Here is a 72,089-nt window from a genome sequence, read left to right on the forward strand (position 1 = left end):
ATTTAAAGGCCACTGATATAATATTTAATATAATAAAAAGTAGAGAAACTAAAATTTGGGAGATTAGATAATAAGGGTTGTGAAAAGAACTGATGTTTATTCAGTGCCTGCTATTAATACTTTTATCCTTTTCAAGAAATTACCATGTGTTAGGTACTATGCTAAGCATGTAACATTTATTAACTTATTTGCTTTCATAATAATCCAGAAATGAGTTCCCTCATTTCAAAGATGATGAAGGCTTGTAAAATGAGGGGTTGAAGGGCCCCACAAGATTATCTAGTGGTTAATCGGTCTTTCCAGGTGGCTCAGTGGTAAAGGATCCGCCTGCCAATGCAGGAGAAGCAGATGTGGATTCAATCACTGGGTCGCAAAGATTCCAATGATCTTACTCCAGTACTCTCACCTCGGAAATCCCATGGACATACGAGCCTGGCAGCCTACAGGGTTCCAAAGGGTTGGACACGACTTAGTGATTAAACAACAAAGTTATTGATCATGCGAGAATGAGACAACAAACTATTCATTCAGATAGAAATGGCAAAAATCAGGCAAAATATCATGTCTCTCCATTTTTTGTTTTTCTCCAAACCTGTTTTCTTATAATGCCAACATCAGAATATTGATTATGTAAGCTTTTTCCCCTGGTCTTATCATTTTGATAAAAATTCTGAAAAAAATACAAAATGCAGATAGGATATGCAACTTTTGTTAAAATACTAGCTAAAGCAGAATTGGAATACATAATTCCTGATCACAGGGACTGCCGTTTGACCACATACATTCATGATCTGGTTTTAGAAACTTGGCCAATTCAAATTAAAACATTTCTGTTTGCTAATTACCCTCCAGAAATTAGTGCCCAAGAGAAGTGAGATCATATGTTGATAACCGATTCAGCCTTATCTTGCTTCAGTTGCATTTTATTATAAACAAAATAATTTATGTGTAAGTTACAATGGTCCCACCTACTACTTTCAGAACAGCTTCACTTCAACTAAATATAAGGAACTTAATCACTTACTTTATCAAAATCACGTCACTGGTACAGAGCTAATCTCACCTTGTAAATTCACTTGTCAGATAGCTAGCAGATTTAATATGTTCTGAGTGTACACTGTGTAATCAAATAACTAATTGAAAATTTAAAATGCACTTTTTGCTTATTTTAATTTTCTTTATATTCATAACATTGTATTTTCTTGTGGCTGATGTACCACAGGCAATATAGAAATTACTTATTTTTTGAATATTTAACACAAGAATACCTCTTGTTGGATGATATAGTCTCTTTAATACAAGAAATAAGGAATTAAATTTGTAAAAGCTTTCTTTTAACATTTTAACAGATATTTTATACTGATTTTAAGCATCTTAATATATGAGTGAATATATGAATGAAACTTTAGAGATATGAATCAAGATCTGTTCCCCCATTTTTGAAGAGATGTGCCAAGTGTCTAAAAGGTCAGATGAGCAGTCCAAAGTCATACAAGAAGCGTGAGTCAGAAAAGGGAGATAAGGATGCAAGTTTTTCTGTCTCCTGGTATATATTTTATTATTTATTTTTTAAAATCTAATAAAATATAGTCCTAGTTATCTGTAACTAGTATGTTTATTTAATATTAAATCAAAGAGAGGTGGTAGCTCTGGCTGTTTCCATATCACTCACACAGTGGTATATAATATATCCCTATATACATATTATATATACATATAAGGAAGAATTGCTGAATATTGGATGATTGATATGAAGGAATATCAGATTTTCAAATACTGAACATTTGGCAAAACTGAAAAAGACATCATTTCTGCATGCCAGATGAAACTTACTGGCTTCTCATATACATCAAAATGTTTTTCAGGAACAAAAATTATCTTAACCAAAAATTATAATTATAACTCCATGTGTCTTTAAAACACATGTAAAGTTTTTATACAATATTCTTCAATAAATTCTATTTTAAATTCTCCATGCCAGGCATTTTCACAGCCATTTGGTCCTTAAAACATCCCTTTGAATAGATAGGAAAATATTACCATCATTTCAAAATTTTATTTTATTTAGTTTATTTCACCATTTCCACGTCAATAGTTAAAAGGAAAATCAAGGGCAATTAATTTAAATTACTTCCCCAAAGTCACATACACCGGACATGATAAATCTGGAACATCTCCTGGGTCTTAAATCACATTATGGTTGTAATTCTCCGTCTTCTTATGTTAATACTCTCGTTATATAATGTCCTACTTGCAAGTCATCTGCCCTTGCCTAAAATTTGCTACCTCTGGCAGAGGAATAGATGGAAATTAACTTGCCTCCAAAAATAGTGAAGCTGAAATTTACTATCAGAGAGTTTTCAAAAATGTTATCACTGCAAATAGTGAACCACTTCACTTCAGGCTTACATAATTTCCAAATTATCATTGGTAATGATTTAAACTCAAGTTATTAATGTTTTAAAAAGAATAAACAAGAAAACAATAAGTAATTGGATAAATACATAACATAAATTGTAATATGGTGAACTTAATATTATTAAAGAAAGAATTGGTAAATACTATTTTAAAATCATAATCTTGGTGAAGAAAATGGGAGTTTTTAAAAGCTGTTTGAAAACCTGTGAAGAGTTCTGATTTATATTGTATTGCTTGAAATAACAGAGCTATTTGATATAATTTTAGAAGATACTAATGTTTCTAGGATGTAAGGGTATAGTTTTCTCACATTTTATCAAGGTAAAAATGCCAGTTTGTGATTTAAATAAGAATTTTGAAATTTCAATCATTTGTAGGGTCACTCAAAAATTTGAAATAATTCGTCTAATTGTTTTAAACTTCTGCTTTAGTTTTTTGGAACTTAAGGAAAATCCCATGGACGGAGGAGCCTGGTAGGCTGCAGTCCATGGGGTCACTAAGAGTCGGACACGACTGAGCGACTTCCCTTTCACTTTTCACTTTCACACATTGGAGAAGGAAATGGCAACCCACTCCAGTGTTCTTGCCTGGAGAATCCCAGGGAAGGGGGAGCCTGGTGGGCTTCCATCTATGGGATCGCACAGAGTCGGACACGACTGAAACGACTTAGCAGCAGCAGCAGAGCAATTTTAGGGCTCAGTGGCTCAGTGGTTAAGAATCCACTTGGAATGCAAGAGACACAGGAAACCTGGGTTAGATTCCTGGGTTGGGAAGATCCCCTGAAGAAGGAAATGGCAACCCACTCTAGTTTTCTTGCTGGCAAAACCCCGTGGACAGAGGAACCTGGCTGGCTATAGTCCATAGAGATGCAAAGAGTTGGACACGACTGAGCACGCATGCAGAGCAATTTTATTTTAAAAGTAAATCATCACTCTGGCTTCCATGTGATTTATATACTGGCTCACATTTTTTCACTGCTATATAAATAAAGACAGTGTTTTTATTTTTCAGGAAGATTTACAAATATTTTATTCTAAACTAAAGGAAATGAAAAAAATACTATAATCTCACTCATTTCCTTAGAACCCACTCTTTCAAATATAAACTGACTATCTGGATATGTAAATGTTTCCATCCTACTTATTTATTTTTAAAAGCAAAGATGTATTGTGTGTAGCTTTTATAATGCCACTGAATGAGTGAAGCTAGTCTTTTCATTCACAACTTTGGACACTACATAAACTCTATTAATTTGATACTAGACTCTGGGAACCTGTTACGCCTCTACCTTGCCAGTTCTATACAAAGGAACACAGGTGGCCATTTCAACAAGAGGCTGTCACTATCTGTTAGTGACATACTATTCTTACTCCATAATTTCCAATCCATGTAGTTACAAATTTCCCAACCCACAAATTCACATGTTGAAGTCCAAAATGTGACTACAAGATAAGGTCTTTAAGTAAGTAATTAAGATTAAAGGAGGTCACAAGTTTAAAAGAGGTCATATGGAGCTATCATCCAATAGAACTAGTGTCTCTCTCTAAAAAAAGAAGAGACATGAGTGAAAACTTTCCCTCTCTCAAACACAGCGGGAAAGCCATCTTAGGACAAAGCAATATACACATCAGGAAAAGAGACCTCACCAGAAACTAGTCCTGAAGATGCCTTGATCTTGACTGTCTACTCTCTAGAAGAATGAAAAGATATATTTCTGATTTAAACCACTCTCTCTGTGATATTTTGTAATGGCAGTCTCAGCAAACTATACACATTTATACTCAGTTTTCCCTGGCTTTTGTGACTTGTATACCAAGTCTTTTGTTTTTCTTTATGCTAGCTTCTCAGAAGTGCTACTTCTTGCTGCAGGATAATGTCTTTATCATTCTACCTCCCACCAAGAAATAATAGTCAAACTAATAAAATTAGAAATGACTCTAATTTGTAAGAAGTGTATTGGGAATAACTAGCCATCAAAAAGGAGAAGGAAATGGCACCCCACTCCAGTACTCTCGCCTGGAAAATCCCATGGACCGAGGAACCTGGTAGGTTGCAGTCCATGGGGTCGCTAAGAGTCAGACACGACTGAGTGACTTCTCTTTCACTTTTCTCTTTCACGCATTGGAGAAGGAAATGGCAACCCACTGCAGTGTTCTTGCCTGGAATCCCAGGGACGGCAGAGCCTGGTGGGCTGCCGTCTATGGGGTCACACAGAATCGGACACGACTGAAGCAACTTAGCAGTAGCAGCCATCAAAAATAGACTTATACAATCTCTATCAAAATATAATGGCATTTTCTCCCTCAGAAATAGAAATATTTATCCTAAAATTCAGCAGGATCTCAAAGCAGCTTAAATAACTAAGAAATCTTGAAAAAGAAAAACAAAGTTGAAATTTTCACAGTTCCTGATTTCAAAACTTATTACAAACTATAGTAATCAAACCAGTATGGTACTAAAGATCAACATATAGATCATTTTGGAATAGAATAAGAGCCCAGAAATAAATTCTTCTTTATAAGGTCAAATGATTTTTGATAGAAGTTCCAAGACCATTCAATGGAGAAATGAAAGTCTTTTCAACAAATAGTGTTAGGAAAACTGAATATTCTTATGCAAAAGAATAAAGCTGGACACTTACCTTACATCATATATGGAAATTAACTCCAAATGGATCAAAGACCTAAATGTAAGACTAAATGTAAGAGCTAAAACTATAAAACTTTTGAAGAAAACATAAGAGAAAAACTTCACGCCATTGGACATTGAAATGGTTTCTGTTTCTTTGATATGATACCCAAAACATAGGCAACAGAAATTAAAATAGATAAATTAGATTACATCAAAGTTAAAACAAAAACAAAAAATTGTGCCTCAGAGGACATAATCAGTGGAATTAAAAGGTAATCTACAGAATGAAAAACAAGTTTGTATATCATTTCTTCTGATAAGGAGTTAATATCCAGAAATACTGAAAGAACTACGACTCAACAATAAAACAATTCAATTAAAAAATGAGTAAAGTATTTGATAAAATATTTCTGCAAAGAAGATATACAAATGACCTACAAGTGCAAAAAAGGATGTTCAAAATTAGGAAAATGCAAATCAAAACCACCAGGAGATACCACCTCAAATCCATTAGGATGTCTACTGTTAAAAACCAAATTTAACAAGTATTATCAAGGATGTAGAGAAAAGGAAAGGCTTGTGCACTGTTGGTGGGAAGGAAAAATGGTGCAGTCGATATGAAAAATATATGGAGTTCCTTCAAAAAATTAAAAATAATATTACATATGATACAGCAGTGTCACCTCTAGTTTAACACTTGTTATGGACTAAATTGTGTTTTTCCAAATTCATATGTTGAATTCTGAATCTCTAGTACTTTAGAATATGACTGTATTGAGATATAGGGCCTTTAAAATGGTGATTAAATTAAAATGATTTGTCCCAATCTAGTATGACTGGTGTTTTTGAAAGAAGAGGAAATTAGGACACAGATGTGTACAGAGGAAAGGCTATGTGAAGTTACAGGGAGATGGCCATCTACAAGCAAGAAGAACAGCCTCAGAAGAAAGCAATCACTATGGTGTGAATTTTTACGTCCTTCCAATATTCATATGTTAGAATTCTAATGCCTAGTGTGATGGTATTAGAAGGTAGGGTTTTTGTGGGATAAATAGGTTGAGGGTAGAATCCTCATGAATGGGATTAGTGATCTTATAAAAGAGACCTCACAAAGATCCCAGCTTCTTCCAATATGTGAAAACACTGAAAAGTCTGCATCCTGGAAGAGGGTCTTCATGTAACCACACTGGCACCTTGACCTCAGACTTCCCACCTCTATGCTATGCTATGCTACGCTAAGTCACTTCAGTCGTGTCCGACTCTCTGCGACCCCATAGACGGCAGCCCACCAGGCTCCCCCGTCCCTGGGATTCTCCAGGCGAGAACACTGCAGTGGGTTGCCATTTCCTTCTCCAATGCATGAAAGTAAAAAGTGAAAGTGAAGTCGCTCAGTCGTGTCTGACTCTTAGCGACCCCATGGACTGCAGCCTACCAGACTCCTCCATCCATGGGATTTTCCAGGCAAGAGTACTGGAGTGGGGTGCCATTGCTTTCCCACCTCCAGAACTATGAAAAATATATTTCTGTTGCTTATAGGCTCCCTGGTCTATAGTATTTTTTTTACAGTAGCCTGAAGGGACTAATACACCAACCCTATAGCAATATTTACAACAGCTAAAAGGTGGAAACAACCTGTGTGTCCCTAGTCATATAAATGAATAAATAAAACTGGAATATTATTTGGCCTTAAAAAACTCAGGTTATAGCTAAGAGATTCATCCATTCACATGGATGAACCCTGTGGAGACTATGCTAAGCGAAGTAAGCCTGTCACAGAAAAATATACCATATGATTCCACTTTTACATGAGGTACCTAAAATGATCAAATTTATAAAGATTGAAAGTAGACCCAGGTGGTTGACAGGGGCTAGATCAAGGCAGGAATGGTGAGTTGCTAAACGGGGATGAGAATTTCAGTTTTGCATGTTGAGAAGAATTTTGGAGGTTGGTTGCACAGCAGTGTGAATATACTAAACACTCTGGAACTATATACTTAAAAATGGTTAAGATGGTAAATTTTATGTTATATGTGTTTTACCACAATTTAAACAAAAATGGTTTTATGCAAAGTGAAGATCCTATTTAGCTGTTAGTGGTTGTTATTGTCTTAAACATCAATATGAGTATTTTTTAAACTGTAGTGAGTATTAGATATATAGAAATTGGAGTTGCCAGATAAAGCACAAGATATCCAGTTAAACTTGAATTCAAAGAAAAAAAGAATACTCATTATTATAAGTGTCTCAAATATTGCACAGCACATTCTTATATTTAAAATAATATTCATTGTTTCTTTGAAATGTAAATTTAATTCAGCACTATGCATTTTTATATGCTAAATTTAATAAAAATAAGATACTTTGCCATAGAAGGGTGCATTCTGTTCTGTATAAAAGATATGTATTAGCTTATATTTGAGTATATGAAATTATAAAGTCAGGGACTATCTGACATGTCAAATTATAAGTACCAGTGACATTTTGAGAGCTATAGGTGGCCCTTGTAAAGGTGTTTCTTCTATAATTAGCAATTCTAACCTCATGTTTTTACTCTGATTCCTCACACTCTTGTGGCACTTGAAGTATTTCTACATTTAAATCTATTTGACCTCTTTTTGAAATGCAACATTTTTTGTTAGGGATAACATCTTAAAAGTATTTGCTGAGGTATAGAGAATTGCTTTACACACATGCACACACATTTATTTCTGTTATAAAATAAATCTATTAAAAGTTGACTCAAATCAGTTCAACTTTGGAGAATTCTGCAATGATTGATTGATAATCATCATCATAACTCAGACATAAGCAAATAGTCATATATGAATAAGGAACAGCAGAAAGCACGTGCATTTATAATCAGAAAGCCTGTGTTTGACTCATGGCTTTGTTAATTTTTGATTTGGCGATCTTGGACAAGTCATAAAGCCTCTTTTGTAACATTGATGCAATAATAATACCTATTTCTCAGGATATTGTATTATTGAAAATTGAAAATGAGTGTAAAATTATGTATCAATCTATATTTTGATATAGAACATGTAGAAAGCTTACTCCTTGGAAGAAAAGTTATGACTAACATAGATAGCATATTGAAGAGCAGAGACATTACTTTGCCAACAAAGGTCCGTCTAGTCAAGGCTATGATTTTTCCAGTAGTCATGTATGGATGTGAGAGTTGGACCATGAAGAAAGCTGAGAGCCGAAGAATTGATGCTTTTGAACTGTGGTGCTGGAGAAGACTCTTGAGAGTCCCTTGGACTGCAAGGAGATCCAACCAGTCCATTCTGAAGGAGATCAGCCCTGGGATTTCTTTGCAAGGACTGATGCTAAAGCTGAAACTTCAGTACTTTGGCCACCTCATGCAAAGAGTTGACTCATTGGAAAAGACTCATGCTGGGAGGGATTGAGGGCAGGAGGAGAAGGGGATGACAGAGGATGAAATGGCTGGATGGCATCACCGACTCTATGGACGTGAGTCTGAGTGAACTCCAGGAGTTGGTGATGGACAGGGAGGCCTGGCGTGCTGTGATTCATGGGGTTGCAAACAGTAGGACATGACTGAGCAACTGAACTGAACTGAAGTGAGAATGAGCTTGATGAGAATATGAAGCACTGCCATTGGCAAGTGGGAAGAGGAGGAGACTGAGTCCTCAGGAAATGAAAAAGAGAAACAGACACTGAAAGGTACAAATGCACTAAAGGGGCAATGAAGACAAATCTTGAACCTCCTAAGTATTTCTTGCTCTTTCTCACTTTGGACAAGTAAACAGAGATACAGAATCAACTGTTTAAAGTGAAAGAGTTCAGTGGAAGAGAGATTTGGGGTTATATCCCACTTCTAATTTTTACTGGGAGAGCGTGCGGCTCCAAGAAGCTCCCGGGAGACACTGCTGGAGTGAGTACAGGGCTGAGTATAGGGAATTGGCCGTCACTGTGGGGCAGGTCCCTGCGACAAACCTCACAAAAGCGGGGCCAAAAAGAGCTACCTCACGTCCAAGGTCAGGGGTGGCGGCCGAGAGGAGCTACCCAATGTCTGAGGTCAGGCGCGGCGGCTGAGAGGAGCTACCCCACGTCCGAGGCCAGGGGTGGTGGCCGAGAGGAGCTACCACACGTCCAAGGTCAGGGGCAGTGGCTGAGAGTACCAGGCTGCGATGGCACAGGAGCGGCCGAGAGGAGCTATCCCAGGTCTGAGGTCAGGGGTGGCGGCCGGGAGGAGCTACCCACTGCCCAAGGCCAGGAGGTGGGGCGGTGAGGAGATACCCCTCGTCCAAGGTAAGGAGCAGTGGCTGCGCTTTGCTGGACAGCCGTGAAGAGATACCCCACGTTCAAGGTAAGAGAAACCCAAGTAAGACGGTAGGTGTTGCAAGAGGGCATCAGAGGGCAGACACACTGAAACCACAATCACAAAAAACTAGTCAATCTAATCACACTAGGACCACAGCCTTGTCTAACTCAGTGAAACTAAGCCATGCCCTGTGGGGCCACCCAAGACGGGCAGGTCATGGTGGAGAGGTCTGACAGAATGTGGTCCACTGGAGAAGGGAATGGCAAACCACTTCAGTATTCTTGCCTTGAGAACCCCATGAACAGTTGAAAAGGCAAAATGATAGGATACTGAAAGAGGAACTCCCCAGGTCAGTAGGGGCCCAATATGCTACTGGAGATCAGTGGAGAAATAACTCCAGAAAAAATGAAGAGATGGAACCAAAGCAAAAGCAACACCCAGTTGTGGATGTGACTGGTGACAGAAGCAAAGTCTGATGCTGTAAACAGCAATATTGCATAGGAACCTGGAATGTTAGGTCCATGATCAAGGCAAATTGGAAGTTGTCAAACAGGAGATGGCAAGAATGAATGTCGACATTCTAGGAATCAGCGAAATAAAATGGACAGGAATGGGTGAATTTAACTCAGAGGACCATTATATCTACTACTGCGGGCAGGAATCCCTTAAAAGAAATGGAGTAGCCATCATGGTCAACAAAAGTGTCCAAAATGCAGTACTTAGATGCAATCTCAAAAATGACAGACTGATCTCTGTTCATTTCCAAGGCAAACCATTCAGTATCGCAGTAATCCAAGTCTATGCCCCAACCAGTAACGCTGAAGAAGCTGAAGTTGAATGGTTCTATGAAGACCTACAAGACCTTTTAGAACTAACACCCAAAAAAGATGTCCTTTTCATTATAGGGGACTGGAATGCAAAAGTAGGAAGTCAAGAAACACCTGGAGTAACAGGCAAATTTGGCCTTAGAATACTGAAAGCTATGATCAACCTAGACAGCATATTAAAAAGCAGAGACATTACTTTGCCAACAAAGTTCCATCTAGTTAAAGCTATGGTTTTTCCAGTACTCATGTGTGGATGTGAGAGTTGGACTACAAAGAAAGCTCAGTGCCAAAGAATTGATGCTTTTGAACTGAGGTGTTGGAGAAGACTCTTCAGAGTCCCCTGGACTGCAAGGAGATCCAACCAGTCTATCCTAAATGAAATCAATCCTGAATATTCATTGGAAGGACTGAAGCTGAAGCTGAAACTCCAATATTTTGGCCACCTGATGGGAAGAACTGACTCATCTGAAATTACCCTGATGGTGGGAAAGATTGTAGGCAGGAGGTGAAGGAGATGAGAGAGGATGAGATTATTGGATGGCATCACTGACTCAATGGACATGAGTTTGAGTAGGCTCCAGGAGTTGGTGATAGACAGGGGCACCTGGCATGCTGCCGTTCATGGGGTGTCAAAGATCCAGACATGACCTGGTAAGTGAACTGATGGACTGAATGTATAATACTATAAATGTAGACTACCTAGAACTCTGAGTTCTACTAAATAAAATTTAAGCCATTTGTATGGCAAAACAAAATAACAGACAAGATCAATAGACATGATACATCTGGAAAAAAGACAATGCAAATAGCAGGCAATGAGTTCAGTAAAACACAAAGAGTTTGTACAGATTAACAAGAAAAAGACAAAACATGCAATATAAAAATGGATAGAAGATATGAATACACAGTGTCCCAAGAACAAAACCAAATGACTAGCAAACTTGGGAAAAAGGAAATCCACTAGTTTCTGGTGAAATAGAAATCAATATAACAATGATTTAATCTGAGAACATTTTAAAATGCTGTAAAACTTAATGCTGGCATGGATATGAGGTATAAGGTATTGTCTTAGATTGCTGGTAGAACTGTAATATGATTTACCTAATTTAGTGTTTTGTTTCTGAGGTCCTTATATTAATATGCAATATGAGAATCTGCTAAAATCTACAGTTTTTTAAAAAAAATTTTAAGAAAGCTATTCCTTTCCTAGAAAGATTTCTATAGAGACTAACCCCCAAATCCAACTTTAAGAGCTTATACATAAAAATACATATGGTAGAGTTGTTCAGGATAATGTAAAACAAAAGTAAAAATTATAAAAACCCAACTCTGAAAATGTGTGTATGAGTATATATATTCACATATATGGTCTATAAAGATCATCAAAATGTGGAGAAAAAAATACATGTAGACATACACTAAGGTATTAATATGAATTGTCTAAAGGGAAGAGCTTGGAATTGACTCTTGCTATTGGGGAAAAAAAGGGGACAGAGGAGAGAAATGTGTTTGTGCTAAAACAATATGTATAATTCCACTTAGAAGGAAGCAGTGGAAATTAAAACATACTTTTTGTTTTGTTTTAACCTATTTTGGATCAAATAGAAAGATTATACATTGGTATTTGGAGAATTCCTATTTATGAAAAGAAAACTAAAAGTTGAATTAATAAAATGCAACATGAACTTTTTAAAAAAAATATAGCTGCATGTAGAAGCAATAAACTAGATGTTTTAAGCTTATTCAAAATAAGCCCATGAATAAAATAAATGAAACAATGATTTTGGAAATCAAATTAGCCATTCATATTTTCTCATAGTGGAACTTTTACATGATTTGAAGTGGGATGAAAACCAGGAAACTTGTTTCTAGCTAATAACTAGCTATTGATAGTAAATGATCCAGGAATATGTTCATTTAAATTAGATTTGGTAAGTTTAAAAAAAATTTTTTTTGAAAAATTGTTGAGTAAAATTTTAAGTTAAATTGTCTTTTTATATTATTTAAAAAAATTTTTTTGGAGTTTACTTGACTTCACTTTAAACTGCTAGATGTTGATCCTTTTTGTGTTCATATTTAAGGAAGTGCTGAGGGTCACATCACTCAAAGCCAACCCCATCAGGCATCCTACCATGATGATGTGATGAGGTCAGAGGTTGGAAGGACAAAGAGAAGAGGTAGATTTTACAACTCGAGTTCAAGGAACTTGTCACTCTCCTCACAGAGCATCTCTTTTCAGTGAAAAGAGAAAAGGCTGCACTATGAAGACAATAGAATTCCCTCTCTTTTGTGTAGATTTATGTTTTTCATGAGATACATATTCTGTATAAAGCATTTGTACAGAATATAATGTTTTACTGAAAGTAAATTATTTCTTTGGGGTTTAGTAGTGCTTGACTGAATTGTCCCACCCCCTCTCCAATTCTTGTGTTGAAGCCTTAACCCCCAACATTACTGTTTGGAGACAGGGCATGTGAGGAGGTGATAAAGGTTAAATATCAGAAGAATGAGGCCTATCCAATAGAGATGATGGCCTTAGTAGAAGAGGAAGTGATATTAGAGATATATCAGAGATATCAGAGCTCACATTCTTCACCTTGTAAGGATGGACATGGAGAGAAAGTGGCCACATGCAAGCCAGGAAGAGAACTCTCACCAGAATTTGAATGCTGCCAGAAACTTGATCTTGGACCTTCCAGCCAACATGCCTGTTCTCTACTCCATTGTGGTTGTCTTGATTCTTCTGATACCTGGCAAAGGTGATGAAATTCATTTAAAACAACAGCTTCATTATAGTCAGTTTTTTCTAATTTAATGAGTAAATTTAATACCAAATTCACCATGTTTGAAAGCTATTATGGTGCTCGCTTAGGCAGCACATATACTAAAATTGGAACGATACAGAGAAGATTAGCATGGCCCCTGCGCAAGGATGACATGCAAATTCGTGAAGCGTTCCATATTTTTAGCAAATGAAGCAACTGACAAACAACTAATCTCAAAAACATACAAGCAACTCCTACAGCTCAACTCCAGAAAAATAAACGACCCAATCAAAAAATGGGTCAAAGAACTGAATAGACATTTCTCCAAAGAAGACATACAGATGGCTAACAAACACATGAAAAGATGCTCAACATCACTCATTATCAGAGAAATGCAAATCAAAACCACTATGAAGTACCATTTCACACCAGTCAGAATGGCTGCGATCCAAAAGTCTACAAATTATAAATGCTGGAGAGGGTGTGGAGAAAAGGGAACCCTCTTACACTGTTGGTGGGAATGCAAACTAGTACAGCCACTATGGAGAACAGTGTGGAGATTCCTTAAAAAACCGGAAATAGAACTGCCTTATGATCCAGCAATCCCACTGCTGGGCATACACACTGAGGAAACCAGAAGGGAAAGAGACACGTGTACCCCAGTGTTCATCGCAGCACTGTTTATAATAGCCAGGACATGGAAGCAACCTAGATGCCCATCAGCAGATGAATGGATAAGAAAGCTGTGGTACATATACACAATGGAGTATTACTCAGCCATTAAAAAGAATACATTTGAATCAGTTCTAATGAGGTGGATGAAACTGGAGCCTATTATACAGAGTGAAGTAAGCCAGAAGGAAAAACATAAATACAGTATACTAACGCATATATATGGAATTTAGAAAGATGGTAACAATAACCCGGTGTACGAGACAGCAAAAGAGACACTGATGTATAGAACAGTCTTATGGACTCTGTGGGAGAGGGAGAGGGTGGGAAGATTTGGGAGAATGACATTGAAACATGTAAAATATCATGTAAGAAACGAGTTGCCAGTCCAGGTTTGATGCACGATACTGGATGCTTGGGGCTAGTGCACTGGGACGACCCAGAGGGATGGTATGGGGAGGGAGGAGGGAGGAGGGTTCAGGATGGGGAACACATGTATACCTGTGGTGGATTCATTTTGATATTAGGCAAAACTAATACAATTATGTAAAGTTTAAAAATAAAATAAAATTAAAAAAAAAAGAAAGTTATTATGATTTTATATTGCAATTTCTTTTTAAAAATTTAGTGAATATTTGGAAAATAAGAATTTGGCATTATCTGTTTGTTTTACTTAAAAATTGCATTTATACAATTTTTCCAGTGTGTCATTTGATGTGATGATAATTAAAGCTTGAGTTGACACAGATGTTTTAAAGTTACTCTCTAGACTTCAGTATTTCAAATTCAGAAACATAAGGAGTTTGTTGAACATCAGCTTTAAAATTACTATACAAAACAAAGAACTGACTCAAAGAAATTTAAATGACTTATCAGTTCAATTCAGTCACTCAGTGGTGTCTGACTCTTTGCTACCCAATGGACTGCAGCACGCCAGGCTTCCCCATCCATCACCAACTCCCGGAGCTTGCTCAAACTCATGTCCATCGAGTCAGTGAGGCCATCTAACCATCTCATCCTCTGTCGTCCCCTTCTCTTCGTGCCCTCATTCTTTCCCAGCATCAGGGTCTTTTCCAATGAGTCAGCTCTTCGCATTAGGTGGCCATTAGGTATTGGAGTTTCAGCTTCAACATCAGTCCTTCCAATGAATATTCAGGACCGATTTCCTTGAGGATGGACTGGTTTGATCTTCTTGCAGTCCAATGGACTCTCAAGAGTCTTTTCCAACAACACGGTTCAAAAGCATCAACTCTTTGGCACTCAGCTTTCTTTATAGTCCAACTCTCATATCCATACACGACTACTGGAAAAATGACAGCTTTGACTAGATGGACATTTGTTGGCAAAGTGATGTCTCTGCTTTTTAATATGCTTAGGTTGGTCTTCCAAGGAGCAAGCATCTTTTAATTTCATGGCGGCAGTTACCATCTACAGTTATTTTGAAGCCCAAGAAAATGAAGTCTTTCACTGTTTCCAAAGTTTCCCCATCTATTTGCCATGAAGAGATGGGACTGCATATCATGTTCTTAGTTTTTTGAATGTTGAGTTTTTATTCAACTTTTTTACTCTCCTCTTTCATTTTCATCAAGAGGCTCTTTAGTTCTTCTTTGTTTTCTGCCGTAAGGGTGGTGTCATCTGCATATCTGAGGTTATTGATATTTCTCCTGACAATCTTGATTCCAGCTTGTGCTTCATCCAGTCCAGCATTTCTCATGATGTACTCTGCATGTAAATTAAATAAGCAGGGTGACAATATACAGCCTTGGCATACTCCTTTCCTGATTTGGAACCAGTCTGTTGTTCCATGTCCAGTTCTAACTGTTGCTTCTTGACCTGCATACAGATTTCTCAGGAAGCAGGTCAGGTGGTTTGGTATTCCCATCTCTTGAAGAATTTTCCAGTTTTTGTGATCTACACAAAGGCTTTGGTGTAGTCAATAAAGCAGAAATAGATGTTTCTCTGGAACTCTCTTGCTTTTTCGATGATCCAACAGATGTTGGCAATTTGATCTCTGGTTCCTCCGCCTTTTCTAAATCCAGCTTGAATATCTGGAAGATCACGGTTCACATACTGTTGAAGCCTGGCTTGGAGGATTTTGAGCATTACTTTGCTGGGGTGTAAGATGAGTGCAATTGTGCTATAGTTTGAACATTCTTTGGCATTGCCTTCCTTTGGAATTGGAATGAAAACTTACTTTTCCAGTCCTGTGGCCACTGCTGAGTTTTCCAAATTTGCTGACATATCGAGTGCAGCACTTTCACAGCATCATCTTTTAGGATTGGAAATAGCTCAATTTCCAATAGCTCACTGGAATTCCATCACCTCCACTAATTTTCTTGAAGTGATCACTCAGCTATAAATTTTTTTCAGTCTTGAGAAAGGGGAAACTTTTGCTGGCATAGTGACTGTGGAAGAAAATGAGAATTGAAATGTAAACTGCAAATTGCAAAGTGTATCCTAAATCACAAGATACACAAGATATGTAAAGGGTGCCATAGAAAATTGTTTATCACACACCATCTAAACTCCTCATTCTTTTTCCCCAGTTTATTTAGACTTTTCTAGTTTAGATAAGACCACAGGTGAACCGCAAGGAGATTAAACCAGTCAATCCTAAAGGAAACACACCCTGAATATTCACTGGATGAAATGAGGCTGAAGCTGAGCTCCAGTGCTTTGGCCCCCTGATGTGAAGAGCCAACTCACTGGAAAAGACCCTGATGCCGGGAAAGATCGAGGGCAGGAGGAGAAGGGGATGACAGAAGATTAGATGGCTGGACAGCATCACTTATTCCATGTAGATGAATTTGAGTAAACTCCAGGAGACAGTGAGGTTCAGGGAAGTCTGGTGTGCTGCAGTCCACTGGGTCACAAAGAATTGGACATGACTTAGCAATTGAACAACAGCAAGTGAACTGGCAAACAATAATTTCACAGGGATTCATAAATCCTAATATTAAAGACTTCCAATAGTTTCAGCAATTTTCTGGGCTACACACTGACCAATCTCTCCCAAGGTCACCCTATGAATCCAGCACTTTAATCTCTAGAGACATTCTTTTCCCAATTTCACTCTCTCCCCTTTGAGATACTCTAAGTATACAAGATAGGGGGTCTTCAGAGAAGGAGAACCGGGCATGGATTTCTTGACAAAAGAGAAGGCATTCTGGGCCTAAGTCATTGTGTGATCTGAGCCTGCCCATAATCCTTGCGTTTGAATGGGTCTCAGTAATTAAGGATCTTAAGAGAAGTGAGGGAAGGCAGGAACAAAGGAAAAGCAGTCAAGAAACAATAGGTCAGTGATAAAAGTCCTAGTTCTTCCTGAAGGGATATGCCTAACAATATGATGTATATCTTTGAGTTCTATAAGAACAAAGGCCCTGAATAAAGGTGGAGGATGGATTTCTCAGTCTACAAATTCTGGGCTCTGTTGATCCTTGCCCCAATTCTATAATGAATTTTTCTGTGCCCAAGACCCTTCATGAATATGCATGCACCGGCCAAGTCTTTATATGAGTATGCATATATACCTAGCTTAAAAATTCCACAATATCGCTGTTTAAGGACACTACTTTGGGAAAGATCCCTGATGTTCTCCTTACTTGCTGCAAGAAATAAATCCTTCCTTTTCCCACTCTTTGGCTTGGTTGTGTCTTTTGGCTTGACACCTACCAAGAGGTAAACCCAGTTTTCAGGTAATATTTTGTACAGACAAACTTATTTAAAAGAGTAAGTTATACCTGACATAATTATATATCATTATAGGATAATACAATACATGAAACATGATACATTGTACATATTCATGTTATAATTTGATAGGTCCATTTAAATGGTTATTCTTTTTCTATTTTTCTTTTTATATTCTGTTAAAATTAGAAGTTCTAAAATCATAGAGCAAAGTAAGTAATACATTTTTAGAATTTAAACTGTTACATGGTAAAAGTATCCTTTTCATGAAAAGAAACACTTTTTGTCATATAGCTATCATCATGGCAGATTAAAAATTGCTTGGCAAGATATAATGAAGAAAACATCTTTACCATGCAGAAACTAAATGATCTTAGTAAAAATAAGTTAGTGTCCCTGAGCCTTAGTTTTCTCATTTGTGAATTTGGAATAGAGAAGAAAACAGTAGAAAATTGTAGTCAGGTGAGGCTATTGGTCTTAGTGACTGAGATGGGAAAACAATACCTGACCCATTCTACTCTTTCTTCAGTTGTCTCGTGTAAAGTAAAATTCATATTTTTTGTCAAGACAAGAAAAATTTACACATAAAAATGTCTCTACCCTTAGGTGACCTCTCTCTCCACCTGTGCATTGTACATCTGTATTACGCATCACCCAAACCTCCCCCATCAGCAGCAATATCTGCTCAACCATAAACAGCAGCTTTCTAGCATTGACAAGACAACTTCTTAAAAGATAGTATTCCTTCTTGATACTGTTAAGGGTCACATGACCTACCATGGACATGACTGAGTGACTTCACTTTCACTTTTCACCTTTCCTTTCATGCATTGGAGAAGGAAATGGCACCAGTGTTCTTGCCTGGAGAATCCAAGGGATGGGGCATCCTGGTGGGCTGCTGTCCATGGGGTCGCACAGAGTTGGACACGACTGAAGTGACTCAGCAGCAGCAGCAGACCTACCATGATGACACTTAGATCTGGATTGTGCAGACTGTCAATAATATGTCCTTTGATGTACAGTCCTTTGTCTCAGAAAACTTATATATCTGTGTCTTGGCTTCTAAGTAGCAGAACAGTTCTCAGAGCTTTCTTAGATACTCGTTCCGGGTGGTGGTGGTGGTAGTTTAGTTGCTAAGTACTCTTCTGACTGCATGGACTGTAGCCCCCCAGGCTCCTCTATCCATGGGATTTCTCAGGCAGGAGTACTGGATCAGGTTAATATTTCCTTCTCCAGGGGATTTTCCTGACCCAGAGACCAAACCTGGGTCCTCCTCCTCCTCAAATTTGGCTCAAATAAAACTTGCCATTTCTTTCTAAGATCAACTGATTAATTTTTTGTTGATACTAGTTGATAACTAGTCTCCCCATCAGTTATTCCCCAAGGCTAGAAAACAACAATTCAAGTTACTTTCTAGGTCTCTAGGCAAATTATCATTCTTCCAATATAACTCAGGCTAGGCATACTTACCTTTCTCTGACAGGCTCTGCTCCACCTGATAAAAAATTATCATCAGCCTTTCCTTGCTATGTAAACAGACTCAGTGTATGAAAACAGAGAACATAAAGAGATAGCTTGACTTTAAAAATATAATCTTCCTTAGATTTTTAATATGCACATTCTCACCAAATGTTTTTGTTTATTATTTGGGAGATTACAAAACCCTGCAACTATATATATTTACAATAACTTGCTATCCATTTTCATTCAAATGAGACGTCTTTACTATTCAATGTAATGTTTACTTTTGGAAGCCCACCAAAACTGGTAAACCAGAGTTAGCATACATTATGTTGTTCCTCTCCCTAAGAATCAGTCTTCTGCATTGTTGTTGAAGGAATGAATATCCTTACATTGCCATGTTTTACTCAGAACTCATATATGATAAAATATCCTTCGCTATTCTTCAATATTCAGCCTGAAACGGTAAATTATAAAAACATTCTTTTAGGGTTTTTAAAAATTATGGCTAGTATGAATTACTTTTGCATTTTCTTTAACAAATTTTGATAGAAAAGACTTTAATATGTCTTCATCACTTATCTATTATACTAGATAAGAAAATATACACAATTAAGTAACAATTCAGAACATAAGCACTGAGTTCACAAATATAAGGCCAGAGAATATTTAATTATGTGACAAACTTGGATTATGTAGGCAATATTGGAAATTCTGAGAAAAAAAATCTCAAAATATTTTCCCTTTTTGATGGCAGAATTGTTTTTTTGGCTGTGCTGGGTCTTCGTTGCTGTGTGGGCTTTTCTCCAGTTGTAGAGAGTGGGGGCTGGTCTCCAGTCGTGGGGCTTGCGCTTCTCACTGCAGTGGCTTCTCTTGCTGCAGAGCATGGGCTCTAGGGCAGACGGGCTTCAGGAGTTGTGGCTCTAGAGCACCCGCTCCACCAGTGCAGAATTTTTAAGTTGTGAATGAATGAGATTGTGTTTTTATCATTCCACTTCTTATTGCCTTATTTTAAATTTCCATAAATCATGTCTAATTTTCTCTAGTCAAAAATGAATGAAATGACAAAAGTTTTTTAGTCATTTGTAAAGCAGTAAAAGAGTCAACTTAAAACCATATTCAGTCAGCAAAGGCAGAAACTCTGATTTATTTTTTGATTGCTATTCATATTTTTATAGTAATTATAAAATAGAACGTATGTCTAGTTCAAGTGGCTTATTTAGTTTCAAGTATTTTAAAGAGGCTCTGAATTTGTGCAGGCATGTAGAACTACAGCTCAGAATTGTGATGGGATAATCTTACTATGCCAAATATTTCGATTGGAATGAGTAGTTGAGTTTACATTAGTGACTGGGCAACAACAAAAGTATATTTATATTCTATCACAAATGAAGATTTATTTAAAATTTTTTTATTCCTTGATCTAAAATGAAACTCCATACATATCTGAATAATCATTATTTTTCAATCTTAACAACAGGCTTTGTCATATATAACTCCAGGCCTACTAGAAGGTAATCAAGAAGTTCTACCAATTTTAAGGAAATCTGTATGAAAATTTCAAAGTCATGCTCCTAACCCAGGTTTTTGTGTCAATGGCTTCCTAATTCTAACTGAACTAAATCCCAAATTCTCAGCCTGTCTTGAAAAATTTCCACTTTGGGGACTGTTATAAACTGGATTATGTCCCTTGAAAATTCACAAGTTGGAGCCCTAAGCCCAGTAGACTATATTTATAGATAGGACCTTCAGTTCAGTTCAGTTCAGTCGCTCAGTTGTGTCCAACTCTGCGACCCCATGAATCACAGCACGCCAGGCCTCCCTGTCCATCACCAACTCCCAGAGTTCACCCAGACTTATGTCCATCGAGTCAGTGATTCCATCCAGCCATCTCATCCTCTGTCGTCCCCTTCTCCTCCTGCCCTCAATCCCTCCCAGCATCAGAGTCTTTTCCAATGAGTCAACTCTTCGCATGAGGTGGCCAAAGTATTGGAGTTTCAGCTTTAGCATCATCCTTCCAAAGAAATCCCAGGGCTGATCTCCTTCAGAATGGACTGGTTGGATCTCCTTGCAGTCCAAGGGACTCTCAAGAGTCTTCTCCAACACCACACTTCAAAAGCATCAATTCTTCGGTGCTCAGCCTTCTTCACAGTCCAACTTTCACATCCATACATGACCTCTGGAAAAACCATAGCCTTGACTAGATGGACCTTTGTTGGCAAAGTAATGTCTCTGCTTTTGAATATGCTGTCTAGGTTGGTCATAGCTTTCCTTCCAAGGAGTAAGCGTCTTTTAATTTCATGGCTGCAGTCACCATCTGCAGTGATCTTGGAACCCCCCAAAATAAAGTCTGACACTGTTTCCACTGTTTACCCATCTATTTCTCATGAAGTGATGGGACCAGATGCCATGATCTTCATTTTCTGAATGTTGAGCTTTAAGCCAACTTTTCACTCTCCGCTTTCACTTTAATCAAGAGGTTTTTAGTTCCTCTTCACTTTCTTCCATAAGGGTGGTGTCATCTGCATATCTGAGGTTATTGATATTTCTCCCGGCAATCTTGATTCCAGCTTGTGTTTCTTCCAGTCTAGTGGACCTTAAAGGAGGGTAATTAATGATGTCACATCCTGGGGTCTAATCCTATAAGACTGGTATCCTTATATGAAAAGAAAGGGACACCAGAGCTCACTCCACAAGGATAGAGAGGGAGGGTCATATAAAGATACAGGAAGAAGGTAGGCATTAACAAGCCAGGAAAAGAGGCCTCACTAGAAACTAAATGTACTGACAAATTGATCTTGCATATCTAGCCTTCAGAACTGTGGAAAAATAAATTTTTGCCCTTTAAGCCACCCAGCCTGTGGTATTTTGTTATGGTAGTCCAAGATGACTAATACAGAGAACTAGTCTCCCTGTGAGTCTTCTCATCTTCTTCTATTGTAGCTATATTCATATTAGTATCTTTTGCTTAGAATCTTGCTTCTTACTTATCTTCCCCAAGTCCCTTCTCCCTTGGTAGCCACTAATTTGTTCTCTGTATCTATGAGTATGTTTTGTTTTATTTGTTTTTTAAGATTCCATATATGGGTAAAATCATACAGTGTTTTTCTTCTTTCCTTATTCCACTTGGAGTAATACCTTCATGGTCCACCCATGTCGTTACGGATGGCATGTCTCTATCTTTTTTATGGTCGAGTAGTATTCCTTTATATATATAAATATATATATTCCATTATATATATATAAATGTTATCCATTGATCCTAAACACTTAGCTTATTTCTTTATCTTGGTTATTATGAATAAAGCTGCATTGAACATAGAGGTGCATATATCTCTTTGAATTAGTATTTTCATGTTTTTCAGATAAATATCCAGAAGTGAAATATTTGGGGCATATGGTAGTTCTATTCTTAATTTTTTGAAGCTCTCTATACTGTTTTTCATAGTGGCTGCATTATTACAGTCTTAATAACAATGTATAAATATTCCATTTTCTCCACAAGCTCTCCAACATTTACTATATATTTTTTTTCTTCTCAATAACAGTTATTCCACCAGGTGTGACGTGAGATCTCATTGTGGTTCTGATTTGTATTTTCCTAATTATTAATGCTGTTCAACAGCTTTTCAAGTACCTGTTGACCATCTGTGTGTCCTTTTTGGAAAAATGTCTGTTCAGACTCTTTGCACATTTTAAAATCCAGTTGTTTATCTTGTGAGTTGTATGAGTTTTTTATATATGTTGAATAGTGACCCCTATGAAGCATATGATCTGAAAATTTCTTCTCTCATTCAGTAGATTATCTTTTCATTTTGTTAATGTTTCCTTCTCTGTGCAGAAACTTTTGATGTGGTCCCATTTATTTTTGCTTTTGTTTCTTTTATCTTTGGATTCAGAGCCACAAAAGTGTCATTAGGTCCAAGGTCAATTAAATTACTATATTTTCCTCTAAGAATTTTGTGCTATCAGGTCTCACATTGAAGTCTCTAATCCATTTGGAATTGTGTATGGTATAAGATGGGCTCCCCAGGTAGCTCAGCTGGTAAAGAAATTGCCTGCACTGTAGGAGTCCCGGTTTGATCCCTGGGTTGGGAAGTTCCCCTGGAGAAGGGAGAGGCTACCCACTGCAGTATTTTTGGGCTTCCCTGGTGGCTCAGCATAAAAGGCCTGGATTCGAAACCTGGGTTTGGATGATTCTCTGGAGGATAGCATGAAAACCAACTCCAGTATACTTGCATGGAGAATCCCCAGGGACAGAGGAGCCTGGTCGGGTACAGCCCATGGGGTCACAAAAAGTTGGACATAACTGGGCGACTATGCACAGCACAGCACAGCAAGTATTATTCTGCAGATATTGTCTCAAAAGTCCCTTAAGCTGTCTTCTTTTTAAATTCTTTTTTCATTTTTCTGTTCTCTCTGGGTGAGTTCTATTGTTTTGTCTTCCAGATCACTGATTCATTCTTCTACCTCATACAGTCTGCTACTGAACCCATCCAGTATTTTTTTTCTTTTTCAGGTCAGTTATAACTTCTGTTATATGTTCTGATATGTTCTCTCTGTTTATCGAAAATCTCACTGAGTTCATGCATTCTTCTCCTGAGTTTGGTGAGCATCTTTATGACCAAACTTTATGTCAGGTAAATTGCTTATCTCCATTTTGTTTAGCTCTTTTTCTGAAGTTTTATCTTGTTTTTTACAACTGCAACATATTCCTTTGTCTCCTCATTTTGCCTAATTCTTTGCATTTGTTTTCCTGCATTAAATGTATAACCTGTCTCTCCTAGTCTTGAAGAAGTTACTTTATTGAGGGGACAAACTGTGGAGCTCAGAAACACTATCCTGCCTGGCTACCAGAGCCAGGCACTCAAGGAGGTGTCCCCAATGTGTGCTGTTTTTCCCTCCTGTTGTGTTAGGGCTGCAACTGTTGTGGGACACATACAGGGAGTGTTGGGCCCTGGGCTGGTTGAAGGATCCAACAGGGGCTGTCATGGGGCACTGTTGGGCAGGGTTATCACTGGACCGGCTAAACCACAGTTGTAGAGTCTCTCAGCAGAGTATGCCCACTGGTGTCAATGGTGGAGAATTCCAAAATGGTCCTCTCCTATGCCAGTATTTGGCTCAGATGGTAAAGAATCTGCTTGCAATGTGGGAGACCTAGGTCCAATCCCCGGGTCAGGAAGATCCCCTGGAGAAGGAAATGACAACCCACTATTAGTAATAAGATAGCCTGAGATTGCATAAATAACACCTGCCAGTAACTTAGTCCCCAAAGAATGTCTCAATTGTTTTCTGAGTCTCTGGCAGATGCTTCAAGATGTTACATATGCTCCTTTCACCTAAGTCCCATGCATTTTTCAATCACATGCTTCACTGCTGGTTTTTGGGTTGTGTGTGCCTGCTCATGAGCTCTTTAACAGTGGGTTTTTTTCTTCCCTGCAGTTCTGTAGTTTTCCTAAGCTTATTCCTCATTGATTTTTCAAAGTTAGGTGTTTGGGGAACTCAAGTGCCTGATGTAGAGTTCAAATTCCTTGCTCACTCAGAGAAAAGATCCATAACTTTGTGATCTCTCCTGATTGTGAATTGCCAGGCCAGGGTATGGGTTTTTCCTTGTCAAGCCCATATCAATGTTGGGTTTTTTTTTTGTTTGTTTGTTTTTTGTTTTTAATTTAGCAAAAGTTCAAGTTTCTTTTATCCTTTGTTTTGGAGGTTCTATTCATTCAATTTTCAGGTCTCTTTTGGGGAAATTACTCCCAGGTGGCGCTAGTGGTAAAGAATCTGCCTGCCAATGCAGGAGATGAAAGAGATGTGGGTTCCATTGCCAGGTCAGAAAGATCCCCTGTAGGAGGGCATGGCAACCTACTCCAGTATTCTTGACTGGAGAATCCCATGGACAGAGGAGCCTGGCGGGCTACAGCCCATAGGGTCGCAAAGAGTCGGACACGACTGAAGCAACTTAGTACACACTGCACACATTCCATTTACAGTTGTAGACTTGCTCTGTCTGTGGAAGGAGCTGAATTCAGAAACTTCCTATACCACCATCTTAAAGCCTCCTTCCACTTATCTCCCGCACTTGATTGCTAGAGTTGCACTTAAAAATTTAAAGCCCATGTCAAATCTTCCCCAAAAATACCTTTTTGTTTTCTCTTTCCTATATATTCCTATCCACTGAAAGCATATAATTGCTCTTGCTTGAAGCTCCATTAATACTTCTCATATATCTAGCAGAGATATGATATATTGACTAACATTTTATCTATTTGGACATCTGTCTCAACTTCTCTATTAGATTAATTAAACAATATATAAATTGGTTAAGTCTCCTTGAGGGTCTACTATGTACCAATTTGATTACCTGTCAGACATTTGTGTTTTCACTTACTGTCTATAGTTCAGTTCAGTTGCTCAGTCATGTCTGACTATTTGCAACCCCATGGAACACAGCACGCCAGGCCTCCCTGTCCATTGCCAACTACCAGAGTTTACTCAAACACATTCCATTGAGTCAGTGATGCCATCCAGCCATCTCATCCTCTGCTGTCCCCTTCTCCTCCTGCCCTCAATCTTTCCCAGCATCAGGGTCTTTTCAAATGAATCAGCTCTTCACAAAGTATTGGAGTTTCAGCCTTAGCATCAGTCCTTCCAATGAATACTTAGGACTGATCTCCTTTAGGATGGACTGGTTGGATTTCCTTGCAACCTAAGTAACTCTCAAGAGTCTTCTCCGTCACCACAGTTCAAAAGCATGAATTCTTCAGCACTCAGCTTTCTTTATAGTCCAACTCTCACATCCATACATGACTACTGGAAAACCATAGCTTTGACTAGATGGACCTTTGTTGGCAAAGTAATGTCTCTGCTTTTTAATATGCTGTCTAGGTTGGTCATAACTTTTCTTTGAAGGAGCAAGTGTCTTTTAATTTCATTGCTGCAGTCATCATCTGCAGTGATTTTGGAGTCCAAAAAAATTCTCACTGTTTCCTCATTTATTTGCCATGAAGTGATGGGACCAGATGCCATGATCTTAGTTTTCTGAATGTTGAGTTTCAAGCCAGCTTTTTCACTCTCCCCTGACTTTCATCAAGGGAGTCTTTAGTTCCTCTTCGCTTTCTGCCATAAGGGTGATGTCATCTGCATATCTGAGGTTATTGATATTTCTCCCAGCAATCTCAATTCCAACTTGTGTTTCTTCCAGCCTGGATTTTGCATGATGTACTCTGCATATAAATTAAATAAGCAGGGTGACAATATGCAGCCTTGACGTACTCCTTTCCTGATTTGGAACCAGTCTGTTGTTCCATGTCCAGTTATCACTGTTGCTTCCTGACCTGAATACAGATTTCTCAAGAGGCAAGCCAGGTGATCTGGTGTTCCCATCTCTTGAAGAATTTTCCACAGTTTGTTGTGGCCCACACAGTCAAAGCCTTTGGCGTAGTCAATAAAGAAGAAGTAGATGTTTTTCTGAAACTCTCTTGCTCTTTTGATGATCCAACGGATGTTGACTTTGATCTCTGGTTCCTCTGCCCTTTCTAAATCCACCTTGAACATCTGGAAGTTCATAGTTCATGTACTGTTGAAGCCTGGCTTGGAGAATTTTGAGTATTACTTTACTAACGTGAGATGAATGCAATTGTGCAGTAGCTTGAGCATTCTTTGGCATTGCATTTCTTTGGGATTGGAATGAAAACAGGAGTGGATGTTTTCCACTTCTGTGGCCACTGTTGAGTTTTCCAAATTTACTATCTAGAGAACCTTGAATATAGAAAGTATTAAGCAATGTTGAGTTAAATTTATTTGAGTTGGTTTTGAATCAGGTTAGGTAATTAGTATAATCCACTTGAAATTATCAAAAAATATCAAGATATGTAACTAAATAAAGGTAAGCACCACAAACTAATTTACTTCTCAAAACACTGTGTTGCTTTCTCTAAGTTGAAATTCTTTATGTGGAACTCATATGAGCTCACTATTGAATTTGCAGGGATAAAAATCAATTCTCTCATTTAGAAAGAAGCAGCTATGTAAAATTTTGCCCCAGATCCTTTACTTAAAATAGTTCCCAGTAGCGAACATTTTCTTTCTAACTTTTATTCTCACTCCAGCTGCCTAAAAATCCTTTTTTTCCCTCTTGCTATCGTTTTATGAATAATTCTGTGTCTGCCCTTAATACAAGATTTCAAGAAACAATGGAATATATAGATATATTGAGATATATCTGTCACTATAGATGTGCCTATATTCTAATGGAGATTTAGGGATGCAAAGTAAAACATTAGTAGGCTGAAAAGTACAACCCTGAAGATATCTTTTATAATATTTATATTTTGAAATTTAAGTTGATAACTAACGTTTTTGGTAACCTAACTGACATACCATTATAAGTTAATTACTATTTGTTTTTATCTTTTAAAGCATATGTGAACAATTTCACAATGTATTATAGAGCTATTTTTTGCCTAGATGATGTTTGCATCTTTAATAGAAAATATTTTTGACATATTCTATATTTCATAACGTACACGAAATCAATTTGCCTGTCCCCTATGGAAATAGTATATTTCTCTACCCAGTTGATTTTAGGTTTGGACACATGACTGACTTTCCCACTAAAATATGAGCAAAAGGAACAGTGCACTATTTTTGTGTCTGTCTGTCAATTTCTCATTCTTGCTCTTGCCATGAAAGAGTAGTGTATGCTGAGGGAGGTTCCTTTATCCTTGAACCCAGACTGAAGAAAAAAAGAAAAAAAAAAATGAGCAGATTCATAGCTCCAAACCAGAAAATGTAAGTCTAACACAGTTAGAGCAGAACCATAGAAACGAGGACCATTTTGTAAGAGAAAGAAGTTTGCTCTTGTAAGTCACTGAGATTTGGGACTATTTGACTAAGAATTTAGATAGTATAATATCTATCTAAGAATTTAGATAGTATAATACACATTATAAAATATGTACCAAAAAATCTTTATTATTTAAAACCTGACAAATAATTTACTGGGATTCAAGAAACATCCAGGTCTAGCTTATATTTATGTATTTATCTATGGTTAGAATTTGGAGAAGGCAATGGCAACCCACTCCAGTACTTTTGCCTGGAAAATTGCACGGATGGAGGACCCTGGTAGGCTGCAGTCTATGGGATCGCTAAGAGTCGGACACAACTGAGAGACTTCACTTTCATTTTTCACTTTCATGCATTGGAGAAGGAAATGGCAGCCCATTCCAGTGTCTTGCCTGGAGAATCCCAGGGACGGGGGAGCCTGGTGGGCTGTCATCTATGGTGTCACACAGAGTCAGACACAACTGAAGTGACTTAGCAGCAGCAGCAGCTATGATTAGAATATTTAAAAATTTAACAAATTATACATTTTAGGTTTATATCTTTTAAAATGTATACCAGAGACTTCCACTTCTTGGTAAGACAGAGTACTGTCGTTAGTTGTTCAGCTGCTAAGTCATGTCTGACTCTTTGCAATCCATGGACTGCAGCACGCCAGGCTCCTCTGTCCTCCACTATCTCCCAGAGTTTGCTCAAATTCATGTTCAGAGAGTTGGTTTTGTTATCTAACCATCTCACCCTCTGCTGCCTGATTCTCCTTTTGCCTTTAATCTTTGCCAGCATCAGGGTAGGCATACTTTTAAAATTATCATGAAGTTCAACCAAACGTCTGGACGTATTACATAAGAGAAACATAAAAAGACACTGAAATATGGAAAGAAGATGGTAAGTTTTTCAGGGACCTCAGAAACTGAGGGAAAGCAGTGGTCAGTATCCTGGATTTTCTTCTTGTCTCATATATCCCAGCTTAAAGCTGAAAAAATGGGCAACAAAGAAATACCAAAAAGCACTGACAAAAAAATTATGGCAAAAGCCTGCTCTCTTTCACCAAAGGAATAGCCTAGCAAAACAAACCTTTTAGACAATAACCACTTTATTGCAGCTGAACACCAGACCAAAAAAAAAAAAATGTGGCCTGATTCCAATGACACCAACAAAGACTGTGGAACCTCGACTTCCACACCTGTAAGGCTGCCATAAGGCAATTCAACATCTCCACTGGGATGATGTTAGAATGACATATAGAGAATTTCATCCCTGCTAGATGGTAACAAAGTGACTGCCTTGTCCTCTCTCCACTAGAATAGTGTCAAAGGAGGTCTAGAGGACGGTTGGACTGTTTACCATTGCCACTCTTACCGTGATGCCAGTGGAGCCCAAAGAGGATTGGAAACTCCCATTCCACCTAGTAGTAACGAAGAACCCTCCCTGCCCTTGAACATCACTTTAAGTGCAACAGTATAGACTGAAAGTAAAATGATGAAAGAAAGATATTAAATGCAAACATTTATCAAAGGAATACAAGAATGGCCATTTTAATATCAAACAATAAAGTGAAGTGAAGTGAAAACCACCCAGTCATGTCCAACTCTTTGCTACCCCAGGGACTCCCCTGCCAGGCTCCTCTGTCCATGGAATTCTCCAGGCAAGAACACTGGAGTGGGCCGCCATTCCTTTCTCCAGGGAATTCAAGTCTCCCACATTGCAGGCAGGCAAAGAAAATTACCATAGACAGAAAAGAACATTATATGATGATAAAAGGATCAATCCACTCCACCCAGAAAAACACAGCTGTCACAATTATGTATGTATCAAATGCTATTAAGCAGCAGAATATGTAAAACAAAACCTGAGAAAACTGAAAGAAAAAGTGAACAAATTCACAATTATAATTGGAGACCTCAACACTCCTTTTTCAACAACTAAAAAGAAAGTCAGCAATTATTTAGAAGAGCTTAACAACACTATAAATCAACAGGATCTTATTGATATTTATAGAACATAACAAGTCCCAATAACAGTAGAAAACAGTAGAAATCATGTGTCCATGAAACATATACCAAGACAGACCATATCTCAAGCCATAGGATGAACTTCAACAAAGTTTAAAACTTGAAATCATACCAAATGTGCTCTCTGATCACAATGGAATCAAACTAGAAATCAATAATAGAAAAAAATAACAAGAAAATCTTCAAACACTTGAAAATTAAATCATAATTTTAAGTAGTCCACAAATTAAAAAAAAGCATTAGAAAAAATAGAAAATAATTAAATGAATGAAATATCAAACATTTCATATCATGTTTGATAAACATCAAATTTTGTGGTCCATAGCTAAAGCAGTGCTGAGAACAAAAATTTATAGCACTAAATGCATTCATTAGAAAAAAATAAAAATCTGAATAAACAATCTAAGCATCCACCTCAAGAACAGAGAAAAAGAAGAGCAAAAGAAGTCTGATGAAAACAGAAAAAGGAAATGCTGAAGATAAGAAATCGATTAAATTAAAAACAGGAACACCGTAGAAAAAACAATCAATGAAGCTATGAGCTAGTTCTGTGTAAAGTTCAATAAAATTGATAAATCTTTAGCAACACTGACAAGGAAAAAATAGACATTATACACATCAAATGTCAGAAATTATATGGGACATTATTACAGATGCTGTGAAATTCAAAACAATACTTAGGACATGGTCCAAAGAATTCTACTTATTAATGTACATAATGCACATAATTCTACTTACTTATACAAAATAGACTAATTCCTCAAAGAACGTAAATAACCACAACTCACCTGATATGAATTAGAGAAACTGAATATCCCTATCAGTTCAGTCCAGTTCAGTTGCTCAGTCATGTCTGACTCTTTGCAACCCCATGAATTGCAGCACACCAAGCCTCCCTGTCCATCACCAATTCCTGGAGTTCACTCAAACTCACGTCCATCGAGTTGGTGATGCCATGCAGCCATCTCATCCTCTGTCGTCCCCTTCTCCTCCTGCCCCCAATCCCTCCCAGCATCAGAGTCCTTTCTAATGAGTCAACTCTTCGCATGAGGTGGCCAAAGTATTGGAGTTTCAGCTTTAGCATCATTCCTTCCAAAGAACACCCAGGACCGATCTCCTTTAGAATGGACTGGTTGGATCTCCTTGCAGTCCAAGGGACTCTCAAGAGTCTTCTCCAACATCACACTTCAAAAGCATCAATTCTTTGGCACTCAGCTTTCTTCACAGTCCAACTCTCACATCCATACATGACTACTGGAAAAACCATAGCCTGACTAGATGAACCTTTGTTGGCAAAGTAATGCCTCTGCTTTTCAATACGCTATCTAGGTTAGTCATAACTTTCCTTCCAAGGAGTAAGCGTCTTTTAATTTCATGGCTGCAATCACCATCTGCAGTGATTTTGGAGCCCCCCAAAATAAAGTCTGACACTGTTTCTACTGTTTCCCCATCTATTTCCCATGAAGTGATGGGACCGGATGTATGATCTTCGTTTTCTGAATGTTGAGCTTTAAGCCAACTCTCTCACTCTCCTCTTTCACTTTCATCAAGAGGCTCTTCATTTCCTCTTCACTTTCTGCCATAAGGGTGGTGTCATCTGCATATCTGAGGTTATTGATATTTCTGCCAGCAATCTTGATTCCAGCTTGTGCTTCTTCTAGCCCAGCGTGTCTCATGACGTACTCTGCATAATAAGTACTAAGAAAATTTAATTTGTAATTTTAACACTTTTAGAAAAGAAGTTTCAGGGTCCAGATATTTTCAATGTAAAATCCTACAAACATTAAAGAAGAATTAACACCAATTCTCTAATCTCTTTTAGATAACGGAAGAGAAGGGCATACTTCTCTACTCATTTTATGAAGTTTGGCTCCCTGATACCGAAACCAGACAGAGGATGTACCTGCCTTCTCTTGCCACTACTCCCCAATAAAAAAAAGGAAAGAAAAAAAAGATCAATAGCTCTCCTAAATAAAGACATAATAATCTTTAAAATCTTACCAAATATAAGTAAGCAAAACATAAAAACATTATATACCATGACCAAGTATCCTGGGATACCAGTCTAGTTCAATATTTTGAAATCAATCAGTATAATCCACTATATTAACAGGCTAAAGAAGAAAAATTGCAGCATCACATTCAGTCCAGAAAAAAAGTTGACAAAGTTTAATACTCATTTATGATAAAAGCTCTAAGAAAAGTACAAATAGAGGGGAAATTCCTCAACTGATCTAAAAAAAATACAGCTATTGTTATTCTTAATAGTGAAGATGAGGGAGTACTTTCTTCCAACTATTGGAAACAAGGCAGGAATGTCCACTCTCACCACCCTCATTCAACATAGTGCTGGAAGTTCTAAGTGGCATAAGGCATGAAAACATGAATAAAAGGCAAAAAACAACAACAACAACAACAACAACAAAACAAAACCAAAAAACAGAAAAGAAGGAAAGAAATCTGACTCTACTTGCAGATGATGTACTTTTCTACAAAAAAATGAATACTCCATATTGAATCCTTTACTGTCATCTTACTGATCTAATTCCAATAGGTTTCATGAGAACGTGATATGGGAGTGCTAACAAAAGACATGACACTTCAGAGTTTTCAAATATCTTCACCTGTTTTGTTCCTAGCATATTCAACTTTATTTGCATAGGATATTTATTTGTTGTTATAACACTCTGAAGTTAAAAGAAGAGATTATTCAGATCCCTCTACTGTTGTTTAAGACAGTTCCAGGATCAATCCTCAAGATGAGTTCCTGGTTCTACCAAAAAAAAAAAAAAGGAACGTAGAAGAAAAATGACAAATGAAGCCAAGATAATTTAAATGACACATTCAGAGGCCAACTTCCTAAGAATTGAAGACCACCCAACGAGAGGTGTATGGAAAGGTTAGACTGTGTTTGGGAATTTGAGCATCTTTTGGAAACCTCTACCCAGATGTGGTTGGTCGGCTCTTGTCCTGAGGGGTGGTTGCCTTCCGCAGTCCACGATCATTTATGGAACAACCATTAGTTGAACATTTTGGCCCTTTTCTTCTACAGCACCTAGACCTGTAGAACTCTGTGATCCATGTGTCTACCATGCAAGCCTTCTGTCTCACTGCTCCAAGTTGCAGAATCTCAGCCTGGAAGGCCTCCAACTTTCAGATCCCATTGTTGATAATCTTGCTCAGAACACAAATTTACTGTGACTAAACCTTTCTGGATGTTCTAGATTCTCTGAATCTGCCCTGAAGACTTTGCTGAGCAGCTGTTCCAGACTGGATGAACTGAACCTCTCTTGGTGCTATGATTTCACTGAAAAGCGTGTACAGGTGGCTGTTGCACATGTGTCAGAGACCATCACCCAGCTGAATCTGAGTGGGTACCGAAAGAATTTGCAGAGACCAGATGTCTCTACCTTAGTTGGAAGATGTCCCAATCTTGTCCACCTAGACTTAAGTGATAGTGTCATGCTGAAAAATGACTGCTTTCCAGAATTTTACCAACTCAACTACCTCCAATACCTATCACTCAGTCGGTGCTATGACATAATACCTAAAACTTTACACGAACTTGGAGAAATTCCCACATTAAAAACACTACAAGTCTTTGGAATCGTGCCAGAAGGTACCCTTCAACTGTTAAAGGAAGCCCTCCCTCATGTACAGATTAATTGCTCCCATTTCACCACCATCGCCGGGCCGACCATTGGCAACAAGAAGAACCAAGAGACATGGGGCATCAAATGCTGACTGTCACTGGAGAAACCCAGTTGTCTATGAAGCCTCTATGGCAAGATGGTGTCTCCTTTTTTCTTTGAACAGGGAAAGTAAGCAGGAAGCCCAATTGTGGAGAGCTCAGCTATTTTTATTCTTGGTTTTCTGTTTCCCTCCTTCTACAAGTATATTAGAGGACCACTGGAGACAGAAAACTATGAAGTGATGCTTTTTAGAAATGACTATGAAAGCTTTGCCAGATCCTTTGACTGTGTGGATCACAATAAACTGTGGAAAATTCTGAAAGAGATGGGAATACCAGACAACCTGACCTGCCTCTTGAGAAACCTGTATGCAGGTCAGGAAGCAACAGTTAGAACTGGACATGGAACAACAGACAGGTTCCAAATAGGAAAAGGAGTTCGTCAAGGCTGTATATTGTTATCTTGTTTATTTAACTTCTGTGCAGAGTACATCGTGAGAAATGCTGGGCTGGAAGAAACACAAGCTGGAATTGAGATTGCTGGGAGAAATATCAATAACCTCAGATATGCAGATGACACCACCCTTATGGCAGAAAGTGAAGAGGAACTAAAAAGCCTCTTGATGAAAGTGAAAGAGGAGAGTGAAAAAGTTGGCTTAAAGCTCAACATTCAGAAAACGAAGATCATGGCATCCGGTCCCATCACTTCATGGGAAATAGATGGGGAAACAGTAGAAACAGTGTCAGACTTTATTTTTCTGGGCTCCAAAATCACTGCAGATGGTGACTGCAGCCATGAAATTAAAAGACACTTACTCCTTGGAAGGAAAGTTATGACTAACCTAGATAGCATATTGAAAAGCAGAGACATTACTTTGCCAACAAAGTTCCATCTAGTCAAGGCTATGGTTTTTCCAGTAGTCCTGTATGGATGTGAGAGTTGGACTGTGAAGAAAGCTGAGCACCAAAGAATTGATGCTTTTGAACTGTGGTGTTGGAGAAGACTCTTAAGAGTTCCTTATACTACAAGGAGATCCAACCAGTCCATTCTGAAGGAGATCAGCCCTGGGATTTCTTTGGAAGGAATGATGCTAAAGCTGAAACTCCAATACTTTGGCCACCTCATGCGAAGAGTTGACTCATTAGAAAAGACTCTGATGCTGGGAGGGATTGGGGGCAGGAGGAGAAGGGGACAACAGAGGATGAGATGGCTGAATGGCATCACCGACTCAATGGACATGAGTTTGGGTAAACTCCGGGAGTTGGTGATGGACAGGGAGGCCTGGCGTGCTGCAATTCATGGGGTCACAAAGAGTCGGACACGACTGAGTGACTGAACTAAACTGGAACATTTTAGAAAAAGCGAATCTGTTTCACAGGTTGTGCGCAGCTTCCCTTGCACTCTCCTCTATGCGCAAATAATTTAATGTGAGAGATGCTACAACAGGAGCGCTCACATTTCTCCTCATTCTTCTGTCCGCGGCCTCTCTTGTACTGTCTATAAAATCTAAGCTGTAGCGTTGTGGTAACAAAGCCGCTGTCATATTCCAAGTCCAGGTGCTGAATGCAGGAGTTTGCAAGACTACAAGACTGCCTGAGACACATACTCCTCACTCTTTGCTTCGGTCAAGTACTGTGAGTTAATTCACCTCTTGTCTTTAATTCACACCTGAACCAACGTCCCCTCGGCTGTACTCCGGGAACGCGTCTTTTTATTCCAAGTACTACTTTTTGCATCTTTTTGGCAGCTGTGGGCAGGGGAAGACTTTCTAAAGAAGGGAAGATCTGACGACGTAACAGCAGATTCAGTTCTGGCACTCCCTCTCGTGGTGGACTGGAACTGGCACAAGAGGCAGTTGGGAAAACCGCCCTTGATGGGGAAGAGGATTGTGGAAAGATCTAAAGGTTTTTCGGTCCAGAATCAGTTTCTTTTTCCTGCCCTAGCTGTAAGACAAGAGTCAGCCCAGAGGTTTCAGAAACGGAAGAACTGAAAATAATGGAGGAGTTTATCTTGCCATTTCTGCTTTATTGACTATGCCAAAGCCTTTGACTGTGTGGATCACAATAAACTGTGGAAACTTCTGAAAGAGATGGGAATACCAGACCACCTGACCTGCCTCTTGAAAAATGCTGTTTAGGTTGGTCATAACTTTCCTTCCAAGGAGTAAGCATCTTTTAATTTCTTGGCTGCAATCACAATCTGCAGTGATAAATAAAGTCAGCCACTGTTTCCACTGTTTCCCCTTATATTTGCCATGAAGTGATGGGACCAGATGCCATGATCTTAGATTTCTGAATGTTGAGCTTTAAGCCAACTTTTTCACTCTCCTTTTTAACTTTCATCAAGAAGCTCTTTACTTCTTCACTTTCTGTCACAAGGGTGGTTTCATCTGCATATCTGAGGTTATTGATATTTCTCCTGGGAATCTTGATTCCAGCTTGTGTTTCTTCCAGCCCAGCATTTCTCATGATGTACTCTGCATATAAGTTAAACAAGCAGGGTAACAATATATAGCCTTGACATACTCCTTTTCCTATTTGGAACCTAACAGTTAAAGATAGCTCCATGAAGGTGAAAATTTCCAGGATTTTAAAGGTAGGGACAGTCTTCCATATAAATTACAGAAAATAGTAGAAATACTTAGCTGAGTTGAAATGTCATGCTTTAAGGGTAATATTAATATAGCAAAGATACAACATCACTGGCATCTAATCCTTCCGCTACAGTCAAGAATAGCAACTATGTGAATCAGTTTGACATAACATCAAGTCTTTTTCTCTTCTTGCAATGACTATCTCATAAACATATAAATGGTACTATTTTGGGAGGTATTAAAATGGACATCCCAATAAGTAAAAATGGACTTATAAACAGTATATTATACAACTGATATTCATTTAATGAAACCAGGTAACTAACATTACATTCTAAACATGGGAAAGTTCATTTTTCAAGCCAATTTAGGAAAATTAAAAGTCAAAATAATGATTAATTCTGTTGGATTTGTCTATTTAAACATCCAAATAAGGAAAGCATATTTAAGAGTTAGGCTTCTTTAGTAGATTCAGGTTTTTTAAGAAAAGTTCATTTTTTAAGTAAATGAATTATGCTCTAAAATTTTTTAAGTAAATGAATTTTATTTAAAAATTTTTAATGTAAATGAATGAAATTTAATAATGTTTCTCCAACTCAAACCTAGGCCACTGATTTAATTTTTGGATCCTAGAGAGAAAAGAAGGAAATGTTTTCTATTTATTTTAGTTTGTTTACTTTTTACCACAATTCCCTGCTCTATTAAGAAAATTAAGACCATTAAACTACGAGAAGTTCAAAATATTCTAGAATTAAATGAATTGCCAGAATTAAATAAACCCTTTTCACAGAACAGTTACTCCACTATGTGAAGTTTAGACTCTAAATGGAACAGATAAAAATGCAAACTGAAATCTGTAATTACCAATTATTTTAATAATGTTTCAGTCTCTCACATATCAATTTAACATTGGGGATATTGGTTTAATCTTGAACAATTTTCTTCTGTTTTCAGAATTTATCTTCCCAGCAATTAAATCTATTCCTTTTCATCTTTACCAGAAGCCATTTCCATGTTAAGCAGGTTAAATTATTTTCATTTCAGACTTTAACATGTAGTTTTGTACCTAGCTTAAAAAAAATTCCAACTTAAAAAATTGGACCACCACCCTAGCCCTGATTTATGTTTAAAGCTTTAAACAAAAAGTTTGCATCTGTTACCCTCAAAGTCTGTAATTAGTAGTTGAACCACACAAAGAATCAACATGATGTCATGTCTAGACAACATGTAAATTAATATGAAAGCAATTGATTTAAAAACTCTATACTAATACAAATTAATCTGAATTAAGTTTAATCCTCAGTTATTAACTGATTAAGTGTCGCTGTTGGTAGCTACAGGATGGTGATTTCCATCTGTGAATGTTAAGGACACAGTCATTGATTCTGTATGGAGAAATAGTGAAAGCATAGACCATACACAATGATGTTCCATCACTGCTCCTTGCACAGAGAAGTAAAACTGAAATACACAATTTAAAAACATATAGGAAGCTTTTCTCAAGTGTCATAATTAACTTTTGGCAAAGGGGATGTTTCAGGCATGTTGACTCTGGCTGTGACTGGCACACCATGCCTCTGAGAAAGTGCATTCATCTGTTCTGAGGGAGAATTCACTCTTGCTTTGAGCAAACATGAAATCGAAATTGCCAATATATTCTTTCTTTTTTAAGCAGAATTATTACAATTTACTATGGACAAGAAAACATCATTATTAAGTACTGACCTCTGTGAAAGACCCTTGGATTTTGGGGTGACAATATTCTCAAGTCTTCAGAGCAAATCAACAGGTGCGTACTCTGAACCCAGAGTAGGTTATTATTCTAAAATCTCACACATAGTCTGGGTGCTAGAAATGTCTATCTGTCTCATTTACTAATATATATATTTATTTGTTTTTAAATATTATGTGTCCTCAAGTTTTTTTCTAAAGCATTGTTTTGTTTTGCTTTGCTTTTTTTTTTTTTTTTGAGGACTATTTGTTTAAATAAAGTTAGCTTTTATTCATTTTAGAGGGCTAAAATCTCAACCTCAATATCATTAGAATATAATAAAAATGTTAGCTTTGCTTTCATTAGCTAGTTCCCATAATTGTGTAATATTTCTTCAGATAACTAGAAATCAAGAACCATTGTTTAAATTATGAAAAACATTTTATGTTTTTTAATTTGGTGGTCATGTTGGTTTAGTTTGTCAGAAAACTCTATAGCTCATGTTGGAACAAAATTCAGAAGTATTTTGTGACTATAATATACATAAGTTTGATAATTAAAAAGCAACTAAGTTATATCAAAATGAGGGTCATTGTATTTATATAGACTCTTTTATAGACATCCTACTCATTGTCATAATAACTGAGGCTGTCATGACCATGGTCTGCACCTCACATGAAGCCCTAAACAATTCTGACAGGCTGCAGCTCATTAAGGGACAGTCATTTTGTTGAAATGTCTATCAGCTTGCAGGGATGCACTAAGATGAATAGGCCCAAAACAATAGGCCCATTTGTTAGAGCAGTAGCTTCTCTAATACATGATGAGACAATCAAGCCAAGCTGCCTTCGGCACAAAGACATAATTAATCAAATGGACAAATGGTTCAAAAATTGCTCTAGTATATTCTGTAGTGGACAGAGGTTTCCATGGAAACATTGGCGTTTGCATCACAGTTAATGACCATTCTGTACAATGAAGTCTCCCCCTTCACACACACTTCTTCACTCCCTCTCCACTACGCCTGCTCTCCCCATTTCTCCAGCCATTAAAAAATACAACCTGGAGAAAAACAAACAAAATGAGGAGAAAGCAGAAAAGAGAATCCCCAGTGTCTGATTTCCCTAACAGAAAATCTAATAGTTCTATATCACTATTTATGAAATTAATTGTAAATTTTTATCATGTTTTCAATACTTTAAAAATACCTATGTAGAAAACCAACCTTAAATTGTGACTTTGCATACTATTAAATAATCACAGTGACTTCACTGAAGTACTTACAGATACAAATTAGATTACTGTCATGATTTAAATATATTTGAAAAAAATTGAATTGCAACCTGTCTAAAATGTTAAATGAAAATTTAGTAAAGCCTTGTGAAAAGCGAGACTTTAAATTTATTGTCAGTCTCTGGAAAAGGATACACAAATACTTCTTCAGTATGACTGCTTTTACCTTGAGTTCTAAAGCATCACTGCTTAATATTTAATATTTAATCAGTTAAAGGCTCTCCCTACTTTGCTGTTGTTTGTTGTGTTTGACTCTTTTGCAATCCCATGGACTGCAGTCCTCCAGGCTCCTCTGTTCATAGATTTCCCAGATAAGAATATCGGAGTGGGTTGCTATTTCCTTCTCCAGGGGATCTTCCAGACCCAGGGATTGACCTTGTGTCTCCTGGATTGAAGGAAGATTCTTTACCCCTGAGCCACTGGGGCCTTAATAAAACAAATTCCCTATAGGTAACTGCATCTGTTCTTTGAAGGTAGTTTCTTGTTACTGTATGATGGCTTTGAGTTTGAATCATTGCTCTCCACCCTCCTTCCAAAATGCAGCTTATCTGAGTGTTCTTTTCAACCACAAGAAGGACAGTTGTTTTGAGGTGTCCTGCAAATGAAATATGCTCCATTCTGGTAGTTTAAGAACCATAAAATTGGCTAAGTTTTATGCCTATTTGGCAGTCTTCTGTAGTACTTAAAACACGAGTATGATTCTTTGGAAAAGATACTGCAAAGTAGCTTAATAAAATTTTTGCTGTTGCTGTGTCACTTCAGTTGTGTCCAACTCTGTGTGACCCCATGGACTGCAGCCTACCAGGCTTCTCTGTCCATGGGATTCTCCAGGCAAGAACACTGCAGTGGGTTGCCATTTCCTTCTCCAATGCATGAAAGTGGAAAGTGAAAGTGAAGTCACTCAGTTGTGTCTGACTCTTAGCAACCCCATGGACTGCAGCCTACCAGGCTCTTCCATCCATGGGGATTTCCAGGCAAGAGTACTGGAGTGGGTTGCCATTGCCTTCTCCTGCTTAATAAAATAGTTATCTGTTTTTTTCCCCTTCTAATTGCATTTTTCTCTTGTCACTTTCTTGAAAAATCTTTTGTCTTTGCATGAGAACTAGATTGCTTTGCAGTGTCCCTTGAGGATTGTTTTCTTATTTTTTATTTATTTATTTAATAATATAAATTTATTTATTTTAACTGGAGGCTAATTACTTTACAATATTGTATTGGTTTTGCCATACATCAACATGAATCCACCACGGGTGTACACGTGTTCCCCATCCTGCACCCCTCTCCCACCTCCCTCCCTATACCATCCCTCTGGGTCATCCCAGTGCACCAGCCCCAAGCATCCTGTATCCTGCATTGAACCTGGACTGGCGATTCATTTCACATATGATATTATACATGTTTCAATGCCATTTTCCCAAATTATCCCACCCTCGACCTGTCTCATAGAGTCCAAAAGACTGTTCTATACATCTCTGTCTCTTTTGCTGTCCTCATACAGGGTTATCGTTACCATCTTTCTAAATTCCATATATATGCGTTAGTACACTGTTGGTGTTTTTCTTTCTGGCTTACTTCACTCTGTATAATAGGCTCCAGTTTCATCCACCTCATTAGAACTGATTCAAATGTATTCTTTTTAATGGCTGAGTAATACTCCATTGTGTATATGTACCACAGCTTTCTTATCCATTTGTCTGCTGATGGACAACTAGGTTGCTTCTATGTCCTGGCTATTATAAACAGTGCTGCGATAAACATTGGGGTACACGTGTCTCTTTCATTTCTGGTTTCCTCGGTGTGTAGTCCCAGCAGTGGGATTGCTGGGTCATATGGCAGTTCTATTTCCAGTTTTTTAAGCAATCTCCACACTGTTCTCCATAGTGGCTGTACTAGTTTGCATTCCCACCAACAGTGTAAAAGGGTTCCCTTTTCTCCACACCCTCTCCAGCATTTATTGCTTGTAGACTTTTTGATAGCAGCCATTCTGACTGGCATGAAATGGTACCTCATTGTGGTTTTGATTTGCATTTCTCTGATAATGAGTGATGTTGAGCATCTTTTCATGTGTTTGTTAGCCATCTGTATGACTTCTTTGGAGAAATGTCTCTTTAGGTCTTTGGCTCATTTTTTGATTGGGTTGTTTATTTTTCTGGAATTGAGCTGCAGGAGTTGCTTGTATATTTTTGAGATTAATTCTTTGTCAGTTGCTTCATTTGCTATTATTTTCTCCCATTCAGAAGGCTGTCTTTTCACCTTGCTTATAGTTTCCTTTGTTGTGCAGAAACTTTTAAGTTTAATTTGGTCCCATTTGCTTATTTTTGCTTTTATTTCCAATATTCTAGGATGTGGGTCATAGACGATCCTGCTGTGATGTATGTCGGAGAGTGTTCTGCCTATGTTCTCCTCTAGGAGTTTTATAGTTTCTGGTCTTACATTTAGATCTTTAATCCATTTTGAGTTTATTTTTGTGTATGGTGTTAGAAAGTGTTCTAGTTTCATTCTTTTACAAGTGGTTGACCAGTTTTCCCAGCACCATTTGTTAAAGAGATTGTCTTTTCTCCATTGTATATTCTTGCCTCCTTTGTCAAAGATAAGGTGTCCATAGGTGCTTGGCTTTATCTCTGGGCTTTCTATTTTGTTTCACTTATCTATATTTCTGTCTTTGTGCCAGGACCATACTGTCTTGATGACTATGGCTTTGTAGTAGAGCCTGACGTCAGACAGGTTGATTCCTCCAGTTCCATTCTTCTTTCTCAAGATTGCTCTGGCTATTCGAGGTTTTTTGTATTTCCATACAAATTGTGAAATTATTTGTTCTAGCTCTGTGAAAAATATCGTTGGTAGCTTGATAGGGATTGCATTGAATCTATAGATTGCTTTGGGTAGTGTACTCATTTTCACTATATTGATTCTTCTGATCCATGAACACGGTATATTTCTCCATCTATTAGTGTCCTCTTTGATTAGTTTCACCAGTGTTTTATAGTTTTCTATATATAGGTCTTTTGTTCTTTAGTTAGATATATTCCTAAGTATTTTATTCTTTTCATTGCAATGGTGAATGGAATTGTTTCCTTAATTTCTCTATTTTCTCATTGTTAGTGTATAGGGATGCAAGGGATTTCTCTGTGTTGATTTTATATCCTGCAACATTACTATATTCACTGATTAGCTCTAGCAATTTTTTGGTGGAGTCTTTAGGATTTTCTATGTAGAGGATTATGTCATCTGCAAACAGTGAGCGTTTTACTTCTTCATTTCCAATTTGGATTCCTTTTATTCCTTTTTCTGCTCTGATTGCTGTGGCCAAAACTTCCAAAACTATGTTGAATAGTAATGGTGAATGTGGGCACCCTTGTCTTGCTCCTGACTTTAGAGGAAAGGCTTTTAATTTTTTACCATTGAGGGTTATGTTTGCTGTGGATTTGTCATATATAGCTTTTATTATGTTGAGGTATGTCCCTTCTATTCCTGCTTTCTGGAGAATTTTTATCATAAATGGATGTTGAATTTTGTCAAAGGCTTTCTCTGCACCTATTGAGATAATCATATGACTCTTGTTTTTCAATTTGTTAATGTAGTGTATTACATTGATTTATTTGTGGATATTGAAGAATCCTTGCATCCCTGGGATAAAGCCCATTTGGTCATGATGTTTGATCTTTTTAATGTGTTGTTGGATTCTGATTGCTAGAATTTTGTTAAGGATTTTTGCATCTATGTTCATCAGTGATATTGGCCTGTAGTTTTCTTTTTTTGTGTGGCATCTTTGTCAGGTTTTGGTATTAGGGTGATGGTGACCTCATAGAATGAGTTTGGAAGTTTACCTTCCTCTGTAATTTTCTGGAAGAGTTTGAGTAGGATAGGTGTTAGCTCTTCTCTAAATTTTTGGTAGCATTCAGCTGTGAAGCCATCTGGACCTGGGCTTTTGTTTGCTGGAAGATTTCTGATTACAGTTTCAATTTCCGTGCTTGTGATGGGTCTGTTAAGATTTTCTATTTCTTCCTGGTTCAGTTTTGGAAAGTTGTACTTTTCTAAAAATTTGTCCATTTCTTCCAAATTGTCCATTTTATTGTCATGTAATTGCTGATAGTAGTCTCTTATGCTCTTTTGTATTTCTGTGTTGTCTGTTGTGATCTCTCCATTTTCATTTCTAATTTTATTGATTTGATTTTTCCCCCTTTGTTTCTTGATGAGTCTGACTAATGGTTTTTCAATTTTATTTATCCTCTCAAAGAACCAGCTTTTGCCTTTGTTGATTTTTTGATATGGTCTCTTTTGTTTCTTTTGCATTTATTTCTGCCCTAATTTTTAAGATTTCTTTCCTTCTACTAACCCTGGGGTTCTTCATTTCTTCCTTTTCTTGTAGCTTTAGGTGTAGAGTTAGGTTATTTATTTGACTTTTTTCTTGTTTCTTGAGGTATGCCTGTATTGCTATCAACCTTCCCCTTAGCACTGCTTTTACAGTGTCCCACAGGTTTTGACTTGTTGTGTTTTCACTTTCATTCATTTCTATGCATATTTTGATTTCTTTTTTGATTTCTTCTGTGAATTGTTGGTTATTCAGCAGTGTGTTGTTCAGCCTCCATTTGTTGGAATTTTTAATAGTTTTTCTCCTGTAATTGGAATCTAATCTTACTGCATTGTGGTCAGAAAAGATGCTTGGAATGATTTAAGTTTTTTTGAATTTACTAAGACTAGATTTATGGCCCAGGATGTGATCTATCCTGGAGAAGGTTCCGTGTGCATTCGAGAAAAAGGTGAAATTCATTGTTTTGGGGTGAAATGTCCTATAGATATCAATTAGGTCTAACTGGTCTATTGTATCATTTAAAGTTTGTGTTTCCTTGTTAATTTTCTGTTTAGTTGATCTATCCATAGGTGTGAGTGGGGTATTAAAGTCTCCCACTATTATTGTGTTATTGTTAATTTCCCGTTTCATACTTGTTAGCATTTGTCTTACATATTGCGGTGCTCCTATGTTGGGTGCATATATAATTGTTATATCTTCTTCTTGGATTGATCCTTTGATCATTATGTAGTGTCCTTCTTTGTCTCTTTTCATGCCTTTTTTTAAAGTCTATTTTATCTGATATGAGTATTGCTACTCCTGATTTCTTTTGGTCTCTATTTGTGTGGAATATCTTTTTCCAGCCCTTTACTTTCAGTCTGTATATGTCCCTTGTTTTGAGGTGGGTCTCTTGTAGACAACATATATAGGGGACTTGTTTTTGTATCCATTCAGCCAGTCTTTGTCTTTTGGTTGGGGCATTCAACCCATTTATGTTTAAGGTAATTATTGATATGTATGATCCCGTTGCCATTTACTTTATTGTTTTGGGTTTGAGTTTATACCCCGTTTTTGTATTTCCTGTCTAGAGAAGATCCTTTAGCAGTTGTTGAAGAGCTGGTTTGGTGGTGCTGAATTCTCTCAGCTTTTGCTTGTCTGTAAAGCTTTTGATTTCTCCTTCATATTTGAATGAGATCCTTGCTGGGTACGGTAATCTGGGCTGTAGGTTATTTTCTTCATCACTTTAAGTATGTCCTGCCATTCCCTCCTGGCCTGAAGAGTTTCTATTGAAAGATCAGCTGTTATCCTTATGGGAATCCCCTCATGTGTTATTTGTTGTTTTTCCCTTGCTGCTTTAATATTTGTTCTTTGTGTTTGATCTTTGTTAATTTGATTAGTATATGTCTTGAGGTGTTTTGCCCTGGGTTTATCCTGTTGGGGACTCTCTGGGTTTCTTGGACTTGGGTGATTATTTCCTTTCCCATTTTAGGGAAGTTTTCAACTATTATCTCCTCAAATATTTTCTCATGGTCTTTCTTTTTGTCTTCTTCTTCTGGGACTCCTATGATTCGAATGTTGGGGCACTTAACATTGTCCCAGAGGTCTGAGATTGTCCTCATTTCTTTTAATTCGTTTTTCTTTTTTCCTCTCTGATTCATTTATTTCTACCATTCTATCATCTACCTCACTAATCCTATCTTCTGCTTCTGTTATTCTACTATTTGTTCCCTCCAGAGTGCTTTTGATCTCATTTATTGCATTATTCATTATATATTGACTCTTTTTTATTTCTTCTAGGTCCTTGTTAAACCTTTCTTGCATTTTCTCAATCCTTGCCTCCAGGCTATTTATCTGTGATTCCATTTTGATTTCAAGATTTTGGCTGATTTTCACTATTATTATTCCGAATTGTTTATCAGGTAGATTCCCTATCTCTTCCTCTTTTGTTTGGTTTGGTGGGCATTTATCCTGTTCCTTTACCTGCTGGGTATTCCTCTGTCTCTTCATCTTGTTTATATTACTGTGAAATGGTATGGACCTAACAGAAGCAGAAGATATTAAGAAGAGATGGCAAGAATACACAGAAGAACTGTACAAAAAAGAGCTTCATGACCCAGATAATCACGATGGTGTGATCACTGACCTAGAGCCAGACATCCTGGAATGTGAAGTCAAGTGGGCCTTAGAGAGCATCACTACAAACAAAGCTAGTGGACGTGATGGAATTCCAGTTGAGCTATTCCAAATCCTGAAAGATGATGCTGTGAAAGTGCTGCAGTCAATATGCCAGCAAATTAGGAAAACTCAGCAGTGGCCACAGGACTGGAAAAGGTTAGTTTTCATTCCAATCCCAAAGAAAGGCAATGTCAAAGAATGTTCAAACTACCACACAATTGCACTCATCTCACACGCTAGTAAAGTAATGTTCAAAATTCTCCAAGCCAGGCTTCAGCAATATGTGAATCGTGAACTTCCTGATGTTCAAGCTGGTTTTAGAAAAGGCAGAGGAACCAGAGATCAAATTGCCAACATCTGCTGGATCATGGAAAAAGCAAGAGAGTTCCAGAAAAACATCTATTTCTGCTTTATTGACTATGTCAAGCCTTTGACTGTGTGGATCACAATAAACTGGAAAATTCTGAAAGAGATGGGAATACCAGACCACCTGATCGGTCTGTTGAGAAATTTGTATGCAGGTCAGGAAGCAAAAGTTAGAACTGGACATGGAACAACAGACAGGTTCCAAATAGGAAAAGGAGTTCGTCAAGGCTGTATATTGTCACCCTGCTTATTTAACTTATATGCAGAGTACATCATGAGAAACGCTGGGCTGGAAGAAACACAAGCTGGAATCAAGATTGCCGGGAGAAATATCAAACACCTCAGATATGCAGATGACACCACCCTTATGGCAGAAAGTGAAGAGGAACTAAAAAGCCTTTTGATGAAAGTGAAAGTGGAGAGTGAAAAAGTTGGCTTAAACTCAACATTCAGAAAACAAACATCATGGCATCCAGTCCCATCACTTCATGGGAAATAGATGGGGAAAAGGTGGAAACAGTGTCAGACTTTATTTTTCTGGGCTCCAAAATCACTACAGATGGTGACTGTAGCCATGAAATTAAAAGACGCTTACTCCTTGGAAGGAAAGTTATGACCAACCTAGATAGCATATTGAAAAGCAGAGACATTACTTTGCCAACAAAGGTTCGTCTAGTCAAGGCTATGGTTTTTCCTGTGGTCATGTATGGATGTGAGAGTTGGACTGTGAAGAAGGTTGAGCCCCGAAGAATTGATGCTTTTGAAGTGTGGTGTTGGAGAAGACTCTTGAGAGTCCCTTGGACTGCAAGGATATCCAACCAGTCCATTTTGAAGGAGATCAGCCCTGGGATTTCTTTGGAAGGATGATGCTAAAGCTGAAACTTCAGTACTTTGGCCACCTCACACGAAGAGTTGACTCACTGGAAAAGACTCTGATGCTGGGAGGGATTGGGGGCAGGAGGAGAAGGATACGATAGAGGATGAGATGGCTTGATGGCATCACTGACTCGATGGATGTGAGTCTCAGTGAACTCTGGGAGTTGGGATGGACAGGGAGGCCTGGCGTGCTGCGATTCATGGGGTCGCAAAGAGTCGGACACGACTGAGCCACTGATCTGATCTGATCTTCTGTATTCTGGCAGTTTGTGCAGTTCTCTTTATTGTGGATTTTCCTCACTGTAGGTGGGGTTGTATGGGTGGCTTGTCAAGGTTTCCTGGATAGGGAAGCCTGTGTCAGTTTCTGTTGGGTGGAGCTGGATTTCTTCTCTCTGGAGTGCAGTGAAGTGTCCATTAATGATTTATGAGATGTCAGTGGGTTTGGAGTGACTTTGGGCAGGCTATATATTGAAGCTCAGGGCTGCATTCCTGTGTTGCTGGAGAATTTGCATGGTATGTCTTGCTCTGGAACTTGTTTGCCCTTGGGTGGTCCTTGGTTTCAGTGTAGGTATGGAGGCGTTTGATGAGCTCCTCTAGATTAATGTTCCATGGAGTCAGGAGTTCTCTGGTGTTCTCAGGATTTGGACTTAAGCCTCCTGCTTCTGGTTTTCAGTCTTATTTTTACAGTAGCCTCAAGACTTCTCCATCTATACAGCACCATTGATAAAACATCTAGGTTAAAGATGAAAAGTTTCTCCACAGTGAGGGACACCCAGAGAAGTTCACAGAGTTACATGGAGAAGAGAAGAGGGAGGAGGGAGATAGAGGTGACCAGGATGAGATGAGGTCGAATCAAAAGAGAGAGCAAGCTAGCCAATAATCACTTCCTGATGTGCACTCCACAGTCTGGACCGCTCAGAGATGTTCATGGAGTTATACAGAGAACAGAACAGGGAGGAAGCAGACAGAGGTGGCCAAGAGGATAAAGGGGAGAATCAAAAAGAGAGAGACAGACACAGCCAGTAATCAGTTCCCTAAGTGTTCTCCACCATTGGGAACACACAAAGAGAGTCACAAAGTTGGGTAGAGAAGAGAAGGGGGAGGGAGGAGATAGAGGCGACCTGGTGGAGAAAAAGGAGAGTCCAAAGGGGGAAAGAGGAGTCAAGCCAGTAATCTCGCTACCAAGTAAAAACGGGTACTGACGATGGGGTTCTTAAAGGTATAAAATTGATAACAAATACCAAAAAGCAAAGATTAAAAGTCTAGAGTAGAAGTTGGATTTTCAAAAATACAATATTAATGAAGAAAAAAAACAAAGTTACAAAAATTATAAAATATATGTATATGAAGTTTGCTCAAAAAAATAGGGTCTCTCTCTCTCTCTTTTTTTTTTGCAAAGTAATAGTAGGTTATAAAAATGTAAATTAAAGGAGTAATAGAGGACTTAAAAATAAAAAATTTTTTTAATTAAAGAATGATAGTAAAAATAGTAAAAATATATCTAGGATTTTCTCTGGTGTTGTTGTGGGCAGTGTGGGGTCAGTTCATTTTCTGATAGTTCCTTGATCCGGCTTATATTTCTCAAGATCTATAGGCTGCTTCCTATGTAGTTTGTACTAACTACAGGGTTTTAATCTATTACTCCTGTCACTTCCAAGGCGATTCCCTCTGTTTAGCTTCTTCTGTTTTCCGGTCTCTTCAGTGTCTAATTTCTGCCCTGACACAAGGGGGCAGTGGTGGACACTTTTTTAGGCTCACTTGTTCTGTTGTGCTGTTGGGAGGGAGGGATGCTGCAAACAAATAACACTGGCGTGTGTTTGCAGTGTCTCGGCCACACTGGGCCTGCCCCCGCTCACGGCGTGTGTGCCTTCCCTGTCTACACTGCTTAGGCTCTAGATTGCTCTGCCAGGAACTGTCTGAGGCCAGCCCTGGGTTGTATGCACTTCCCAGGTCTAAGCCATTCAGGTTCAGGCACTCAGGTAGTCCTCAGAGGTGCAGACTCTGTTGGGCCTGCCTTTTGTGCCCTTCCCAGGTCCAAGCAGCTCAGGTGATGAGGTGTTAGGCGAGCGCGGTTGCTGCGACTTTCCACCTCCCCCGTCCCTGCTGCTCGGTTTTCTGGGTGTAAAACCTGCGCACCTTCTCAGGCGGATGTTGACTGTCCAGAACCCCAAGAAGTCTTGGTTAGCAGAGAGGCCTGCTTGAAGTTTGGTAGATAATGCCTCTCTGGGGCTGCGATTGACCCATTCCGGCTCTGGCTGCCTGTCACACGAGGGTGATGGTCTGCAGCCGGCCAGTTCTGTTCAGTCCTTTGTTCTGTGCACAGGCCTGGTGGTTTCTTAGGTTAGGGCTTTTCCTGTGGTAGCTATCCCACAGTCTGGTTTGCTAGCACACGTTAGTTCCCTCAGATTGCCCTTGGGGCATTCAGGCCTGGTTCTTACTCTAAGCAATGCAGCCCGCGCCTCCCTGCCCAGCCCCCGCTTGCTAGTGGCGGATACAGGCATCTCTGCTGCTTCTCTGCTGGGGGAGTCAGTGTTGGGCACGTAATCTGTGGGTTTTAATTATTTATTTATTTTTCCTCCCGATTATGTTGCCCTCTGTGGCGCCAAGGCTTGCCACAGACTCGGCAGTGAGAGTGTTTCCTGGTGTTTGGAAACCTCTCTTTTTAAAGATTCCCTTCCCGGGATGGAGCTCTGTCCCTACCTCTTTTGTCTTTCTTTTCATCTTTTATATTTTTTCCTACTTCCTTTCGAAGACAATGGGCTGCTTTCCTGGGTGCCTGATGTCCTCTGCCGGCATTCAGAAGTTGTTTTGTGGAATTTACTCAGCGTTCAAATGTTCTTTTGATGAATTTGTGGGGGAGAAAGTGGTCTCCCCATCGTATTCCTCTGCCATCTTAGGACCGCCTCTTCTTATTGTTTTTTAAATCTTTATTTTTAAAAGGCTGTGTCAGTGGAGTCTTTCGCAGGCAGGAAGCATGAGGAGGAGAGAATCTGAGGCTTTGGAGTGAAGGTAGGCTGGAGGATGGATGCAGCAAGGACACTGGTGGCATTTCCAACACTGAGAGGAGGGAAAGGACTGCTGCATGAGTGCTCAGTCGCTCAGTCATGTTGACTCTTTGTGACCCCATGGACTGTAGCCTGCCAGGCTTCTCTGTCCATGGAATTTTCCATGCAATTTTCCAGTGGGGTGGCATTTCCTCCTCCAGAGGATCTTCCTGACCCAGGGATCAAACCTGTGGCTTCTGCATCAGTGGGCAGATTCATTACCACTGAGCCATCTTGGAAGTCTAAGAGACCTGCTAGTCTTGAAAAAAATAAGGGCTCAGATCACTACCCTGGGTGTGAGGGTTTTATGTGTCAACTCTAAGCATTGTCTAGATAGCTATTAGGACATTATTTGTGAGTACGTCTGTTGGGGATGTTTCTGGGAGAGATTAACATTTGAATTGGTAGACTGTGTAAATCATCCTTACCAATGCAAGTGGGCGTCATCTAATTTGTTGAGTGTCTAAACAGAACAAAAAGGCAGAGGAAGGTCAACATTGTCCTCTTTGCTTAAGCTGGGAAATCCATCTTCTCCTGCCCTCAGACATTGGCACTCCTGGTTCTCAGTCCTTTGAATTATACTGAATTACAATCACTGGCTTTCCTGATTTCCCAGCTTGCATATTGAACTTTTCATTTCACTATTTTCTTGCTTGCATTTATTTTTTAAAAATGAGAAGTCTGCTGTAATTCTATCCTTGTCCCTCTGTATAGAAAGTGTTTTCCAATTCCTGGATTTCCTCAATATTTTCTCTTTATATTTGGCTTTCTCAGTTCGACTATAATTTGCCTGTCTGTAGTGTTTTGAGTTTTTATCCCATAGCTGTTCTCTAAACTTCCTGGTTCTGTGGTTTGGTATCCATCATTAATTTTAAAAGTTCTCAACTATTGTTTCTTCAAATATTCCATCTGTTCCAGTCTCTTCTCTTCTTTCTGATACTCCAATTACATGCATGCTTCAGCTTTTGATATTGCTCCACAATTTTTAGATATTCTGTTCTATTATAAACTGTTCTGCTATATCCCATACTTTTTTCTTTATTTTCCTCTTTGCACTTCAATTTGAGAAATTTCTATTTATTTATGTTCAATCTCACTGCTTTTTTTTTTTATCAGTCTACTGATGTGCCCATCAAATGCAGTCTTCATTTCAAATATTGCATTTTTATTTCTTCTTATTTCCCTTTAATTTTTTTTAAGTTTCCTTATCTCAGCTGGTATTCTATCTGATCTTATGTGTCATCTACTTTTCCTTGAAAGCTTTTATCATATTATAGTCATTGTTATTTAAAATTTCCTGTGAGATAATTGCAACATTTTTATATTTGTGTCTGGTTCTGATGCTTGTTTTGTTTTTTTAGATGGTATTTATTCTTGCCTTCTGGCATGCCTTGTTGAGATCAGACATACTGTACAGGGTAATAGTTACTGAGATAAACAGGCTATCAGTATGAGATTTATGGTAATCTGGCTAAGAGTTGGGACACATTTAATGTTTGTTTTAGTTATAGGCACCAGAGGCTTTGACTTATTCTAGTGGTCTTGTTTTCCTTTCCCTCTTACCTTTCAGTTTCCTCACGTGCTCTTCTTAAAGAGAATCTGTGTCTTGCAGTTTTTAACTTTCAATCCATTGTTATTATTTCTGGAGGTTTGTTAGTGTTGTGACAGGTAATGAAGGAAAAGAATATGTTCTTTCATCTTCAGATTAAGTCTCAGTCTTACAATGGGCCCGTGTCTCAGAGGTTTGCCCTATGAAGTATTTCTGATCCTCTCCCAGGTCTAGGGCTTTTGTGTTTCCAGGCCTCCGATCCCCTCTCCAATCCCAGTGTTTCCAGTATATCTATTTGAAGCCATCTTTCATGTTAACTTTGGCTTTTTTCCTCCTTTAGGTGAGATGGGAAGGCAGGATGAAGCTAGAGTTAAGGTGGATTTCCTTTCTTCAAACTAAGTTCTCAGAATTGCTCTCTGGTGATGTCCTTTATCCCAGAGATTAGGTCTTTATTTAGAGAGAAGGGTCTGGGAGGACCTCATTCTGTCGGAGACTCTTGAGAAGGTTTCTCAGGTCTTCCAAGGAAAACATATTGGTATTCCTGGAGGAAAAGCTGTGAAAGTTGGGGATAGTCTCTGCCGCCTCTGGCAATTCCCAATTTTTACTAGATAAATGATGCTTGGCTGACACTTTCTGCTTCAGGTAAGCAAATATCAAGTACTTTATCTCTTCGGACTTCGGGAATGCAGCTTGTCATGTGAACTTAGTTTCTGATGCATCTAGGAAGGTCATGAATTTTCCATTTCTTTAGCACTTTTCTTATTATAAGTGTAGGACTAATGATTTCCAACCAGTTTACATGTTGGCCTGAAAACTGAAGGTCTCCAGATTCATGGACATTTGTTTTATTTTGGTCTTAAAATCCTATAAAATCCTGTACTACTACTACTATGATTATTTACATTGTTGCCTTAATTATTTTGGCCTTCGTCATTGAGAGTTCTTTTCAATTGTGGATTCTGTGTGCTTTCAACATGGTATTGTTGTTCAGTCGCTAAGTCATGTCCGACTCTTCGCAACCCCATGGACTGCATGCAGCATGCCAGGCTTCCCTGTCCTTCACTATCTCCCAGAATTGGTTCAAATTCATGTTCATCCAAACAATCTCATCCTCTGCTGCCCCCTCCTCCTTTTTCCTTCAATCTTTCCCAACATCAGGGTCTTTTCTAATGAGTTGACTCTACATCATGTGGCCAAAGTATTGGAACTTCAGCTTTAGCATCAGTCCTTCCAATGAATACTCAGGGTTGATTTCCTTTAGGATTGACTGGTTTGATCTCCTTGCTGTCCAAGGGACTCTAAAGAGTCTTCTCCAGCACCACAATTCAAAAGCATCAATTCTTCAGCACTTGGCCTTCTTTATGGGTTCTCAAAGCAAGAATATTGGAATGGTTTGTCATTCCCTCCTCTAAAGGACTATGTTTTGTCAGAACTCTTCACTATGTCCCATCCATCTTTGGTGACCCTGCACAGTATGGTTCATAGCTTCATTGAGTTTTGCAAGCCCCATCATCATGACAAGGCTGTGATCCATGAAGGGAGTCTTTTCAACATGCACCCTCATTTTTCTCCAACAGCGAGAAATCTGCAATTTATGTATTTGTTCAAACCTAAAATTCATATCGGAGAAGGCAATGGCACCCCACTCCAGTACTCTTGCCTGGAAAATCCCATGGGTGAAGGAGCCTGGTAGGCTGCAGTCCATGGGGTCGCAAAGAGTCGGACACGACTGAGCGGCTTGAATTTCACTTTTCACTTTCATGCATTGGAGAAGGAAATGGCAACCCACTCCAGTGTTCTTGCCTGGAGAATCCCAGGGACAGAGGTGCCTGGTTGGCTGCCATCTATGGGGTCGCACAGAGTTGGACACGACTGAAGCGACTTAGCAGCAGCAGCAGTAAAATTCATATAAAGCAGTTTGATAATATGTGTCTAAAACACATTTCCCAACTAGACTACAATGTTTCTTTACAGGTTTTTTTGTGTCCAAAGCCTTAAATTGTCCAGTCAAAACGTTGTTTTCCAAAGTTACTTTCTGTAGGTTCCTTATTCATAGTCTGCATTCCATCTTGGGTGATTTCTTTAGATCCACCTTCAAGTATGTAGATTCTTTCCTTGACTGTGCCCAGTTTGCTATTAAGCCTGTTGAAGATATTTTTTTCATCTCTGTCATTGTGCTTTGAATTTTTGGTATTTCTATTTAAATCTTTCTTATAATCTCCATGTCTCTACTGAATTTGACCCCCTATCTTGCATGTTGTTCACATTTTCCCTTACAGCCTTTTACATATTAATCATAAGCATTTTTAAATCCCCTTTCAGATACTTCCAATACTTGTGTCATGTAAGAGTTTGGCTCTAATGATTGCTCTGTTTCTTAGGAATGTGCTTTTTTCCCTTGCCTTTTTGTATGCTTCCTAATGTATTCCTGGAAGATGAATATCTTGTATAGGGAGAGATTAAAGTAAATAGTTTTTATGCTTGGAAATAAGTATGATTTTCTTTCTGTTAGGACTTTGGCAGGAAGAAATTTATTTCACTTATTAAAATCTGGTTTTCAGGCTTATTGTTGCTATGGCTACTCTCAAGGTACCATCTGTCTTATATTCTTCTAATGACATTTGTGTTTAGGGTAGGGGCTTTCAGAGGGTTTTTTCTTTCAATTGCCTATTCCATGCTAACTTTTGGTCTTATCTCTACACCAGGCCTAAGTGAAGATCTGATTTTTTTTGCAAATTGTTACTTGATGTTTCTTTTCCTGGTGTATGTGCTTTGGGCAGGGCATTAGGGTGGGCATGGTTGTTCTCAAGTAAGTCTTTATTTTAGGTATTGTGTCCCCAGTTCTCAGTCCTGTAACTTGTTTTGTAGTTATGAGTCCAGTACATCTTTATGCCATTCCTCCAGGGCTTGAGTTTTTTTTTACTTCCTATTTCTTTGCCCAATATGCAGTGCTTTATCACCAGAGGTCAAAGAGTACCAGTGGGTGCTCATCTCTCCCACTCCCACCCATCCCTGGCATAGGGTAAGGTTCTTGGTTTTGTAGGAAAGATAGAGAAGAAATATCTCAGTTGAGCTTTGTGATGCTCCTGCAGCAGCTGCCGTTTTCCTCCTTTAGTTCTGCATCAAAAGGGAAACTTTCTCTGAATCTCTGAAATATGACATTTTCTGAGTCCTCAGTTGGCAGACTACCCCAGTATTTGCAGTTCCCAGGGCCTTCACCCTCTGGCAGTGCACATTCAGTCTTCACTGATTTGGCCACAACAGCAGCTTGATCCTTATTGTCCAGCTGCATCTTGTTCTGGTAAGCCACTGCTCATATCATGTGTTTTCCTGCAAGCTACAGAACTTTTTTGGGGGGGCCAGTTAGTCACCTTGCAATCTCAGCACTCTAATGGGTTCAAGAAAAGTTGTGAACTTGCTGTTGTATGTATACCACTTTATATCACTGTGAATTCTGAACATGCAAATGTATTATATATTCATCAATTGTAAATGCAAGACAAAATGGTACCTACTCAAAACTCTTGCTTGTGAGAAGCAATCTGCTCAAAAGGTAAAGTAATAGGCCTTGATAGATTATTCATCTATGTGACTTTATGTTTAACTGTATAGGAAAAACTAATACTAAAATTCCCCATGTCTGAGCGTAAACTCTAAAAATCTCATTTTTGCTAAAAATAAAAACAAACAGTCAGTAGAACACATACATATTCAGATCAAATATGATGCAAGGATACAATTGTTTCTATGTTCTAATCGAATTTTATGAGGTTCTTTGCTTTCAAAATTTGAATTAAGCTGCACTTTTGTACTGAAACTTCATTTTTATTTATGACATAGTTATGCACTAATAGCCTTCCTGCCTTTGGTGGTAATCTTATTCACCTGGCCATATAAATTGTTCTGTTTATTTTTGATTTTTATTACTTTGAAGATTCTTTCGTTGAACTTTGTAACTATTTTATTTATAACAAATTTGCTTTCCTTCTAGGAATTTATTCTTTTGTATATATATTTACACACATATGATGCTTTTATTGAAAGCAGTTCATAGGTATGTGTATATATAACATTTACATATATAATGTTGCATATTTTTCTATTTGTGACACATTTGAGCCATATTTTTATATATTTATAAATTCTTTAATAAAATTTATCATATGCAGAACCTCACTACAGATCCTGGAAATTTGGCAGGTTTCTCTTATTTTACAAATGAAAATGTAAATAAACAAACTGGACAAAAGAAGTCTTTTGTGCCTCACTTACTAATGGATTGCTTGAGAGCCAAAATTAGAACGCAAACTTTTGACAGATAAACTTTTCTGCATTTTTCCTCTTGTCATGGATCCACCTGACATATATTCTGATCACCTTCCTAGATCAGGTATTATTGGGGTTTTATACATTTTGTTAGCATTATGATGTCAGGGTACTGCTTTGTTCCAGAGAGAAAGAATGAAATGCACAGGCTTGGATTAATAAGCAAAACCTGGCTGCCAAGAGCTTGCAATCAAGTAGGCCAACCTTAAATAGAAACATCAGGTGAATTAAACATTTTGTGATTCCTTAAGAGTTTCTGATTTATAAATTTTTTTCAATGGGCTGAAAAAGTACATACTTAGAAGTGTATACTTAAGAGTTGGTAATATTTGCATGTGTCATTAAAAAGAAGATGAGCCTATTTCCAAATGCCAAAGAATACTCTATGGTCTCCTTCATCCTGGATCATGGACATTAAGCAAAGACAAGTCACAGAACTTGTCAGTTAATGAGAAAATAGCCATCTAGACCTTTTTACAATGGGGTTCCTTTGCATCCAAGACAGAAATTGAGTTAAACCTTACTGAGAGAGTGTAAAAATAAAATTCAAGAACTATGAGCACTGACTTACTGAATACTTAGATTTTGTGAGGTATAAAAGAAAGCAACCAAACAAAACAGAAAGAAGGAATATTCACAGAGGGATAGCAAGAGGACAAAATCAGCTCAGGGATATAAAGAAGAAAAAAGTTTTAATCTGAAAACAGTATTCAGTATTCTAAACAGAGAAGAATGCTTGAGATAGATGAATATGAGGGATAGAAAAGGGCCTTCACATTTCAGTAATACAGTATAGATTCCAGTTTTATAATAAGATTATAGAGTTCTCTTTCAATTTAATAAAAAGGAGAGAGGTACAGTTTATCTTAGGCTGGGAAGGGTCAACAAAAAATATATTCCCACCCCCACCTCCAGCCACAAGTTATTGGGAAAACAGTGAAAAGCAGTAAAAATTGTGAGTCTTGGATTCAGGATGCCTTAGTTAAACTCCAGTTCTGCTGCTTGTTACAAGCTATGTGACCTTAGGTCTCATTTGTTAAATAAAAATAATATTAGTATCTATTTTATAGTACTGTTGTGAGGATTACATAATAAAATCTATTACTGATGTTTGCTTTAATAAACCCTTTTCAAACTCTCAGAGTCATAACTACCATGGATTTCAAAATTTGAAGTGATAAGGATCATATCAGTTCAGTTCAGTCTCTCAGTTGGGTCTGCCTCTTTGTGACCCCGTGGACTGCAGCACACCAGGCCTCCCTGTCCATCACAAACTCCAGGAGCTTACTCAAACTCATGTTCATTGAGTAGGTGATGCCATCCAACCATCTCATCCTCTGTCGCTCCCTCCTCTTCCTGCTTTCAGTCATTCCCAGTATCAGGGTCTTTTCCAATGAGTCAGTTCTTTGTATCAGGTGGCCAAAGTTTTGGAATTTCAGCTTCAGCATCAGTTCTTCCAGTGTATTTTCAGGAATGATTTCCCTTAGGGTTGACTGGTTTTATCTCCTTGCAGTCCAAGGGGTCTCTCAAGCTTCTTCTCCAACACCACAGTTCAAAAGCATCAATTCTTTGGTGTTCAGCTTTCTTTATAGTCCAAACTCTCACATCCATAAATGATTACTGGAAAAACGATAGCTTTATTGGCACATATGTATGTGACATAGTATATGACCCTTATCATGGGTTCTGAGGAAGTCCACGTGAATATTATTGCAGCAAAATATATCAATCTTAATACAAAATGAAATAAAGAATATAAATAGCACTTATGAGTTCATTTCAGGTGCTGATGACAAAAATTCTTGTCAGAAGAGGATTTTACTGTCAATTGAAGTTCCAAAAAATGTTTGGTTTTCAGAGCTTTCTGGATATACAATGTGTCTAGCCAAGACTTCCAGTAAAAGGTTGATAAGTATTTGTAATGGCAGAAACTTTGTCTTATTCCAGACTTAGAGGCAAAATATGTGACTAAATTTCTTTGCTAAATATATTATATACTAATGTAATTTCCCTGGTTAAAGTACCAGAAAACTTAATGGAAATTTAGTATATTAGTTAATTGCTGTGTATGAATCACAAAACGCTCATTCAATTAATTTTTTTCTAATAGTGACTTCATATAATTTTGACAGAGATGATTTCTGTGTTTTCTGAATTATTCTATACAAAAATCTACATGGGCTTCTGGTTTCTAATTCTGCATATAAGAAGCTAAGATGTTGCCACTCCATCCTAACAACAAATAAAAAGCTAAACAGGCTGAAAAGTCAAAAATCTTGGATCTATAAGAGAGAGGAGGACACAGAGCAAATCCTGCTGTAAAGATAGGAGAAACAGACAGGTAGACACAGGGAGTCGCAGATTACTGGAGCAGAGATTTATAACTGGAATAGCCACAGGAACTAGGGCTGAGGTGCATGAGTGCATGCTAAGCCACTTCAGTTGTGTCCAATTCTTTGCAACCCTATAGACTGTACCCCACCAGGTTTCTCTGTCCACTGGATTCTCTTGGCAAGAGTATTGGAATGGGTTGCCATGCCCTCCTCCAGGGGATGATCTTCCTGACCCAGGGATTGAACCCTGACAGGTGGGTTCTTTACCACTAGTGCCAGCTGGGAAGCCCTGGGCAGAGGTAGGAAAATCTAAACTATAATTGAAGAATTGGTAGAGGCTCAGTGTGGAGAAGGCAATGGCACCCCACCCCAGCACTCTTGCCTGGAAAATCCCATGGATGGAGGAGCCTGGTGGACTGCAGTCCATGGGGTCGCTAAGAGTCGGACACGACTGAGCGACTTCACTTTCACTTTTTCACTTTCATGCATTGGAGAAGGAAATGGCAACCCACTCCAGTGTTCTTGCCTGGAGAATCCCAGGGGCAGGAGAGCCTGGTTGGCTGACATCTATGGGGTCACACAGAGTCAGACACGACTGAAGTGACTTAGCAGCAGCAGCAGTGTGGACAAGTATGAGAATTTAAATCCCCAGGAGCACAGTCATGGGAGACCCTCACAATTTTGTGAGATTGACCGGAATTCTACAGCTAATATTGGAGAAGTTTCCTCCCTTGTTTCTTGCATAGTGGGCCAGAGGCAGGGGAATGAACCATTTTGAAATATTCCAGAACATTCTGTTCTTCTTAACAAGTCCCAGCCTCAGGGGAAACCAGCTAACTAAAGCCCAAGCTGCCTCGGTATTAACCAAGCCTAGCTAATCTAGCGATGGGAAATACCCAAATTCAGCTAAATCTAGCCACTTTCTCCTACCCAAGTGGTGAAAAATACTCTGAGAAACACTTGTGAAATTCATAGTTCACAAGTGTTTCTCAAAGTTTTTCTCAAATAAACAAAATACCAGAGGCATAGGTTCACTAAAGGATTGGGACTTAATTATAGGAATATAGAGCATTTTCCCTCTCTGCATATCTTACCACTACATTACTAAAGACCTTTTACCTGCTACATCATAGATGGCTATGAAGAAAAATTTACAAGGATTATCAAAGGTGAAAAACAAAAACAAAAAACAACCATAATTTGAAGAGACAGAGCAAGCATCAGAACCAGACCTGGCAGGGATGCTGGAATTAGACTGGGAATTTGAGACAACTATAATGCCACGTGGGAAGCACCATGTATATCTAAAGAACATGAGAGGGAGTGGGTGGGAAGATTTGGGAGAATGGCATTGAAACATGTAAAATATCATGTATGAAACGAGATGCCAGTCCAGGTTTGACGCATGATACTGGATGCTTGGGGCTAGTGCACGGGGACGACCCAGAGGGATGGTATGGGGAGGGAGGAGGGAGGAGGGTTCAGGAGGGGAACACATGTATACCTGTGGTGGATTCATTTTGATATTTGGCAAAACTAATACAATTATGTAAAGTTTAAAAATAAAATAAAATTTAAAAAAAAAGAAAAAAAACTACAAATGGACAATGTAAACAGAGAGATGGAAATTCTAAGAAAAAGATAAAAAAGAAATGCTAGAGATAAAAACAATATAACAGAAATGAAGAGTGCCTTGGATGAGCTATCAGAAGAATGAACACAGCTGAGGAAAGAGGATATCTGAGCTTCAAGATATCTCAATATAAACCCCCAAAACTGAAAAGTGAAGAGAAAAATACTGAAAAACAAGCAAAACACCAGAATATCCATGAACGGTGGAACAACTACAAAAGGTGTGATACACAAGTAATGGGAATAAAAGAAGAAAAAGAGAGAAACAGAAGAAATATTTGGAACAATAATGTCTGAGAATTTCCCCAATTAATTCAGATGCCAAATCACAAGTGTAAGAAGCTCAAAGAAGGTGAAGCAGTACAGATGTTAAAAACTACATCTAGGCATGTTCTATTTAAACTACAAAAAAATAAAAAAGTAAACTTTAAAAATCTTAAAAAAAGCCAAAGGGGGGAGGGAAGACATCTTACTTATAGAAGAGAAAGATAAGAATTATGTTTAACTTCTTAAAAACCATGCAAACAAAAGAGTGTAGTGACATATAAATATTTAAAGTACCGAGAGAAAAAGCCCACCAACTTATCATTCTGTAACTTAAAAAATTATCTTTCAAAAGTAGACAAAGATTTTCTCAGATGAACAAAAATTAAAGGAACTTGTTGCTAGCAGAACTGTTTTCATAATTATGAAATTTCATAGATCCCTTTTGTTAAATTTTATAAATATTGAGTAAGAATCAGTAAGAACATTGAAGATTTGAGCAAAGCACTTAATCAAATTGACACTTTAGAACATTATACTCAATAACAACAAAATCTACTTTCTATTTAAGTGGAGATAGAATGTTCACTTATTGAGTCAACACTGAGAATAATTTTAAGTTATTAAATTTAAATAGGTGGAAATCAGACAGTATTGCCAGACACAATGGAATTAAACAAAATGTACAGTATAAAGACATCAGAAAAATCTCCAACAATTTGAGAATTAATAACACATCTAAATAACTTTAAAAGAAATTTTCTTAAAAAAGTCATAGGACATATTAAAATATTTTTAACTGAATGAATATAAAAAATTACCATGTCAAAATGTGTGAGATGTAACTAAAACAATCTTTATAGGGAAATCTATGGCTTTTAAATATTTACATTACAAAAGAAGAAATAATCTAATGTTCTTGGATTTCTCTCTTGGTAATGGTTAATTCATTCTTACTGGACCAATACTTCCACAAATAACAGCTTTAAACCAAAGTGAAAATTGCTCAGTCATGTCCGACTCTTTGCGACGCCTTGGACAGTCCATGGAATTCTCCAGGCCAGAAACTGGAATGGGTAGCCTTTCCTTTCTCCAGAGGATTTTTCCCAACCCAGGGATCAAACTCTGGTCTCCCGCGTTGCAGGCAGATTCTTTACCAGCTGAGCCACAAGGGAAGCCCAAGAAAACTGAAGCAGGGAGCCTGTCCTTTTTCCACGGGATCTTCCCGACCCAGGAATCAAACGAGGGTCTCTTGCATTGCAGGTGAATTCTTTACCTACTGAGCTATCAGGGAAATCCTTAAACTAAAAGGGAATATGTAAAAAGAAACAACTACCTAAGGTCACTGGAGACTGAGAAAATTGGAAAGGTATTGTAGATGAGTTAACACTTGGTAGAAGGGAATGATAATGGGTAAGCTCCCCGGTTTCATCACTTTTGGCTTGAGAGCCAACACCAATAGTGTGATGCAGCTAAAATATGAAAGGGAGAAGACTTTCTTGTTGGATTGGTAAACCAAAGGGCAGTATTTGGGACAACTGCAGAGTTCAGAGGTGAACTGAAAAGTTCAGAGGTGGTAAAATGGGTTGAGAAGAAGATCCTTAAAAAAGAGATAAGGTGGAAACACCATGTTTTATCTAAATATCAGACTCAACTTTAACCAAAATACATAGATAATACTGTAAGCAGACAAGCCAAGGCTAAAAAGAGAGAAATGAGATTTCAGCTTTCATGCATCAAACAAAAAAAACTGGTTTAAATTCTGTCAGATGACTACCTGCTTTAAAAAAAAATCTCTATTCTTTGGAGGACTATAATATATTCTAGAGTCTCTACAAGTATAATTCATAATACCCAGGACACAAATCAAAACTATTCAAATTTCAAATAAATAGAAAAATGCCACTTTTTATTATTGATTATTATCAAGAAATAATAATCAATGGAGACAATTAAAGATGATGAAGATGTTGGAATTAACAGAACTATAAGTATCTTCAAGAATAATGGAAATATGTTGATGATGAAAGAAAAAATAGGAAAAATCAGCAAAGGAATAGAAACCAAATAACAAATAAGAAATTGAAAAGTGGAAAACACAATATCTTAAATAAAAATTTTACCTAATAGAATTAAAACCAATATTAGGGAGCCTTGAAAATAGAGTAAATAAACTTTAAGATTGTGTTGTGATTTTTCAGTCGCCAGTCGTGTAAGACTCCTTGTGACTCCATGGACTACAGTATGCCAGGCCTCCTTGTCCCTCAACACCTCCTGGAGTTTGCCCAAGTTCATGTTCATTGCATCTGTGATGCTGTCCAGCAATCTCATCCTCTGATGCCCTCTTGTCCTTCTGCCCTCAATCTTTTCCAGCATCAGGGATTTTTCCAATGAGTCAATATAAATTACTTATGCTGGGTATGGGATTTCCCAGGTGGTGCTGATGGTAAAGAATCTGCCTGCCAGTGCAGGAGATCTAAGAGACATGAGTTTACATTGGGTTAGGGGATGGCAACCTGCTCCAGAATTCTTGCCTGGAAATCCCCATGGGCAGAGGAGCCTAATGGGCTCGACTGAGAGCGCACACACACACACACACACACACACACACCACACATATGAACATTGGAGTGCATATATATTTTCTAACTGCTGCTGCTGCTAAGTCGCTTCAGTCGTGTCCGACTCTGTGCAACCCCATGGACTGCAGCCTACCAGGCTTCTCTGTCCATGGGATTTTCCAGGCAACAGTACTGGAGTGGGGTGCCATTGCCTTCTCCAGTGCATGAAAGTGGAAAGTGAAAGTGAAAGTGAAGTCACTCAGTTGTGTCTGACTCTTAGCGATCCCATGGACTGCAGCCTACCAGGCTCCTCCATCCATGGGATTTTCCAGGCAACAGTACTGGAGTGGGGTGCCATTGCCTTCTCCCTATTTTTGAACTAGTGGGCTTTTAAAAATATGTATATGTACCCAGGAGTGGAACTGCTGGGTCATATGGTAGTTCTATTTTTAGTTTTTTGAGAAACCTCTATGCTGTTTTCCACAGTAGCTACAATTGACATTGTCACCAACAGTGTATGTACAAAGGTTCGCTTTTCTCCATATCCTCAGCAAAATTTGTTATTTGTATTCTTTTTGGCAATAGACATTCTGACAGGTTGTGAGGTGATATCTAACTATGGTCTTGATTTGCATGTCCTTAATGATTAGCGATGTTGAGCATCCTTTCAGATGCCTATCAGCCATCTGCATTTCCTCTTTGGATAAATGTCTATTCATATTCTTCTGCTCATTTTTAAATTGCATTGTTTTTCTGATGTTGAGTTGTAAATTAAATCAAATTTGATTTTCAAAATTAAATATTTTCATTTCTTATATAGCATGATACTTGGGCTAAAATATTGTGAGATATTTGTTATTGTACTGATCAGATCAGTCGCTCAGTAGTGTCCGACTCTGTGACCCCATGAATCGCAGCACGCCAGGCCTCCCTGTCCATCACCAACTCCTGGAGTTCACTCAGACTCACGTCCATTGAGTTAGTAATGCCATCCAGCCATCTCATCCTCTGTCATCCCCTTCTCCTCTTGCCCTCAATCCCTCCCAGCATCAGAGTCTTTTCCAATTAGTCAACTCTTCGCATGAGGTGGCCAAAGTACTGGAGTTTCAGATGTAGCATCATTCCTTCCAAAGAAATCCCAGGGCTGATCTCCTTCACAATGGACTGGTTGGATCTCCTTGTAGTCCAAGGGACTCTCAAGAGTCTTCTCCAACACCACAGTTCAAAAGCATCAATTCTTCGGCACTCAGCTTTCTTCACAGTCCAACTCTCAAATCCATACATGACCACAGGAAAAACCATAGCCTTGACTAGACGAACCTTTGTTGGCAAAGTAATGTCTCTGCTTTGGAATATGCTATCTAGGTTGGTCATACTTTCCTTCCAAGGAGTAAGTGTCTTTTAATTTCATGGCTGCAATCACCATCTGCAGTGATTTTGGAGCCCAGAAAAATAAAAGACACTGTTTCCACTGTTTCCCCATCTATTTGCCATGAAATGATGGGACCAGATGCCATAATCTTTGTTTTCTGAATGTTGAGCTTTAAGCCAACTTTTTCACTCTCCACTTTCACTTTCATCAAGAGGCTTTTTAGTTCCTCTTCACTTTCTGCCATAAGGGTGGTGTCATCTGCATATCTGAGGTTATTGATATTTCTCTCGGCAATCTTGATTCCAGCTTGTGTTTCTTCCAGCCCAGCGTTTCTCATGATGTACTCTGCATATAGGTTAAATAAACAGGGTGACAATATACAATAAAAAATACAATGACGTACTCCTTTTCCTATTTGGAACCAGTCTGTTGTTCCATGTCCAGTTCTGTTGCTTCCTGACCTGCATACAAATTTCTCAAGAGGTAGGTCAGGTGGTCTGGTATTCCCATCTCTTTCAGAATTTTCCACAGTTTATTGTGATCCACACAGTCAAAGGCTTTGGCATAGTCAAGACCATAATAAATTACTTGTTTTGCATTATGTTGTGAGAGATTATATTAAGCCAAGCTGATGATGTAATCTCTAGGACTAAAAATATCAATACAATATTTTTCAGTGCTAAGATACCTTTTTTCTTTCACATTTTAATATTTTCAAAATTGTGATGTAAATTTATGTCTTCTTTATGAGAATTTTATTTTGTTATTTACCAGTCCATCTCATGAAACATTACTATCTAATATCTACCTCCAAATAGCTACTAATAATTTTACCATTCCTACCACAATAAAGTTTGGTGATTTAATAGTTTTTAATATAAATTGCAATGCTTAGCTCCACTCTTATTATATTCATAATTAGGATTTACTTAATGTGTAGCAAATACACACAAATGTAAATTATTTGTCCAGTAAAAATAAACTTACTAGAGATAGGCTGATAGCAATAATTAAAAAAAAAGATTTTAACATAAAAACAAAGATAACACATTTTCTGTGATACAAAAGGCAAACATAGAAATGTGATTTCCTTCTCCTGTGGATTACCATTTCCAAAAGAGATTTCTTATTAATAATGGTTCTGACACAAATTATAACTTCCTAAAAAACTAAGTGGTCAAAGAACAAAATATTAATAAATAATAACACTATGCTTTCCTCGAATCTGGAGATTAACAAAAATACATATGCTGTGCTTTAAGCCATGTTGTGTGGGTATGCTAAGTCGATTCAGTCATATCTGACTCTTTGTGACCTTATGGACTGTAGCCTGCCAGTCTCCTTTGTCCATGGGATTCTCCAGGTGAGAATGGTGGAGTAAGTTGTCCTGCCCTCCTCCAGGGGATCTTCCTGACCCAGGGATCAAATCCAAGTCTCTTATGTCTCTTGCATTGATAAGCATGTTTTTTACCACTAGCACCACCTGGGAAGCCCATCTTAATACCGTGAAGAAAACTTTTTTAAGTCACAGGTTTTTCTGTGTAAAGTACAAACAGGGAATTATCTTTATAAAATGGGAGAAAATTGCAATTACTTTTCAAATGTAACCTTGACATTTTGAAAAGTACAGTAATGGATCTGTCCCCATGGAGACAAATATTTTACCCTTAATTTCTGTAATCAAAATTCAGTACATTATATCCAGCTCTGATCCAGTCTCTAGTCTGCCTTGGAGGTTTATATGATACAAAGACATGTCCAAATCAATAGTCAAGATTCACAAAGAGTGTTTTCCTTTATTCACCCTTCCATTGATATGGCATGTTATGTTTTTATGTTTAAACCTTCACCTTTAAAAAAAAATGTTTTTATTCAATACAATTAAAAAATTTGGTAAAAAAGGAAAAGTCTGTGAGAACTCAAAAGCAATCATAAGCTCTGGGACTAAGAATTGGGTCCCATGCCCCTATTCTCCCAGTAGGACACATTTATAGAAATAAACATCACTTAATAAATGCTCAGTTTGTGTTCACTGTTTCCATAAAAAATAAAGAAATGTTTAGATTCACAGACATCTACATGTTATGTCACTGATATGTGCCATTGTTCTCCCCTTTTCCCTCTATATATAATGCGTGTTTAGTTGTTAAGTTGTATCAACTCTTTGCAACCCCATGGACTGTAGCCCACCAGGCTTCTTTTTCAATGGGGCTTCCCAGGCAAGAATACTGGAGTGGGTTGACATTTCCTCTTCCAGGTCATCTTCCTAATCCAGGGATCAAACCAACATTTCTTGCATTCTCAGGGATTGGTGTGCACATTCTTTGACCACGAAGCCACCAAGTATAATTGAAATAACACATGCAAATGTTTTATTCAGTGCCTGAAATAAATCAGTATTCCTATATGTGTTCAATTGGTTTTTTGTTGGTTCATATTCCATTAATTCATCCACTTTTTTCTTTATACTTTGAAAATATATTAATTTAAAAGTTCTAAACAATGGGAAATAGATGGGGAAACAGTGGCTGACTTTATTTTTGGAGGGCTCCAAAATCACTGCATATGGTGATTGTAGCCATGAAATTAAAAGAGGCTTACTCCTTGGAAGGAAAGTTATGACGAACCTAGATACTATATTGAAAAGCAGAGATATTACTTTTCCAACAAAGGTTCGTCTAGTCAAGGTTATGGTTTTTCCTGTGGTCATGTATGGATGTGAGAGTTGGTCTGTGAAAAAAGCTGAGCACCAAAGAATTGATGCTTTTGAACTGTGGTGTTGGAGAAGACTCTTGAGAGTCCCTTGGACTGCAAGGAGATCCAACCAGTCCATCCTAAAGGAGATCAGTCCTGGATGTTCATTGGAAGGATTGATGCTAAAGCTGAAACTCCAGTACTTTGGCCACCTCGTGTGAAGAGCTGACTCATTGGAAAAGACTCTGATGCTGGGAGGGATTGGGGGCAGGAGAAGGGGACGACAGAGAATGAGATGGCTGGATGGCATCACTGACTCAATGCACATGAGTTTGGGTGAACTCTGGGGGTTGGTGATGGACAGGGCAGCCTGGCGTGCTGCGATTCATGGGGTCACAAAGAGGTGGACACGACTGAGTGGCTGAACTGAACTGAACTGAAACAATAAAAAAAGCAGATCTCATGTTTATTATTCACAGAATTTTCTAAATCTCTAGAACAAAAACAAAACTTTTCAATGAATTTCATAATTGGTCTACTTTCATTGGTAATTTTATACATGTGGCTCATCAAAATTCTGCTTGTGTGTTTGTGTGTGTTTTAAGGGATAGGAGAACATAGATTTTTGTCATCACCATACAGTATATTTGACTTAAGAATTATCTCTTTTTCTTATATTTCAGTATTGTCTTTCTGAGTGTCTGAGGACCTGGCCTTTCAAGGTAAAATTACATAACTGACCCAATCTACTTCACTAGCTTACTTATTTCAGGGTTCTGTTTCTACTTACTTTATATGTTTATTCTCCATGGAATTTTGCCTGTGTGTAACTTCATTTCCTCAGTAGGCATATCAAACATCATGAACACAGTTCACTTACACTGGAAATTTTTTATGATAATTCATTTGATGCATTATTATTTTTAATCTAATTAATGATTTTCTCATGGAATTTTTTAATACCTAAGGTTATATAATGCATTTGCTTGTTTAGTTACTGGCTGCCTTTATTCTATATGAAATATGTTTATGAGGCCAGGAACTGTGTCTCTTTTCTGCTGTATCTTTACTCAGAATAGAACCAAGCACATATTAGATGTACAATAAACACCTCATATTTCTAGAGGTATTTCTAGATATTTCAAATTTCTACAATCTGTTGAAAAGATTATTTTTACCCACTGACTATGTCAAAAGCCTGTTGGCTGTATGTATGTAGTTTTATTTCTGGTCTTTCTATTCTGTTCCATTCACTTATGTCTTATGTTTATGCCAGTGCTATATTGTCATGATTATTGACCTTTATAATGAATCCTCCATTTAAATGGTGCAAATCTTTCAAATTTAATCTTATTTTTTTTAATTATTTTAGCTATTTTAAGTCCTTCACATTTCCACATATAGTTATTTTGTACTTTTCTGTTTCTATTAAGTGTCTGCTGGGGAGCTGATTAATATTGATTTAATCTATAGCTAAACTGGGGAATATTTGTTTCGAGTCCCAAAGAAGGGCAATGCCAAAGAATGCTCAAACAACTGCACAATTGCACTCATCTCACACACTAGTAAAGTAATGCTTAAAATTCTCCAAACCAGGCTTCCGCAATACGTGAACCATGGACTTCCAGATGTCCAAACTGCTTTCAGAAAAGGCAGAGGAACCAGAGATCAAATTGCCAACATCCGCTGGATCATGGAAAAAGCAGGAGAGTTCCAGAAAAACATCTATTTCTGCTTTACTGACTATGCCAAAGCCTTTGACTGTGTGGATCACAATAAACTGTGGAAAATTCTGAAAGAGATGGGACTACCAGACCACCTGACCTGCCTCTTGAGAAACTTATATGCAGGTCAGGAAGCAACAGTTAGAACTGGACATGGAACAACAGACTGGTTCCAAATAGGAAAAGGAGTACATCAAGGCTGTATATTGTCACCCTGCTTATTTAACTTCTATGCAGAGTACATCATGAGAAACACTGGGCTGGAAGAAGCACAAGCTGGAATCAAGATTGCCGGGAGAAATATCAATAACCTCAGATATGCAGATGACACCACTCTTATGGCAGAAAGTGAAGAGGAACTAAAAAGCCTCTTGATGAAAGTGAAAGTGGAGAGTGAAAAAGTTGTCTTAAAGCTCAACATTCAGAAAACAAAGATCATGGCATCTGGTCCCATCACTTCATGGGAAATAGATGGGAAAACAGTGGGAAAAGTGTCAGACTTTATTTTTTTAAGCTCCAAAATCACTGCAGATGGTGACTGCAGCCATGAAATTAAAAAGACGTTTACTCCTGGGAAGAAAAATTATGACCAACCTAGATAGCATATTCAAAAGCAGAGACATTACTTTGTCAACAAAGGTCCATCTAGTCAAGGCTATGGTTTTTCCAGTGGTCATGTATGGATGTGAGAGTTGGACTGTGAAGAAGGCTGAGCGCCGAAGAATTGATGCTTTTGAACTGTGGTGTTGGAGAACCACTCTCAAGAGTGGTTGAGAGTCCCTTGGACTACAAGGAGATCCAACCAGTCCATTCTGAAGGAGATCAGCCCTGGGATTTCTTTGGAAGTAATGATGCTAAAGCTGAAACTCCAGTACTTTGGCCACCTCATGCGAAGAGTTGACTAATTGGAAAAGACTCTGATGCTGGGAGGGATTGGGGCCAGGAGGAGAAGGGGACGACAGAGGATGAGATGGCTGGATGGCATCACTGACTCGATGGACGTGAGTCTGAGTGAACTCCAGGAATTGGTGATGGACAGGGAGGTCTGGCGTGCTGCGATTCATGGGGTCACAAAGAGTTGGACACGACTGAGCCACTGAACTGAACTGAACGTTACTTTTCTTCTATTCTAACTTCCTTTGGCTACCTTTATATTGTTGAAATGATTTCATTGCATAGGCTACTTCAAATCATCTTTCAGAATCAGGTAGTTTAGATAAACAATCAGACACAGCACTGAAATAAAAACAGAAGAGAAATTTTGAATATTGGGTTTCCCATATCCAGATCATATCAATACTTAAAATTTGGTCCATATGAAATACTCTCTTGCTTTTTTGAGGATCCAGAGGATCCAGATGTTGACAATTTGATCTCTGGTTTCTCTGCCTTTTCTAAATACAGCTTGAACATCTGGAAGTTCATGGTTCATGTATTGTTGAAGCCTGACTTGGAGGGTTTTGAGCATTACTTTACTAGCGTGTGAGATGAGTACAATTGTGTGGTAGTTTGAGCATTCTTTGGCATTGCCTTTCTTTGAGATTGGAATGAAAACTGACTTTTTCCAGTCCTGTGGCCAGTGCTGAGTTTTCCAAATTTGCTGGTATACTGAATGTAGCACTTTCACAGCATCATCGTATAGGATTGGAAATAGCTTAACTGGAATTCCATCACCTCAACTAGCTTTGCTCACAGTGATGCTTCCTAAGGCCCACTTGACTTCACATTCCAGGATGTCTGGCTCTAGGTGAATGATCATACCATCAAGATCATGTGGGTCATGAAGATCTTTTTTTTTTTTTTTTTTTTTTAATAGTTCTGTACAGTCTTACCACCTCTTCTAAATATCTTCTGCTTCTGTTAGGTCCATACCATTTATGTCCTTTATTGTGCCCATCTTTGCATGAAATGTTCTCTTGGTATCTCTAATCTTCTTGAAGATATCTCTAGTCTTTCCCACTCTATTGTTTTCCTCTATTTCTTTCCAGTAATCATTGAGGAAGCCTTCCTTATCTCTCCTTGCTAGTCTTTGGAACTCTGCATTCAAATGGGTATATCTTTCCTTTTCTTTTGCCTTTCACTTCTCTTCTTTTCATAGCTATTTGTAAGGTCTCAGACAACCATTTTGCCTTTTTGCATTTCTTTTTCATGGGGATGATCTTGATCACTGCCTCCTGTACAATATCATGAATCTCTGTGCATAGTTCTTCAGGCACTCTGTATCAGATCTAATCCCTTGAATCTACTTGTCACTTTCACTGTATAATGGTAAGAGATTTGATTTAGGTTATACCTGAATGGTCTAGTGGTTTTCCCCACTTTCTTCAATTTAAGTCTGAATTTGGCAATAAGATGTTCATGATGTGAGCCACAGTCAGCTCCTGGTCTTGTTTTTGCTGACTGTATAGAGCTTCTCCATCTTTGGCTGCAAAGAATATAATCAATCTGATTTGGGTATTGACTGTCTGGTGATGTCCATGTGTAGTCTTCTCTTTTGTTGGAAGAGGGTGTTTGCTATGACTGGTGTGTAATCTTTTCAAAAGTCTGTTAGCCTTTGCCATGGTTCATTCTGTTCTCTAAGGCCAAATTTGCCTGTTACTCCAGGTGTTTCTTGACTTCTACTTTTGGACTTCAGTGCCCTATAATGAAAAGGACATCTTTTTGGGGTGTTAGTTCTAGAAGGTCTTGTAGGTCTTCATAGATCTGTTCAACTTCAGCTTTTTCAGCATTACTGGTTGGGCATAGACTTGGATTACTGTGATATTGAATGGTTTGCCTTGGAAATGAATAGTATCAGACTTTATTTCCATCCAAGTTGCATCCATAACTGGGTGTAGTTTTTGCTTTGGCTCTGTCTCTTCCTTTTTTCTGGAGTTATTTCTCCACTGATCTCCAGTAGCATATTGGGCACCTACTGACCTGGGGAGTTCATTATTCATTGTCCTATCTTTTTGCCTTTTCATACTGTTCATGGGGTTCTCAAGGTAAGAATACTGAAGTGGTTTGCCATTCCCTTCTCCAGTAGACAACATTTTATCAGAACTCTCAACCATGATCTATCCATCTTGGGTGGCCCTACATAGCAGGGCTCATATTTGCATTGAGTTAGACAAGGCTGCAGTCCATGTGATCAGATTGGTTAGTTTCCTGTTGTTTTCATTCTATCTGCCCTCTGATGGAGAAGGAAAAGTGGCTTATGGAAGCTTCATGATGTGAGAGACTGACTGAGGGGAAAACTGAGTCTTGTTCTAATGGGGCCATGCTTTAATCTTTAACCCAAGTTTTCTTTATAGGTGAGGCTGAGTTCCTTCCCTGTTATTTGACCTGAGGCTAAACTACGGTGGAGGTAATGAAAATAATGGTGACCTCCTTCAAAGATCCCATGCATGCACTGTTACACTCAGTGCCCCCAACTCTGCAGCAGGCCATCACCAACCCACACCTCCACTGGAGACTCCTAGACACTCATGGACAAGGCTGGATCAGTCTCTTGTGGGGTCACTGCTCCTTTCTCCTTGGTCCTAGTGCCCACAAGTTTTGTTTGTGCCCTCCAAGAGTCTGTTTCCCCAGACCTGTGTAAGTTCTGGTGACTCTATGATGGGGTTAATGGCGACCTCCTCCAAATGGGCTTATGCTGTACCCAGGTCTACTGCACCCAGAACACCTGCCCCTGCAGCAAGTCCACTTCTGACTCATACCTCCTCAGGAGATACTCAAACACAGTTCTGTCTCAGTCTCTGTGGGGTCTCTGGGTCCTGGTGTGCACAAGGTATGTTTGAGCCCTCTGACTATCTCTGGAAGGTATGGGGTTTGATTCTAAATGTGATTTTGCCCCTCATACCATGTTGCTGGGGCTCCTCAAAGTCACTCCAGCTCCACACAGCTGCCACTCCAGTGCCACACAGCCACCACTCCAGCACCTACCATCTTGTTGGGACTTCCAAAAACAATGGAAAATTCTTAAAGAGATGGGACTACCAGACCACCG

General features: G+C 38.3%; 1 non-coding gene and 1 pseudogene across 1 annotated transcript; both read left to right on the top strand.

Annotated features, from left to right (window-relative positions):
* The first annotated feature begins 12,769 nt into the window (after positions 1 to 12,769).
* On the top strand, positions 12,770 to 33,379 carry LOC113897440 (annotated as a pseudogene).
* LOC113897987 lies at positions 13,025 to 13,131 on the top strand. Its single transcript, XR_003512489.1, has one exon. It is a non-coding gene; the product is annotated as a U6 spliceosomal RNA (small nuclear RNA).
* Positions 33,380 to 72,089: the final 38,710 nt, after the last annotated feature.

Source organism: Bos indicus x Bos taurus, chromosome 8, assembly GCF_003369695.1.
Source record: "Bos indicus x Bos taurus breed Angus x Brahman F1 hybrid chromosome 8, Bos_hybrid_MaternalHap_v2.0, whole genome shotgun sequence".
NCBI lineage: Eukaryota > Metazoa > Chordata > Mammalia > Artiodactyla > Bovidae > Bos > Bos indicus x Bos taurus.